This window comes from Medicago sativa, chromosome 7, assembly GCF_051527215.1.
Source record: "Medicago sativa cultivar Bolivia chromosome 7, Bolivia_mono, whole genome shotgun sequence".
Classification (NCBI taxonomy): Eukaryota; Viridiplantae; Streptophyta; class Magnoliopsida; order Fabales; family Fabaceae; genus Medicago; species Medicago sativa.
In genome coordinates this window covers 30413555-30484660 of record NC_140755.1, presented here as the reverse complement: position 1 = coordinate 30484660, position 71106 = coordinate 30413555, and the positions used below count along the sequence as shown (strand labels likewise).

The window sequence follows — 71106 nt, the reverse complement described above, 5'->3', positions numbered from 1 at the left end:
CCTGGAGCTCACCCAGTAGCAGGTCGGGTGCCTGCTCTCATACCAATTGAAATTTCGGCAGACTAGCTTTCATGTGTTTTATACGATGTTATGATCAGAATGTCGAGTAAAATGTTTTAACATCGAGCTAGCAGAAAACAGACAGATCAAGGCAAATATAACAGATATAGAATTTTAGCTATCAGTTGTTTTTATGTGATGTTTCAGATCCAGATCCGCAGAAAGCAGATGTTCCGTTTAATGTTTCAACATTATTCTGGCAGTAAGCATAAACAAACAGCAAAATAAACGGCAGGAAAGTAAAAGGCACATAGAGTTTGTTGACCCAGTTCAGTACAACACGCTTACATTTGGGGGCTACCAAGCCAGGAAGGAAATCCACTAGTGTAGTCCATATTTAATAGCTCTCAGCAAACTCCTCGTTTACACTATATGACCTAGGACCTACCCGTCTAGACTTCAACCTAGGAACTCCTAGATCTGAGATCCCATCTCAGTATCCTAATGGTCAGTCACTGCCCCAGTGACCTATCAGACCTCAAACACAACGAAATAGAAGTTACCTTCCAACACAAACAACCAAACCTTGTTTCACAACTTCGGTTTGATGCACAAGAGTATCAATACGAACAAACTCAGTCTTAAACAAGTATCTAAACCGACACAAGAAAGGTACACAGTAAAGATTCTAAACCTGCATCAACATGATACAAGAGTAGAATACATGGAAGACGACTCAAAACCCTAAAAATCTATTCTTTTACAAATCGATGGTTTTGATAAATTACAACTCAACTAAAGGTCCATCTCGATGCATCACGGTGATACAAGGAGAGTCTCACAAATACGGCACGAGTTGAAACCCTAATGACTCAATCCAATATTCTTGAATTGGTAAATAAAACTAGGGTACAAGTCTTCCTTATATAGCCTTTCAAAGCATGGGCATTTTCGTAATAGGCTAAACATATATTTGTATCAAATATTCTCATCAGAAATATGTTGAAACAAATATTCTCCAGAAAATATATTTTCTAAAATCTGTTTTGAAAATATATTTTACAATTATGGTAACTCCTAAAAAGTAGGAACATTTTTAGGAACTTCCATAAACACCACCAAGGAATCCTAAAATATTGTTTATATTTTAGAAACAAATCTTCCAGTTTATTCTGGACAATAACGTGCTTCTTGGTGAACAAGAAATAGGGCGAGGTTTCCTTACTGAGATAAAGGTTGCGTAAACCAAGCCACATGAACCGAGCACACTGAACCGTGCCAAGATGTTGGAACATCGTATCCAACATACAGAAGTATTTGTTTTAGCAACAATTAAGCCAATACCCAAATACTCAACAATCTCCCCCTTTGGATTTATTTGTTGTTAAAACAACCTGAGACCATTCAGAACAAGGTAGAGAGATACCACACATACATTTCTTCATCCGCAACCATGAAGAAAAGTAACTGCAAAATGGACATGTTAAATCATCATCCAGCACATTTATCCAGCATCTTGCAGAGATGCCTGACCACATGTTAGAACATTGGTTCTAACTTACAGAATATGGATATTTGTTTTAGCAATAATGCAGCCAACACAAATACCCAACAAAGAAGATGGTGCAAGGATTACCACAAATCATGCTACCTATTAAAGTGTTTGATATGTGTGGCAATGGAAAACAATCAAGGAATTCATATAAAGTTGGAATTCATATAAAGTTGAAGTACTAGTTAAAGCAACAAGGAAGCTTGAAGCAATTCACTTTGATGTGTGTGGAACTTTTGAGGTAAAATCATTGGGAGGTAACAACTTTTGAAACGTGTTAAATTCTTAATCATCTCGTGTTTCGTCAAAATCATCATTTTTTATTGACACATCAAAATGATCTTTATAAAATAAATTTATCAAAATATTACTTGACGCCAATTAATCTTTTTTTAAAAAATTAACATCAATAAAAATGTTATTAACAACCATTTTACAACTGTCTCGTGTGGGATTTGAGCAGTGGAGTCCGACTTTACCAATAAAATGACTTTATGTTTTTGAAATTTCATGGCGTACAAGTGCATATGCCCTAACAAGTATTTTTTTTATAAAAAAAACGTTAACTAAAAATATTAATTTTGGATTGAAATATATGATTAAGCGCCTTTGAAATCGTGTATGTTTTGAAATAAGAGGGGAAAAGAGTATAATTTACTCAAAAATCAATTATGATGTATTTTAGTAAATAAATTATGAAAATTGCTTTTTTGACAAAAAATACTTCCAATTGACACATAGAAATGACCATATTGCCCCTGGCGGTAGTTAACTACCACTGGGAAACACGCCGGTAGTTAACTGCCGCTGGTACCCATCGGTTGTTAACTGTCGATGAAGCCTTTCCCCCCAAAACCAGCAAACCCCTACCTCACCTATTCATTCATCACCTTTCTCATTCCAAAACCATACCTAAAAAAATCCTCATTTCAAATTTTGTGTCAAAATCATGCCTCCAAATCATTGTTGATCGATTGCTAAGACGTTTCTACACACAAAATGCATCAAAGAACAGGTATTACAACGTTAAAATCCATTGCATTTGATTGATTTTTCTGGTTTTTTTTTGTACTGTCACGCGTTGTAGCAGGCCACCTTCTTGCTGGAAGATTAACGGAGGACGACAAGAAGATTGTACATGACTTGACCGATTCTTCGGTGAAACCAAAAAATATTTTGACAAATTTGAGTAATAAAAGGAAAGAGTCCATGACAAATATCAAGCAAGTCTACAATGAACGTCACAAATTCAAAAAGGCAAAAAGGGGTGACTTGACGGAGATGCAATATCTAATCTCAAAGTTGGAAGAGAATGGATATGTTTATTACGTAAGAGAAACAAAGGAAAGTCAAACCGTTCAAGACATATTTGGACTCATCCAAAATCGGTAGAGTTGTTTAACAATTTTTCGACTGTTTTGATAATGGATTCCACGTACAAAACCAACTTGTATAGGATGCCATTGTTTGAAATAGTTGGAGTCACCTCAACCTATTTGACATATTCGGTTGGTTTTGCATTTATGACTAAGGAGAAGGAGGATAACTTTACTTGGGCTTTGCAAATGTTGCTTAAACTTCTTGGACCAAATAGTGATATGCCTAAGGTGGTAGTGACCGACAGGGACACGGGTATGATGAATGCTGTAAAAAATGTTCTCCCCAGTAGTAGTGCAATACTTTGCTATTTCCATGTTGGCAAAAATGTTAGATCAAGAATCATCACCGATTGCAAAGTTAAACAAAATGTTGTTGTGGTGGATGGCCAAAAGAAGATTGTCGACGAGGAGAAGCATAGTAAGTTGGTTGATACCATATTTGATGCATGGGAAAAAATGGTTGAATCTCCTACTCAAGAGTTATATGCGACTAATCTAGTGGAATTCCAGGATACTTGTAAGGATCATCCAAAGTTTCTTAACTATGTTCAAGAAACCATATTGAACCCTTTTAAGGATAAAATAGTGAGGGCATGGACCGACCTTGTGTTACATCTTGGGTGTAGGACCACGAATAGAGTTGAAGGAGCTCATGGTGTGTGAAGGAATATTTGTCCACCTCCAAGGGTGATTTGGGTACTTGTTGGCATAAAATAGATGAGATGTTGGCAAACCAATTTGGGGAGATACAATCATCATTTGGTAGGAGTGTTACAGTCTTGGAACATCGATACAAAGATGTCACTTTGTACTCCGGGTTGGGTGGTCACGTGTCTAGAAAAGCCATGAATTTTATTCTTGTGGAAGAAGAGCGTGCTAGGAGAACCTTGTGCATTGAGAAGAAAACTTGTGGTTGTGTTCAAAGGACGTCGTATGGCCTACCTTGTGCATGCTTCATTGCTACGAAAATCCATCACAACATGCCCATTCGATTGGATGAGATACACCCGCATTAGCATAAGTTGTACATGGGTGAAGAACAAAGTAATGAAGATTTGTTTTCGGTCGCGGAGGAGTGGCGTGGTATCCAAGAACATCTCCAAAGAGTTCTGTTCCAAATGAAACTAGAAATCAAGGAGGTTTTGCGGTTGTTAGCGTTTTCGGAGACCACATTGTTGTCACCACCTCCAAGAAAGGTGGCAACCAAAGGAGCTCCCAAAAAAATCAAAACCACACGTGGTAGGATCCCATCTACGTGGGAAACTATTGATTCTCAACATCCGGAAAGTCAATCTTCACCACGGAAAAAATCTTCACAAACTAAAAGGAAAGGTGCTCGCATTGACATTTCTCCAGTTCCGGTTACTAAGCCTATCTTGGTTTCAACAAGTTATGATCCTTCCAATCCTATGTATTACATGCCAAAATTCATGAGACCATACATTGAGAGAGTTGTGGATGTTATTGGTGATGGGCATTGTGGGTTTAGGGCTATAGCGGAAGCCTTGGGTTTGACGCAAGAAAGTCATGTTATGGTACGGAGAGCACTTATTCAAGAGTTGAAAGAGCATAGGAGCAAATACATTGACGTATATGCGAGCGAGGACCGTTACAACTACATCTTGGATGGATTGTATCCTCCCAAAAATCCTAGTAGCTTTGCACCTCCCCACAAATGGTTGACATTGCTGGATATGGGAAACATCGTTGCATCATGTTACAATAGGCCGGTGTTAGAGATGACTACATGGAAAGACTACATCTCCGAGACTTTTTTCCCACTTAGAGGACGGCCTCCGGTTAACTCGAAAAGCAACATGATTTGCCTTGGTCTAATCCCAAATCATTTTGTCCTTCTTTCATTAAAAGATGGGTGCCCACTACCTCCAACATCCCCGGAGTGGAGAAATCACAGGAGCGAAGAGGCGGCAACATGGGAGGATGAATTTTTGGATCAACACGGTCGTTTCCAAACACTCATGGACATTGAGCTCAAAGAGAGACCGGTTCCACCAAAAAAGCCAACAAATGAAGACAATCCAATTATGTTTGATGACACTCCGGTTAAAGAAAACACCAAATTTGAAGATTTGTTTTTAGATGATTTGCTTTTATTAGATGAAATGTGACACTTTTTGGTTGGTGTTAATCCGTTTTTTGGTTGATACGCGCCGACGTATTTTTTGGATATATAATGTAATGACCAATTTTTTGGGTGATATAATGTAACTAACTTTCAACTATTTATATGTATATCAATATATTTGAGTTTCGCATTTATTAGTAATTAATGTACATTACGTGTAATGTTTTGCATATGTTATACCCTAATTTTGGACCTAAAAATACTAGTCAATTTTTCTTTTCTTGCATTATAAGTCATTTGAACTGTCTCTGATCAATTGCATCTTTCTCTGCATTTCATTTCAATATTGTTTGCAAAAATTCACATGCAAGGGTATTTTAGTCATTTCCTGTGTCAAATTTCTTTCAGTCTTTCAAAATTTTGTTTGAGTCCTTTCAAGTAGTGTGAATAAGCCTCTGTTTCATTCTATGTCTAAATCCGTTTTAAAAATTGCATTTGAAGTCATTTTTGAGTCAGTTTTGCCCCTAGGGGCATTTTAGTCTTTTCACAACGAAATTTCGGCAGAGAGGTACTTTAAAGTACCTCATTTAGGCCATTGGTTCATTTTAGTCCGTTTTGTCAAATTTTAGTCGTTTCGCTTTACGTTTATTTCAAATTACGTTTTTTAAGTCAATTTTATTACTTTTTTATTTTAAGTCCTAATATTTCTAAAATTTGCATATAGGCCCTTTTTCTAGTTTAAACGTTTATTTTTAAGTTTTTCATTATTTTCGATTTTTTTTGAGTTTTTTTTTAAGTCCTTTTTTGTCCAAAGTTTTGTAAAATGGTCCTCCAACTTTCAAAAATTGCAGAAAGGGTCCAAATGTCCAAAATTATGCCAAGGCCGAATCAGTTAGGGTTTTGTCCACATGTCAATTTTCTATTGGGGCATATGTCCACATGTCAGCTATATAAGAGGTTCCAATCATTGCTACTCCATTCAGAATCGTACAACTCATCAAAAATCAACAAACACGTTTCCAATTCTCTCTCTGATCAAAACAGATCAAACACCAAAATTTCCAGAAAAAATTTCAAGAACATTCATAACAGAAACCCTAACCGTTTCCAGAACTACACAATTCATCAGAATCATATCAATTTTCATCAACACGAAGCTTAATTCAGCAAATTATTGTGCAAATCAATTGGAATTGACACGAACTCTCAGAGATTCATCAAGAACCTTCATCATCGAGTTCGTACCTTCGCAATTCAAGCACGAAGTGCGATCACGAAGGATTTTGAAGAGAGAAGAAGAGTGACAGAAGCAATTGTGAATCAGTGAAGAGGAAGAAGAAGATTACCGATTTATTTTCGGTTCCAGAACTTACCAGAAGCTTCAACAAGGATCTTTTGTTCGAACCTCCAAGAAAACCAGGTAATCCTCGAAAAAACCTCTTCGTTTTCATCGCAAAAGCTCAACGAAGCTCAACAAACAGAAATAAACGGTGAGTTGAAGAAGAACTTCGAAAAAGATTCGAAGAACTTCGAAACGAAACCCTAAAGATGTGAATCTTCAAAGATTCACCGTTTATTTCTTGAAACGAGGCTTATAATCATCACAAGTAAGAAAGATACTTCAGTTTAGGGTTTCATTTCGGTATATTCAAGAAAAGAGTTTCAAAAGCTTCGAAACGAAACCCTAAAAGTGCAATTCATGAAGATTCACCGTTTATTTGCGAAAATTGAGTTCAAATCCATGATCAGTGAAGAAGATAAGGTAGTTTAGGGTTTCGTTTCAAGAGATTCGAAAATTTTGAAAACCTAAGAACCGAACAGTTCAAGTGTAGATCTGCTCCGATCTATTCATTATCTTTGAAAATTGATTATGGATTTGAAAAGAGGAGAGAAATAGCTGTTTAAAGATGTAAAGAAAGTCTAGATCGGAGCATTTCAAAACTCGCCGGAATCTGCACTTCTCGCCGGAGAAGATGAAGCTTCCGGCGAAGCTCTGCAACTAGAGAGAGAAGGAGAACGTTTTAAGAGAGAGAGAGAGAGAGATGTGGAAAATGAGCCAAGAACCGGTTCATGGCCTTATATAGGCCACTGAACCGGTTCAATCCATGGTTCGACCCGCTCCAGGCCCTAACCCACCTTTGAGGCTCAATTTCCATGCTGTTGCTATATCCGCCCCCCTTTCCTGCATATTCTTGCTTTTTTTTGATATTCACACCCCTGTCTGTCCAAACTTGTTTACAATAAAATCCTCAAAAAATTTCTATGTGTTCTTGATATTTTTCTTAACATTTTGGTGACATTTCTTTGTGCTAAAACTTGAGAAAAGTATTTGAAGCTTTTTTTTCTTATTTTTGTGAGAATTAGTAATTTTCTTGCACTTCTTTAGTCCAAAAATCCTTTAAAAAAATTCCTAAAAAAATTCATGAGTGTTTCTTGATAATTTTGTGACCTTTTAGTGTTAATTTTCCATGATAAAAGTTGGTGAACATAATGTGGCTAAATTTCCTACTATTTTGTGATATCTTGTGCTAAAAATGAATGAAAATTTGATTGATTTCAATTCCAATTGCTTGATGAACATATGCCACCTATGCCACTTGCTTTCATGGAGTTTTAGCCACTGTTTGTGTTTGATATTGCTGCATAATTGTGGATCTTGATAGGTTACTTAGTTTACAAGTTACTTGTGTAAATAAATAATGTAAATATGCTTAAAATTTGTGTTAAAATGTCAAGTAAATCATGTTGCCTTAATTCCCATTCCAAGACTTGATTCTAAACCTTTAAACATGTATTGGAATGTGAGAATTATAGGTCACTTGGTTCTTGCATTTTATGAGCAAATTTTAGCCATATTTGCACTCATTTTGCCTTTATTTTCTATCTTTTATGTTCTAGTATTTCGCTTGCTTTATTCCCTTTGATATTGTCATGTCCTACTAACCCCTTTCACTTCATGTTCCATCATTCCATAAGCATCTTCATTCCATCCCATATTCATCTCTATTTCTTCTTGCAATTTAATTTGTACCAAAGTTAGAATGTAAACACTTAGGAAATTTTGTAATATTCTCCTTATGCTTTTAATTTCTTGGCAAAGAGGCCATAGAATGTATCTAGGGTATGATGTAAAGGACAATGGACTCTAATAATGTACACCGACACAAGCACCGACACACGCACACACATCACTATATAGCTAGAATATGCATGTTTAGATGTATGTTTAGGATTGTATGTTTAGATGAATGCCTAGGACTTCCACTTAGAAAAAACCAATTTTCCAAACAAATGTGAACAACTTCACTCAAAGCTTTTCCAAATAAACCTTGGGATCCAACATCCCATTGTATTTTCTTTTCCATTTTCTTAAATCAAATTTCAATGAACTCTAATCCTACTTTGACCATATTTTGCAATTCACTAATTCAACCTCACTATTTTCCAATCTCATGCCCTTGAGGCCTCTTTCTATTCTTCAAAATCCCATTTTCAAACTTAAAATCAACCAACAAAAACAAAAGCATTTTTTGAGAGAGAACTACGGTGGATTTGATCCCTTAAACGGGTACGTAGGCAAGGAACAAAATTCCTTCAATTCAACTAAAATAAAAATCCAAAAACATTCTTCTCCCTCCAATTCTTCATTTAGTAAGTCTTAGGCTTAATATTCTCTTTTAAAATAGCATTTAAAAATAAAGCGCGCGCGTAGAAATTAAAGACGGTTCCTATAGGATACTATAGTCGTTATGGGTGCCTAACACCTTCCCGTAGCGAAAACAACTCCCGGACCTCGATTCTCAAGGGTTTTGCTTACTTTTTCCCTTCCCAAGAAAAAATAAGATATCACCGGTTTAAAAGGTTCAAACGTAATCAATGTTTGACACCCGAAAACCAAGATAAAACAGCATAATGTGGAAAATCTGATGAATTTCAAACAATTGTTAAACGTTAACGCATTATCGGTTTTGTGTAATGTTACCGAATAATTGATAAACTATGAAATGTTGATGTTTGTGATTGCTGGGTGTTGTTGTTTCGGTTTGATTTCCTCCGGAATTGCCGTTTGAAATTACAGGTAAAACAGGACACATTTCCTGGAAAAATCAGTTACAGACTGCACTGGTTCTGTAACTGGTGTGAGCGGTTGTTAACAACCACTGGGTACCACAGCTGGTAACTGCCGGCGTGTTTCCCAGCGGTAGTTAACTACCACCAGGGGCAATATGGTCATTTCTATGTGTCAATTGGAAGTATTCTATGTCAGAAAAGCAATTTTCATAAACTATTTGGATTTCTCTAAGTTACAGCCCAATGGGCAAGCCCATCTCACTCTTCACCCGGTCCACTTCTTCTTTCAAAGTCACACATATATAAACTCCTTCTAGTTCTCTTTCATCTTTGTTCCGCCAAGAAAAACCCTAGTGCAACCACATCTTCAGAATTAGGTTTCGCCTCCTTCAATTTCTTCATTTTTCAATTCGTTTTCCCTTGTAACTTTACTTAACTCTGGATGTATTGAATTTCAGAAATGGCGAAGTCGAAGAATCACATCGCTCACAACCAGTCTTACAAGGCTCACAAGAATGGCATCAAGAAGCCAAAGAGACATCGCCACACTTCCACCAAAGGAGTTTGTATTTATCAGTTTTCAATTCTTTTCTGAATTTGAAATGATTGATTTCTATTGATGATTAGTGATTTACTTTATTTTTATAATTGTAGATGGATCCAAAGTTCTTGAGGAACCAGAGGTATGCAAGGAAGCACAACAAGAAAAACGGTGAAATCGCCACTGAAGAAGAGTAAATTGTTAATCTGTAATGGGGATTTATGTACTTCCATCTTAGACTTGTTATGTTAAATCTATCTTCGATAGTATTTTGATTTATGTAGTGAATTTGCAGTACTCTGTTGCCAGTTTTGCTGGTTTTTGTTTAAGACAGATGAAGTTTTATTAATTAATATTTAGTTGCTTGTGTTATTTATTTGTAGTAATCTTGATTGTCTAGGCTGGAACTCACTGGTTTCAGCTTTGTGCTTTATCCTGGTTATTTTGAGCAATTTGGCATGGGTGTTGACCTCAAGTTTAGTTTGTTTTGTAACATAAAACAGAAAATAGGGTTTTGTACATGATATGCACCCTAAAGCTTTGTCTGCGGGCTGGGGAAGAAAGGGACGGCTTTGGGGGTGGGAAATATAGGGAAAAGTAGGAAAATATTTTTTAAAATAGTAGTTTTATAGAGAGAAAGTTGAACTAATGCTTACGATCAATATATTTTTATGTCAAGAATATGATAATAACATAGATTGACTTTGAAAACTCATGTAAAACCTCTAAAATCCTCGTTCAATACATATTTCAACTTCCCTTATATGGGAAGCATTTTGTATTTTGAACAAAAATGTACCTGAGTTTTATGCATATATTGAGATATCCTGGTGAAAATTTTATGCATATATTGCGATAATTGTGTTTTTTTTTTATTAATTTATTTTAGAATATTTAATAATGTGCAACAAGTTATTAAGCATTACAGATAAAAGATTTTCTTAGTGACAATTGTAGTAGATTTTCATTTTGACCGACTATTTGTTTTAGCATATGTTGCACTTGTCTTGTTATCAACACTGGTTGGTTTTTAACCTTGTAATAGTCCATTTCATCTGACTGCAGTCACTGTGCTACGTGCAGATGTTTTTGTTTTTAATTAACTAGTCAGTAGCTGTTGATTGTAGATAATTGATCTTGTTTACTATTTGAAACTATGTTTTCGATACTGCTGAATCATACAGTCCAAGGAATATTTCGTGGGTGTTTTGAATAGCCAATTTGAATGAGTTTATGAAGTGTATGTTTGTTATCACCGTGGATATGCTAGAATCAAGATGACCTATGGTGATTATTCGAAAGCTACACTTTGTAGCTTTTGGTATAATCTTGATATCAAACGTATTTGATGTTTGTATGCCATTTTTTTTCTGTATTCTTTGTAGTAAGTTCTACAGCTTATAGAAATATTCTGACTCTGAGGAAATGAATATACACAACTTCTTAGGCACTCTATACCTAAGAGATGGGGATATTTTGTTCTTGGGCACGTTTACGTAGGAAACCCCAATTATTAGTGCGCATTTTGCCCTCTCTAACTATTCCTCTTCACGCGGACAACTTCGTCTGTGGAATTAAGGCTATCTGTATTATCTTTTATGGGTATATTATGGGTGTGTTTCTGAAAACATGTTCCTTTGTCTAGGAAACTTGAGATTGAAGATAATACTGTTTTCACTTTTCATCGATGGCATCATTACTGTGTTTATAAAGATAGCCTGGTTTATTTTACTAAAACTGCATGTAATTGTTTAAACTTTCGTTGGTATTATTACACATTCGTTTGTATAATCAAGTGTATCCATCAACTTTATATTTATAAAGCAAGGAATACCAAACCTCACGAAATGTTGATTCATCTTCATAATAGTGAAATCGTATCAAAATAGGGACCCGGATTTCCTGCTGTAAAAACAGCACGCAGTATCACACTGTAATAAATCCCGTCTGTTGATTCAAGATTGAACGGTTCAGATTTAAACTCGGTTTTGCACAATAAAACAATCCAGACCATTGATTTTAATCAGACGGCTCACAGCTGTAACTGTGTGACACAGTTACAGCAGGAAATCCTATTCCATCAAAATAGTGGAATTGTTTTTTTTTTATCACCTTTCCCAATTGTCTTTGGAATTGATACTCTGCAATGACTGCATGGTCATCAGGGGTTCAATATGTTGGACTAGGAATCTGACCTGTGACCAGTCCAGTACACACTCAACTAGATTGTAGTAAGAATTTTGCTCTCCCCCCAACATAAAACACTCGCGCCCTGCAATGTTGCTAAATATACCCCTGCGTGAGTTAAGTCACGACGCACCACTGGCATGTGCGCGAGTTAACTCACGCACGTTGACCGGTGGTCAGAGCTGAAGAACAAACGTTTTTTGATCTTTTGTTAATTTTTCAACATTCAATCTACACGTTTTTTACCCATTATACACATTTTTTTACCACATTAATGGTATTTACAACCTATACTACCATTCCCACCTATAAATACCCCTCCATACTTCCCTATTTCCTCACACCATATCACTTTCCCTCCCTCCTCACTCTCTCCCTCTATTTCTCTTTTTTTTTTGTCTATAGTCTCTTTAGGGGTAAAAGTGATCAAACTTCTTCGGGGTAAAATAGTGAGTAACCGACTTGGGGAAGTGATCGACCCTTGGGATAAGTTTAAATCTGTTTTTTTTAACCCCAGAAACTTTTTACCGTGGGTAAAAAGAATTTCTTGGAGTAAAAAAAACCAGATTTAAATTTAGCCCAAGGGTTGATGATGTATTTTCCCCAAGAAGGTTGCTCGTTATTTTACGCCAAGAAGGTTGGTCACTTTTTACCCCAAGAGGGAGAAAATAAGTAGATTTAGTGAATTCGAATAAATTATTGTATCAATTATTGTATTGTATGAATTCTATTAATAAAATAAGATGTTGTTATATGCCTCAATTTTGTTCATTCCTTTTTATTTTTATATTTGCTTTTATTTTCTAATTTTGTATTTAATGAATAAATATTAATTTAGTTCATTTCCTTTTATTTATATTTGTATTTATTTTAAGTGCATAACTAAATTAGAATATAGCAAATAAATAAATAATTTAGAATAAAGTAAATAACGTAATTTGAAAGTAGTGAATAAATTAAAAAAAATAAAAATTGTCACCATGCGCCACTTAAACTGCGCAACGTAACTTAAATTGTGCATTAGTTTACACTTGCGCTAGTTAACTAGCACAGGGGCATTTTGGGCATGACTGCAGGGTGCGAGTGTTTTGTGCTGGGGGAGAGCAGAAATCTTGTAGGAAAACCAGAACTGCAAAAATCAGTCAAAATTTGTGGTTAGGCTGGTAGTTTGTGTTGGAATGCAATTTTATTTCCTATGAAACTTCAAAACCTTTAGCATGGGTTTCCTTTGCATGCGTTGAACGTCAAATTCTTGAGCTGAGAAAACAGAGCACTAGAAGAGGATTTATCATATAATTGGCATTTTTTTTAAATGGCAAATATATATATATATATATATATATATAAAGGTTAAACAGATACAAATGTATAGAACAATACTGAGAGAACAAAGAAAGGAAACCCCGGGACATACCCCAAAGGAAACCCTAACACCACACAAAAACACATCTTAAAGAGAAAAAACAGAAACAAAGAACCACCATCAGGTCAGCAATAGCCAGAGCAAAATAGCGTAACAAAACAAGCAACCTCAAGAGGCGGGCATAAGGTAGAAGGCAGAAACCCGCACCCAACACCCCAAGAAGCCGAGGTAAACCACCACCAAAACCCTACCGACGCCAGCAAAGGACGGGTTGCACCTCCCACTCATGGAAGGAATAGGAACTAGCAGGGCACTTAGCCAGGAACCACTTCTAAGCCAAGAGTTTTGCTCTAACCACCACAGGCTCCTCACGGAGAGTGCCACCAGAGAAAATAAGGTCATTCCGGGACATCCAGATAGTCCAAATAACAGCATGCCAAACTAAAAGGAGACCTAACCTAACCTTTTTACCCCTCCCCAAACCTGTAAAGGCAAGGAAATGTTGAGGAAGATCCTGAGGACTAACAAAATCCCAACCCAGCCACCTAGAGACCTGATACCAAACCGAAAACGACTCAGGGCAAACAATAAAAAGATGCACCGCCGATTTCGTCGGCTCATGACAGAGGACACAACCAAAATCTCCATCAGGCAGCGTGACCCCACACCTTTGGAGATTACGTCTAGTCGAGACCTTATTAAGGAGCAGTTGCCAAGAGAAAACAACAACCTTGGAGGGGGCCGAAGATTTCCACACTTTAGAAATAGCCTGCAAGAGAACGTCATTGGAGGCACCAATAGACGGGGAGTTCTTAATAAGATGGGAGTAAGCGGACTTCACCGAGAAAACACCGTCAGAGCTAAAAGGCCAAGACCACCTATCCACCCTATCAACTTTAGACTGCCTAAACGCAACAGAAAGCAGCTCACTAAGTTGGTCCACTTCCCAGACAAACAGCGGTCTCCTCCACCTAAGATCCCAGACCCAAACATCCCCCTCCCAAACACCTAAATCCCCCACTAACCCGTCAGCCTGAATAGAGAGCTAAAACAAGCGACGAAATCTATCCCTAAGAAGGACTGGGGCGCACCAATGATCATGCCAAAACGTGGTCGAAAGACCATTCCCGATAACCCTGGACACCCTGAGGGAAAACCAGTCCCCCGCCCGATCACTCCCCAAAAGAGAAATGTTAGACCACCACGAAGAGGCCCTGCGCAGGCCAGATGGTCTCCCTCCAAGATGAGAGGAGGGGTGGCAATTACCATACTGGGCCCTGATGATATCAATCCAAATACCACCATTACCTTGGAGCAAACGCCACCGCCACTTCGCCAAGAGAGCAAGATTGACAAGACGAAGGTCCCGTACACCCAGGCCCCCCTCACTTTTTGGCTTACAGACCACCGACCAGGACACCCAGGGGATACACTTTCTACGCTTGATCCCCCCCCCCAAAGGAACTCCCACTGCAGCCTAACGATCTTCTTCCAAACCAAAACTGGCATTTTCGAACTAAGTCTACTAGAGAGCGACTGAATGAGCGGACACCAAGTTATCTCAAGTTGGGGATTGGCTCCCACAGGTAAGCCAAGGTAAGTAAACGGGACAGAGCCCACCCTGCAGTGCAGGAAATTCTCTGCAAGAGAAAAGAAATCCGTCCCCACATTAATCCCCATGACGAAGCTCTTGGAAAAATTCACCTTAAAACCAGAGGCAAGTTCAAAAACACGAAGGATGACTTTCAACGCCCAAAGGTTTGCCATAGTCGGTTCGCCCCAGAACAAGGTATCGTCTGCATATTGCAGATGGGAGATAGACATGCCCATGTTAGCCACCATGAACCCGTGATACAAATTCTTAGAAACAGCAGACCTAACCAACCCACTCAACCCTTCAACCACAAGAAGGAAGAGGAAAGGGGCAAGAGGGTCCCCTTGTTTCAAACCTCTTCGGATATCAAGCTCCTCAGTCGGACACCCATTGACCAGAACGGAGAGCCTTCCACAACAAACACAAGCCCGAATCCATCTACACCACTTGTCACTGAAGCCTAGTCTAACCAACATATACTCGAGGAAAACCCAACTAACAGAATCAAAGGCCTTTTCAAAATCCACCTTGAAGATGAGACATTTCTTCTTAAGTTTCCTAGCCACATCAATAACCTCATTAACCGCCACCACCCCATCCACAAGCTAGCGCCCTTTAATGAAAGCGGATTGGTTGGACGCTATAAGCTTATCCATAACAGGTGCCAACCTAGCTGCCAACACTTTGGCCACCAACTTATAAAGGGACCCAAGAAGAGAGATGGGCCTAAAGTCCCCAATCCTACTAGGCGAAGGCACCTTCGGAATTAGGGTAATGAAATACGAGGAGAACCCACGAGGAAGAGTAGCAGTGTGAAATAATTGTTGAAACATAGAATCCACTTCATCTTTCAACATCTCCTAGGAATGTTTAAAAAATGAGAAATTGAATCCGTCTGGTCCAGGACTCTTATTCCCATCTGACTCCACCACCACCCTTTTGATTTCCTCAGACGAGAAGGGCACCACTAAATCCCTGGCTTCCCCCTCAGAGAGACAAGGAAGAGATACCCCATCCAGGGTAGGGCAATAAGCGACGTTTTCAGAGAAGTGATCCCTGAAATAAGACACAATCTCCGCATGGATCTCTGGGACACTCTCAACCCACCTGTTACCTACCCTAATGGCCAAGATAGAGTTCCTACACCTCCTCATCTTGATACTCGAGTGGAAGTATCCAGAATTTGCATCGCCTTCCTTAAGCCATTTAGAGCAAGACTGCCTGAAAGTTTGAGAATCTTTCATTCTCAGAAGAGCCATAAATCATGAAAACCTTGAAATCTGGCTTCCAGGTCCTCCGGCAACAGGGGACCATCTTCTTCTTTGAGATCTAGGAGCCTAAGCACATCCACATGACTAGAAATCCGGCCATCTAAAACATCAAAAGCCTGCATATGCCACGCTTTTAGATCCACTTTAAGAGCCTCAAGCTTGGCCGAAAGTCTTACCGCCATCCACTCCATAGGTCTAGAACGGTACCAGCTCCGCGCCACCACATCCCTAAAATCCTTGTGGTCAACCAAAAGTTGTGCACCTGAACGACTTAGGCCCCCATAATTGGTACGAATATCTGAGAACGATAGGGCTATGGTCTGAAACATCTCTAGGAAGAGCCCACTGAGCAGCCTCCCCACACAGGTCCCACCACCCATCAGAAAGAAGAAAGTGATCAAGCCTGCTCGTCGCTCCACCATTAGGTTGACTCCACGTGAAAAGCCTACCTAGGAGAGGAAAGTCAAGAAGACCCATACGCTGCACGAAGATGGAAAAGTCACGAATCTCATTCCCCATCGGGTTACCACTACCGAAAGGGATACCCCTCCTTTCCGACTGGTGCAACACAACATTAAAATCACCAGCGACACACTAAACCTCACCACCAAGGGAATCCTTCAAATCAACCAGCTTATCCCACATGACCCTTTTATCCGAGAGCATGCATTTAGAATAAATATTCACCACGAAGCAACGGTTCTTGGAAATCCCCCAGTCCAAGCAAACGCCAACAAAACCAGGACCATAGAAGGAAAAGACCCCTCTACCTTTCGAAGAGCACCAAATGGTAAGAATCCCCCCATTATTCCCAATGGCTGGAGAAAAGCTCCAATCACAAAACGGGTTCCCCCACAAATAATGACAAAGGGCATCAGATACAGAGCCCAATTTAGTTTCTTATATCAAAAGACAATCCAGATGATTAGCCGAGACAAACTCTCTAATCTTATTTTTCTTGATCCTACCCCCTAAACCACGAATATTGAACGACCCAATAATCATGGAACACCCCTAATATCACCCATGGCAGCCTTAGCTGCACCATCTCAAACCTCTAAATCGACCAACCTAGACTCTTCAAAAACATCGTCACCCTTAAAACATGCCCCCAAATACTTCCCAGAAGAAAAAACCTGTTTGGTTACAAAGCTGTTAGATGGACCAACCGGACCCCTAGAACAACCTACCTCTGGGACAACATCAAAAGATGCGTGTGTGGATGTCAAACCCACAAACTTGGTGGGAAAGCAAGTGCCCTGAGTAGTCCCTATCTCCACCAAAATGGGAGTCGGGTTCCCCTCACCATGCACACGAACAGTAGAGAGAATAGAGGAGCATATACCTGAGGCCCCTTGGGGTGCAGGAATAGGAATGACCGCTCCACGCCTAGCTGAAGAATCCGTCGAGATATCCAACTGCTCTGCATCTCTAAACAGCTCTCGTGACACATATGGAGCATCGACAAACGTCAGTGATCCCTTGCCTTTTGACCTACCTCTAGAAATCTTCTTAGGCCTCCCACGCTTCCTTTTTTCTTTTTTTGCATCCCGCGAGAAAAAAGTGGGTTGAGCCGCCTTCCACGAATCAGGTGAAGACACTGTAGACAAAACACTAATAGGCTGAACATCCAACATCTTCTGCTTACCAGATACATCCACCTGCTCCAGCTCCACAAGCGACGGATCCAACGGATCATCTATAGACTCTGGTGCATTGGGGTCGGAGATGATGGGTGTAGTAGCAATTTGACGTGTACCCGCATGATTCAATTCTTCCATACTATTATACAACAAATTTCCAAGGCCCAAAATATCACCCTTGGAGCCCAAAACAAAAGTAGGTGACATTTGAATCGGTGGGACCCGTGTCCCACATGGTGTGGAAAAAATGGCCACACTTGGCCCACCAAAGGAGAACACACTCCATTAAATTCATTGGAGTGGGAACATATTTCATAATGGCCACTAACGTGTTGTTTTGAAAAATCAGAACTGCCACCGGTAGTAACGCTTGCATGAGGACTCGAACTCTACCAACCGCATAACATAGTGAATTAGATTCCACCTCCATCACCTCACCAAATTGCAAACCCACTTTTTTGAAAACCTCATCACACCAAAGATGCACCGGAACACCAGTAATCCGTAACTAAACACACCTACCCGGTGGCGGAGCATCAACCGTCCACTTAGAAAATCCTATGAACCAAGACAACCACCAATCGCGCCTCTCCAACAGGGACTCTCTAAGTAAACCGTTGATCGGAGATTGGATGAGAATTTGATTACCACCCATGGACGCGATCATGATATTGGCCATACCGGCAACAATCAGTTGCTCTCTAATCTGCTGCACATTCAGATTAGGCTGAAGCAACCCCACGACACTCTCCTTGAGTTCATCTATCCTCCCTAACGGGATGTCATAGGAAACTTCAATCAACTCTTGGCCAGGCTGCACCATCGGAGAAGCATTCACTGCTGCTACGAAAGAATCCCCATCCGGAACCCACTGACTGCAGTTCGCCACAGCAGGCCTTTGGATCCTGACCGGGCTTACCACGGTCTGCCTCATCGTTCCCTCTAACTCCCTCTCAAACTTGGATGCATGCACCTTAAGTTTGGTAGAATGCACCCAAATCTGGTCTAACTTCATCAGAAAATCCTCCCTTAAACCATCAGCAGCAAACCGGACAAAGCCAAACCTCTGGTCATCCTTGTTTCTTTTGGATGGAATAAACACGTCTTTAACTTTCCCGCAACACCTGAAGGCCTTCCAAAGCTCCCCCACCCTTAGTCGCATCATGCAAATTTGTGAAGTAGAAAGATACAGAGTTTACCAACCTTGCTCGAATAAAATCCGGTAATGGCTTTTGGTGTCGGCGCACCACCGGAGAATTGTCTATCCTACTCATGTTGAACCGTTAGTCCAGTTCCTCATCCATGTTCCTATCTCGGTAGTGCCATGTAGTCTCACATTCCAATCTTGTTTTAACAAAGATAATACTATCTTCAATATAAAGGACTTGATTAAAAGAAAATTGTCTTCATATAGTACATATATAATTGGCATTTAAAGTACCTTAACATACTTCTGGTTTACCCGTACTTTAGCTCTTGCTTTCGTTTACTTCGAATATTGTTGATTTGGTCTTGTGCTTTGTATATCCAACGTAATTTAGCCATTTCTTGTTTATTAATTAACAAATTCACGAGTTTCCTCTGATATCCCGTTACCAAGTGTCATCTAAATCGATTTGTAAACCTTGCACTTCTTAAACCTTTCTTTGTGAAGGCATTATGTGGGTAGTCTCTGATGTTTGTTGGAGAATTTAATTGTTGTGCAACATAAGGTCAAAAATTACACATTATTTTCCCTTTTGATGAATAAACTTTACAAACATTTCTGTTCTGAGCTCTCGATTTTTGTTATCTTGTTTTGACGATCTTTTTTGTACATACAAACCTGAAGTTATCCTGTATATTTGACTCTTATTTCATACAGTTTTCGAATGTCAAAATAATCCATTCCACCATAATTTCTCCAGACTTCGGTGATGCTAACCGAAATGTAGGTTGGCAAACTTCTCGTTGGGTCCTCTCTTCTTTTTTCTTTTTTCTTTTCTCAAAATCATCTATATCTTTAGTGTAATATTTTTTTTCTTTTAATTTTACCCTTCAATTAAACTTTCTTTTATTATTTTGTCATTCTTTATCCATCAAAAGACATTATTAAATAAATTTTTGTAATGTATATTATTTTTATTGATAAATGCAGAAAGAAAAACATGTTATTGTTTGTCAAGATGTTTGTAATCTTTGCAAATATCATACTTTTCTTTTCGTTAATGTATTTTTTAGTTTTGTTTTTAGTCTTTAGTCTTTATAAATAAATCATTTTTGTATTTCAATTCTTGTTAATTTGTTTTAGCTTCACCAAGTTATTATAAGCTGAATATTACAATGACGAGTTTTAATATGAACAAATTTTGCGAGAACTTAAACAAAAATCTAAAGATCAGAAGGATAAAGTGATATATTTTTAAGGATTAAAACCATGAAACATTTTTACATGACCAAAATAATCCATCTTTAACCGCTTAAATTTAACGGCTGAGATGATGGTCCCATCCTAAGTGAGGGTGGTGGTACTTTAGAGGAACCGCTCCCCAACACACATATATATACCCCTCTCTCTAAACAAAACCCTAGCTGCATCTTTGGAAGAATTAGGTTTATCGAATTTCAGAGATGGCGAAATCGAAGAATCACACCGCTCACAACCAGTCTTACAAAGCTCACAAGAATGGCATCAAAAAGCCAAAGAGGCATCGTCACACTTCAACCAAAGGGGTATGTATTCATCATTCTCATCTGATTTTAAACGATTGATCTATTCTGTAATGAGATTTTAATTAATTGTTTATTTATTGTGATTGATTACTGTAGATGGATCCAAAGTTCTTGAGGAACCAGAGGTATGCAAGGAAGCATAACAAGAAAAATGGTGAAATTGCAGAAGAAGAGTAAAGTGTCGATCTCTAATGGGGCTTTTTGTATTTTGAATCTCAGATTTCTAATTCATGTTATGTATTGTTTATTTCAAATCTATGTTCGAAAGTATTTTGATGGATTATTTAATTTAGAGAAAATGCAGTACTCTGTTAGCATTTTTGGGTTTTCATTTCTGAATATTAAAACTGCTATAGTAATCTTCAATGCTTATGCCTGAGTTTAGGCACACAATTCTGCTGTTTATGATTTTGATGCTCAAAATGAGCCGTGGGATTATATTTTTCTTTTACACATCATTTTCGATTGTGTGATTGGTTTAGTTTTTTAAGTGTTTGTTTGAAGTTGAAGGGGGAGGGGAAGACTTGTGACTTGATTTAGTTTGGCCGAAATATAAACTGTAGGGTTTGATTTAGTTTGGATGGGAAGAAAAAGATTATGACTAGCAATTTATCATTATTATGGAGAGAAACTACACTCTAGTGCATTTTTTGGGTCTTAATTCCTATGGAGAAAAATAATCTCAAATGGAAGTGAGAGACCTAACTTTCTCCTTTCCTTATTTTTAAGGTGAAACCCTATTCCTTTCTTTTGCTCCTCCTTGTCCACAAAGTTCCCTTCTCATCCCTTGTGAGCGACGGTTGTATGCATATATTGAGATACATGTTTGATTCTTAGCATAATTTAGTATGTTATTAATAAGCATCACAAATAATGAAATAACAGTATTCTTCATAGTTACCTTTGTAGCAGACTTTTTGAACTGTCAATGGTTTTAGTGTATGCTGTTGTTAAAGTTGGTCAATTTTGAATAATATTAGGGGGTTTGGTAACTGGTTTGAACTAAGACAAAAGAAGTTGGAGGTTCTAGGTTCAAACCCGGACAAAGTAGTAGAATATCAATCTAATAAACTAACTATGAATGTTTGCAATTCAAAAACAAAAAGAAGCTTTGAATAATATTATGCTTCACATTTGTCGTTCCCATCTGTCTGCTGTGTATGGGCTCTCACTATAGGTGACAATTTAAAGCTGAGGTAATACTACTACACAAGTTGTTGAAGGCATATTTCAGGGATTCTTTGAAAAGCCTATTTGATTGAGCTTATGAAATAAATTATGATGTTTGTAATCTGGTTTTTGCCTTTTTACCTTATATTAGATCCATGATATAGTTTATAGAAGAAATACTTTATACAATGTTTTTATGAAGATTGGCCGTAACTCTTGCATTATACAGTGTTTTTATGAAGTTTGGCCCCAACTCTTACATTATAGAAACCATTTTTATAGTAAAGTACATGTCAAGTCTTAAAGACCGTCATTGCTTTTTCTTTATTTTTTTTTTTTAAATCTTATGAAATTTATAAATTTGATCTACTCAATACTATCAATTTGACGATTGACGAAATATAATGTAATTGTTAACAGAGTTACTCGTGGAGTCTGCATTTCCACTCATGTTTTGAACTCCTCTCATAACAAATTGTTCAACCAAATATTTGCAATGGAAAATTTAAATTGTTACATTTTTAGGATCAATGAGTAAACACCAATAAATACTAATGACTTTTCAACACTAACAACTCCTACTAATGTCATGTACTAAGTGACTAGATATATTATTGTTAATGGTCGATAAGTGAAGATAAGATTGTTGTGATGTGTCAATTCAAATGTGAGTAAATACCAATAAGTACCGATGACTTTTCAACAACAGCTCCTACAAATGGTAAGTAAATGACCAAAGAAGATTGTTGTGATGTGTCAATTCAAACGTGAGTTAAAGTCTTTCATTAAATGCACAAACAAACACACGAGTGACTACACCAAACACGTTAAAATAACCAAGTTTTGAGGCAGCATGCGCAAGTGAAAACTATATTTCAGATTATCGAAATTGCAGTTAAAATGCATATTAAAATAAAAAAAGAAACGGAGGAATGAAATGGGAGCTTTCATCAATGGTGGGGAAAGAAAAGAAACCATTGAAAGACAATTTTAGCAGCAGAGTATATTGGGTATGTCATCATTACATTCTTTATAAAATAAGGAACAACAGTATGAAGGTGGTCGTTCACACTTGATAAAATAAATGGGAAAAGTCACATTGAACATAGATCAATCGGTAGAAAATATAATTTTAAATCATTAGTTCAAGGAATTGAAAAACGAATGAGTTGCTAAAACTGTAGTAATTGAGATGTCCGTTATTTTAAGAAATGGAGAGGATATCTACTCTATCATTGTAAATTTTGGAAAAATGTTATGGTACATGTGTATTGAGTGCAAAACTAAACCAGTGATAAACTAGGCCACTTTCAAAGGCCTTCTCGATAACTACAACTAGGAAAACCAAACTAAGTTAAAAAAAACAACAGTAATAAATATAAGTATCTTTGACAGACACTAAAAATATGAAGAATAAAATATATCAATACAAGTAACATTCGTCGGGTATCCATTATCAGATCAGTGGCAATCTCCTTCAAACGGTTCCCTTCTTTTACAGGATTCTGAATGTGCTCGTCTCTTCCGCCTGAAGATCCGTAACATTTTGGAAGTCCCTAATACAAGCAAATTTTTTCAAAAATTTATATTTTGTTTGGGAAGATTAGACTGCAACTGGTTCACTTAATGGGATAGAAGCGTGTTCTTTAACCTACATTAAGAGGGCGCGAATTAATGCAGGTGTTACAAAGGACCAGCTCTATGGGTGTAAAATTAGGCCAGAATAGTTATACTCAATAAGATGTTGAAAGTACATTAAGGATTATCTCACTCACCTTTGCTGATTTAAATAGCTCATCAAGAACCTCGGACAGAGTTGGATGTGCATGAACTGCAAATTTTATGTCCTGCATTGTACCACAAAATGGTAAACTTAGCAGATAGACAGGATAAGAGAATAAATGACATTCGTGACTATTAATAGTCTAAATCCCAGGTGCATAACTGGGTATAAATTACCTGAATACGTGTCCTAATGCTATAGCATTAGATGCTTCATGGATGAGATCTGCTGCATGCAAACCAAAAATATGAACTCCTAGAATCTCTCCATTGTCAGGTCTGTATATCAACTGCATGAAAGTGTATACGACAGTTAGCAATGTCAAGCATGAAAGAGCAGAGCAACTAATGCATGCAGATAAAAATGGATAGGAGTGTAGAGCAACTGTCATGACAGAAGAATTTTGGTACCACCAAAGTAATTCTTTTAGTACAGAATTCATTCAAAACATTTAACACTTTCATAAGCCGTATCAGAATAGCATTGACAGGAAGATATAAGAAGATAACCTTGGCAAGTCCCTCCCCTTCATTTTCTGCTAGGGCTTTCGTGTTAGCTTTAAAACTCGTTTTAGCAACACTAACGTCAAATCCCTCCTTTTCACCTTTCTCCCTTGCTTGAGGCTGCAAATTTTAAGTTCGGTCATAACACATAACAACTTCAACTGAAGGACAACGAGAAGTAATTTTATTGTATGAATAACATAGTTTCAAAGAGGTAGCAGAGCTGAAAAACAAAGATTGCCGACCACACATATGAAAGAGAACTGGTTCATTACAATACTCATTGCAGTGAAAGTTCTGATATACCTCTGTCAATCTAACCATGCTGATTTCAGGATGAGTGAAACATGCAGCTGGGATACTTAAATGATTGAGCACATGATCTCTTCCAGTGACTTTTTCAACCATTGTTGGTAACTTTTTAATCAGTAATACTGAAGCAAAAAAAGAAAAGGGGAAAAATTCATCAGTTTCCACCTACCTGAAATTCCTTGTGCACTGGCGGCATGAGCAAGCATCATCTTTCCATTTGCGTCTCCAATACAGTATAGATGAGGTACCTATCATTCAACATCCTCCTATATTAGTAACAATAAGTCGGACAAAGATAGTTAGTGCATGAGAAATAGAGACAAACCAGCTTTCCATTTGCATCAATTACACGCATGCGCTCGTCCACAGGAACAAAGCCTCGCTGTGTTGCCACATCAACCTGTAGGAACAATATGCAAAAATATACATTCATTTCCATCAGGAAAATTTCCTATCCTAAACACATTTCAGCTAGAAATACATACATTCTCCAGTCCTAGACCTTGTGTGAATGGAGCCCTTCCAGTTGCTATTAGTGCAGCATCAACCTGTAACAAAGTAAAGACAACAGCTTGTAGTAAATCCAAAAAAATATATACAAGTAAACAAGAGGTGAACTAGCAGAGTACAGAAGCTGTTATCTCTGAAACTATACATAGAAAAAAGGGAAAAGAGAAAGAAGTGTAATCTAATTGTGAATAAGTCTTAGATTGTCTGCCTCGGTGCAGCTTCATGAACTCATGTGCTAAATAGATAGCCAGTACATCAAGCGCTTATGCGATATGAGTTTATTGAATCAATAACCAAAAGCTTCGGTAGTTAAGTTCAACACATTAACACTTGATAAATATTTTCCCATCGAAGAAATCATAACAATTAAGAACAATAAGTTTACTTGAAATTTTTCTAATAAAAGATTGAGTTACCTCCAAAGTGTCCTTTGGCTCCTTAGTTTTTGCATCAATAAGTTTGATCAAGACAGGTTTTCCATCCCTTGCAGGTGTGATCTATAAGGAAAACATGAGGACAGTGGCATGTCAAAGTAGCCGATCAACAAAAACTGATCAAGAAATTGCAAGATTTAGTAGTTACCTTGGATGCAAAAATTCCAGTATGATAATCAATATTACGGGGATTTACAAGAACCCTTTGAGCCAGCTTGCTGATTTCAGGATCAAATCCAGGCATAAGCTGATCTAAAGCTTCAACAAAAGTAACCTGCATAATACCAATAACTACTTAACTTACAATGAACTACGACCTAAATTTTAGAATAAGGAAATGATATAAAGGTTATATATTTGTTAACTTCTAGAACTGATAAAAACTATAGCAAGCACAATATTCCCTCCGAAATGAAATATTAGCAAAATTTGACTAAATTATGCAAATTAAGAAAGATATTAATTTATGCAATCTATATATTTAAGAGACCTAATTGTCTGCCAAACGTGTTGAACTTGAACCATCTTGACAGAGAGGGACAACTATCATATTTAACATCATTTATACCAAGTGTCTTAACATTACTGCAGCCTCCTATTAAAAAAACCATCACTGCAACCAAAATATTTGACTTCTGAACGAAGATTATGAATAAATGTCCTGAAGATTGTTAACCAAAGGAAGCACTGCCCAACAAACACAAAGCATTTGTAACATTCAAGCCACTATTATTAATTCTGCAATTTTAATAACTGATATAGACTGCAACACAAGATTTTCAACTCCTACATGCATGTTTCAGAACTAAGAAAAACTAATCAAAACTGCCATTTAACTATTATTATCCAATTTACATGAGCAAAGTATAAAACTACAATGCTAATGTTGAAACTGTATCAGCACGATGATATAATCAAGTACTACGAGCAAACTTGAACTGTATCCCTATTTAATATACTGAGAAAGCCACTGAAAGCCTTCACCATATCCCATCTTGCGAACAATACTACACATGAACACCTCCAAAGGACGGACATTGGAGTCATAAAGATTAATTTTGGCCTTGCCTGTAGTGAAGTTAGTCAAGCCCAAATGAAAACGTAATTCATCATCTGATGCAGCATAAGGAATGTCAATCTTGTTTCCTAAGATAAGGAAAGGTACATTTCCTAGTGACTCATCAGCAAGAAGAGCATCCAGCTCTTTCTTTGATTCTGGAAATCTTTCCTTGTCAAATGCATCAACCAGGTAGACTACAGCATCCACCTGTACCATATAAAATCTACAATTAACATGAACGCTACAATATACCCACACATGATTACATTCACGCTTACACGATATCAATGCATATGATTACGTTAAGGACAGTTGTACAAAAACAAACACATGATAACATTCTAAGACTGACAATTCAGATTAAAGACGTGTCAAGTATCCAACACACCGACAAAATACCAACACATGTGGTTACATTTAATCACTTTCATTTTCTAAAACTATTATTGGTGTATGAGTGTGCGTCAGTGATTCATAGCTCGGTTCATAACACACCTATAGAACACTGAATATAGCCAAGCATAAGTACTTTCAAAACAAATACAATATGTTACTGTTTGAGGCGTATCAGACACTAAATATGCGTTACTCTCCTAACCGGGATTCATTTGATTCACGAGTTATTATATTTTAAAATAGTCTATGAAATTAAAAATCTTATGTTAGTCCTTATGAACCCCTAAATTTAAATGTGGTTGAGAATTTTAAAATTCAGAATTTCGAAATAGACATGAATGATCCAACAATTTTATGACTAAATTAACAATTCATTCAATTAATTAATAAAACGCTAAAACCATTCATAAAAGAAAGAAATTACCTGAGCGTAATAGTCCCTCCAGACTCTACGAGCAATTTGGTGACCACCCAAAGCATTATCTAACCCTAGGAATAAAATTTTGGCTTCTTTTTGCCACAGACCAATCAAAAAGAAACATTTTATTCAACCGGAAATTTCAGAAACAAAAACAAACACTTTTTCTTTCTTTTTTATGTTGTACCACTACCAAGTTTTTGTCTTCATCGTATATATAGTGGGGGGTGATTCAATACTTGTTAGAGCAACTCCAAACACTATTTATGTTCTCGAAACATTTTGGTGGGGTCCAAAGATACCACCTATGTATTAAGAACATTATTCAATTTTTACTCCAATGCAAAGAACAATGTTTATGTTCTTAACTTACATTATAGGGACCTACAATTGATCCCACGTATTTTTTTTTATTTTAATATTTTTCCATTAAAATACTTATTTATATATTTTGTTTTCAAAAAATATTAATTAAAAAATTGAGATTTTTTCTTTTCATTTTGTTGAAACAAAAACGCCTTTTAGTTTTAGAATAATCCAAACTACCCTCATCTCCCCATTCCCCTATTACCACTACTTCATTCTCTTGTCTCTCTCTCTCTCTCGTTACCACTATTTTCCATCGGCTATCTTCCTTCCTTTTTTTTTTTTTTTTTTTGATAATTCTCTTATTTTTTTTCTTTGAACAATTCTCAAAATTGAATGGATAAAACTCAGGTAGAAGGTAAAAAAAAAGCTCAAAACCCAGATTGAAGGGGGTAATCTCAGATTTAAAGGAAATTTTTTAGAATTGAACTGTGAAGATTCAATTGGTTGTCTAATTTGGGAATTTGTAATTGATTTTCGGATTTGGAATTTTAATTGTTTGATTTTGTGTTTTGATTTGTATGTTTAGAACATGTTGTGTATTTTCTCTCACTTTCTCTCCCTTTTTTTCATGTGCTTTTTCTGACAGTTTTTGGCTAGAACGTGTTCTCCACAAAGAACATTTCTCCAACATGGATTCCACATCATCCATCTCCAATGGTAAAGAAAGCAAGAACTTGTTTTTGAGTTTGAAGAACAGTGTGTGGAACTAGCGCTGGAGTTGCTCGGGTTATTGTGAAGAAATTCCAGTTGTGAGGGTTTGATTGGTTGGTACGCGTCATCGGGTGTAATAATATTAAAACCACAGACCATAGTCACGTCAAAAAACAAAACCACAGATTTACTCTAATTAATTAATAACTTCTTTAAAAAAAAACAGATTTTCTCTAATTTTTTACTTAAAAAAATGGTACAAGATTTTCTCAATTTTTATTTTTTGTTACAGATTTTCTCTAATCATTTTTTGAAGGAAGATTTTCTCAAATTAACCATGAGAAAGTACAATAAGGCATCATAAATGAATTTTAAGCCTATCTCAAAAGCTATTGTGAGTTATCTCTCCACGAAAAGAATCACTTGTGTAAATGGTGGAGTCATCTTTGGATTTATTTTTGTAAAAAATGTAGATTAGTTTTATTCATAAAATTTCTACTCTGCATGCAACAATTATTATAGATAATCAAATTTTGTTTAAATTTGTAGATAAGAAAAATAAGTTTTGTCCACAAGTCCTAACTCAACTGGCAAAATGCCGAAATTGTTAGGCCGGACGCCATGACGGATGTTCGAACCCCGGTACCTCCGCTAATGTGTGTAAGTTTATAATGGCTTTGCCATTTCGTCTATCTACCAAAAAAAATATATAAGTTTTCCAATAACAGCATTGACTAATTTTATTAAAAAAACTATGGAAAAGAACCAATTGAGAAGTAGTATAATTGATAAATAAATATCTTTAAATTATAAAAACGACAATTAAATAAAAATAGCCGTTAAATTCGTACTCAAACGAGAATTAAAAAAAAAGGATTACTCTACAAAATTTAGTTCGTACAAAATGACTAGATTACATACAATAATATTTTATGTCCACTTCTGCTTGGCCTCAAGAATGTAATCATGGTTGAAATTTGGAGGATATTAAAGGATCTAGAAATTGCTATTTCTAACATGTTAAATTCTTAATCATCTCGTGTTTCGTCAAAATCATCATTTTTTATTGACACATCAAAATGATCTTTATAAAATAAATTTATCAAAATATTACTTGACACCAATTAATCTTTTTTTAAAAAAATCAACATCAATAACAATGTTATTAACGACCATTTTACAACTGTCTCGCGTGGGATTTGAGCTGAGTCCATGGAGTCCGACTTTACCAATAAAATGACTTTATGTTTTTGAAATTTCATGGCGTACAAGTGCATGCCCTGACAAGTATTTTTTTTTATTAAAAAAACGTTAACAAAAAATATTAATTTTGGATTGAAATATATGATTAAGCGTCTTTGAAATAGTGTATGTTTTGAAATAAGAGGGGAAAAGAGAATAATTGACTCAAAAATCAATTATGATGTATTTTAGTAAATAAATTATCTGGACTTCTCTAAGTTACAGCCTAATGGGCAAGCCCATCTCACTCTCCACCCGGTCCACTTCTTCTTTCAGAGTCACACATATATAAACTCCTTCTAGTTCTCTTTCATCTTGTTCCGCCAAGAAAAACCCTAGTGCAACCACATCTTCAGAATTAGGTTTTGCCTCCTTCAATTTCTTCATTTTTCAATTCGTTTTCCCTTATATCTTTCCTTAACTCTGCATGTATTGAATTTCAGAAATGGCGAAGTCGAAGAATCACACCGCTCACAACCAGTCTTACAAGGCTCACAAGAATGGCATCAAGAAGCCAAAAAGGCATCACCACACTTCCACCAAAGGGGTATGTATTACTCAGTTTTCAATTCTTTTATTGATTTTGAAATGATTGATTTCTATTGATGATTAATAATTTTATTTTACTTTTATAATTGTAGATGGATCCAAAGTTTTTAAGGAACCAGAGGTATGCGAGGAAACACAACAAGAAAAATGGTGAAATCGCTTCTGCTGAAGAGTAAAGTGTTGATCTCTAATGTGCAACTTAGATTTCGACTTTGAGCTCTATACGTTATGTTAAAACTATCTTTGATAGTGTTTTGATTTATTTAGTGATAGTGCGATACTCTGATAACTTTTTTGCTATTTTTGTTCAAGTCTAATGAAGTTTTATTAATGAATATTTAGTTGCTTTGTGTTTTTTAATTATTGCAATCACTGGTTTCAGCTTTGTTCTTTATTCTGATTATTATGAGCAATTTAGCTTTGTTCTTTGTTTGCGAGTTGAGGGGAGTGCTTTGTGGGGGTTGGAAATATAGGAGAAAATGGATAAATATTTTTTTGCTCATTCCACAAGTCCATATTCTACCTTCCTAGGGAAAGTGTTATGCATATAAATATATTTGTTATTCATTGTTAGCACAGTTAACAGGTTGCAAACTTACCGACGTTTGTAGTAGACTTTCATTCTGACCTGCCTTGTATTTTTGTATTAACACTGGTTGGTCTTGAACCTTATAATAAACGCATATCATCTTTCTGCCGACTGTTCGCTAAGGGCAGATGTTTTTTCTCCCAATTAGTTAGTCAATAGTTGCTGATTGTAGAAAATTGATGTTGTTGACATTTTAAAACTATGATTTTGATACTACTATAAGGCATAGTTCAAAGTATATTTCATAGGTATTCCGAGATGCCAATTTGAATGATTCCAATTTAAAAGACTTGAAGAAATAAATTTTGATGTTTGTAAGCTGTTTTTTTTTCTTTCTTTATACCGTGTAGTAAGTTCTATAGCGATATCCCAGGAAGTGTATACACACAAGTTCTTGGGCACTCTATACCCAAGATAGGAGGATGAGGATATTTTGTGGTAATGCATGTTTACATGGGAAAACCCACACTATTTTCCTCGTCGCATCTCCCACAACCCCTCTATTAGTGGTCCTTTTGCCTCTAAGGCGTCCTACTCACGCTTAACACTTCTTCGGTGGAATTAAAAGGAACACAATTAGTGTTTTGGTGTCTGTTTCTGTATCACCATCTTTACTGTGTCATGGGCTTGTTTGTGAAAAACAAGTTCCCCTGCTTGGGAAAATTGAAACTGAAGTTAAAAGCAGTTCAGTTTTCTTAATTATACAAAGATAGTCTGATTTAATTTACAAAAATGTGAGTTTCTGGAAACTAGTTTTGTAATCTACTCTACAACCTCCAACTATTACTCTGTTTCTACAAATTTTACAAGAATCAATTGTTTGAATTTTTTATATAAGACTATTTACAAGAATCAATTGTTTGAATTTTTTATAGGCTTAAATATGGTATTGGTCCCTGCAAAATAGGTCAGTTTTGGTTTTAGTCCCTGCAAATTTTTTTTATAGTTTTTGGTCCCTGCAAAAATAGGCCAGTTTTGGTTTTAGTCCCTGCAAAATTTTTGTTTTTGGAAATAGTCCCTGACCCCAATTATGTAATAAAAAAATTAAAAAAAATATTAAAAAATTCTGGAAAAATGAAAAATTAATAAAAAATTGAAAAAAATATTAAAAAATTCTGGAAAAATGAAAAATTAATAAAAAAATTGAAAAAAATATTAAATAATTCTGGAAAATTTAAAAATTAATAAAAAAATTGAAAAAAATATTAAAAAATTCCGGAAAAATGAAAAATTAATAAAAAATTGAAAAAAATTATTAAAAAATTTTGGAAAATTGAAAAATTAATAAAAATAAAAAAAATAAAGAAAAAATTTAAAAATTCTGGAAAAATTAATAAAAATAAAAAATGATTAAAAAATAAAATAATCTAATAAAATGAAAAATAATGATAAATTCTGAAAAAAATAAAAAAGATTAAAAAATTCTGAAAAAATAAAATTTCGAAATTTTTTGAAAAAAATTAAAATTCTGGAAAAATGAAATTTTCGAAATTTTAATTAAAATTTTCGAAGTTTTAATAAAAATTCTGGAAAATTTCATTAGTATATATGTCGAGCTTAAGTTTTTTCAGTGTATTTATTTCCAAAAAAAAATTCGGGAATTTTGTGTATTTATAAACCGAGAATAAGGGAAAAAATATGTGTATTTATAAACCGAGCTTAGGTTTTTTTTGTATTTTTCGAAATTTCGAAATTTTCATTAGTATTTTTTCTAGGAATTTTTGTGTATTTATAAACCGGGAACTTTTGTGTATTTATAAATCGAGAATAAGGGAAATTTCGAATATATACTAATCAAAATTTCGAAAAATACTAATGAAAATTTGAAAAATTTCATTTGTTTAAAAATGATTAATCTTTTTAATTTTTTTCGAAATTTTTTAGATATTTTCCAGAATTTTTATTTTTCATTAAAATTTTATTTAGAATTTTTCCAGAATTTTTGTTAAAATTTAATTTTCCCAGAATTTTAATTTTTTTTAGAAAATTTCAAAATTTTATTTTTTCAGAATTTTTTAATCTTTTTTATTTTTTTTCAGAATTTAGCATTATTTTTCATTTTATTAGATTATATTATTTTTTTAATCGTTTTTTATTTTTATTAATTTTTCCAGAATTTTTAATTTTTTTCCGTATTTTTTTAAATTTTTTTTCATTTTTATTAATTTTTCAATTTTCCAGAATTTTTTAATATTTTTTTCAATTTTTTATTTTCCAGAATTTTTTAATATTTTTTTCAATTTTTTTATTAATTTTTCAATTTTCCAGAATTTTTAAATATTTTTTTCAATTTTTTTATTAATTTTTCATTTTTCCAGAATTTTTTAATTTTTTTATTAATTTTTCATTTTTCCAGAATTTTTTAATATTTTTTTCAATTTTTTTATTAATTTTTCATTTTTCCTGAATTTTTGCAGGGATCAAAAACTATAAAAAAAATTTTTGCAGGGACTAAAACCAAAATTGGCCTATTTTTGCAGGGACCAAAAACTATAAAAATATTTTGCAGGGACTAAAACCAAAACTGACCTATTTTTGCAGGGACCAAAACCTATAAAAAAATTTTGCAGGGACTAAAACCAAAACTGGCCTATTTTGCAGGGACCAATACCATATTTAAGCCTTTTTTATATAAGAACTATATTATCTTTTTATCAATTGTTAGTGTTTTTTTTAGGGGATCAATTGTTAGGTTTTAGTGTTACTTTTGTGTGTTTTCTGCATGCTATTGTGTAAGTTTCACTATTATTACACATTTGTCGTCTAAGTCTTTATATAATCAAGTGTTCCATCAACTTATATTTATAAAGCAAGAATACCAAGCCTCACGAAATGTTGGCTCACATTCATAATAATACATGCAAGCTTTAAAATCTTAAAAAATGCTGGCATCGTTTTTTTTAGCACATTTCCCAAATGCCTTGTAGCATTCTTCATGGCATGCGCATACACAATCCATTACAAGTGTTTCAGGGTAATAAACCTGGTCAGGGTCCGCAAGTTCAATCGGTTGGACTGGGAATTTGACCAGTTACCTGTCCAATGCACACTCAACTGGATTGCACCAAAACCAGAACCGGGAAAACTGGTTCAATGTTTTCTCTGAAACTCCAAAACAGGCTTGTAGCACGGTTTTCTTTTGCATGCACTGAACGTCAAATTCTTGAGTGTAGATGCTTAGAAAACAGAGCACTAGAGGAGGAGTTATCATGTAATTCGCATTTAAAGTAACTCATGCTTTCGTTTACTTCGAATATTGTTGTTTTGGTCTTGTGTTTGGTATATCCAACGTATTTTCCCATTGCTTGTTTTCTACGTCATAAATCACAATCAATTTGTAAATGTTGCAATCTTAAATCTTTCTAATGGAAGACATTTTGTGGGTAGTTTATGATGTTTGGAGAATGCTTAATGATGTATATGGTGAATGTAGTCTTTTCATGAAAAATAGCAAAAGTGCATTTGTTGCTTAACTTTCCCATTTCCTCCCATGTTTAATGTTTTCGAAGAACGAAGTTGAATGTCCATTTTCCTTCCCATGTTCTCAAAGAAGGAAGTTGAACGTTTGACTACTTATTAAAACAATCACATGTTGACTTGCCAATCCAAATTGAGGGATAATAGAACATGAGATAGGAGAACTTCAATGGCGTGGCGTGGCTTTCTAATTTTAACTTTTGCATGAACTATTTTATTTGTAATTTAACCCTTATTTATTTAATTAAATAAATACATTTTCAGTTTATCTATATTTTTATATAAAAAATTACTAACTTTTTGTGTAATAGTTTATGTAAAAGGCAAAATTATGTAAATATCTATATTTTCTTTCAACTTTACTATACGATTAAACTTTATTTTATTATTTTATCATTCTTTACCAAACAAATAACTTGATTTTTATAAATAATTGAATAAAATTTCATAGTTTATATATTTTAACCGTTAAATGAGAAAAGTTAAACATGTTAGTGTTTACCAAGACACAAATTTTCCGTATAAAGAAAACAAAGGATGATATATTTTTTATAGGTTTTTTTTTTTTTGATAGGCCAAGAGCAAAATGACATAAAAAAGAATAGTGTCCAAATAATTTGGTACCCTATTCTAATCTAATGCCAATTGCTCATATATATTATTAAAAAAAAGGAAAAATTACAAAATAAAACTGGGGGGACGTAAAACCTGACCCAGTCCATAACGGCAAAACAAAAGATAATAATCCACAAAGTGGATTCAACCCTAAAAAGATCTAGCAATTAAGCACAAGGCTAAAGTATGGCGAGTGAATCGATCGTCAACACGAAATCAAATCACGTACCATCCACTTCCTGCAACAACGGCAGCAAGCATAGACGACTCTTTCGAGTCCAAAATGTCCCATGTCAGTCAAAAAATGCTTGAAAGTGGAGGTGAGTTCGACCGCCAACACGGTAAAAAGCGAATCCACGCGAACCAACTTAACAGCAGATTAAGAGCAAACAATCGAGCGCCAATGCACAATTTGAGATGTTTGCAAGCACGGAACTTGGATTTTGAGGGTGGTGAGGTACCTGACCGCCAACACGCTAACAAGTTTACTCACCAACAACCCACTGCAAAAAAACAGCGAGCATACATGGCTATTTCTAGCCTAACAGTCCAGTGCCTCGGATAAGACGGTGACGGTGGTGGTGTGAATCCGTTGAGAAACCAACCAAGACGATGACTACACATCGATGTTGAAATATCTCAATTGAACAAACACAACCAGTCAAACGACCCAGAAAGGCAACGAAGGATTATGAATCCCACAGATCCGCGAAGAGCCAGATCGCGTATATCAAAGTAAAAACACACCAATCCAGATCTTGCTAGAAAACCCAAATTTTGAAACCGCAGAACCTCGACGAACCGTCACCGAACAAAACGATCTGACCGCCGTGGTTCGTTATAACAGAGCCACCCTTCGCCGGCGGCAAGGGTTGAAAACGGAAGATTTGGATTCGACGGGATGGAGGGGCGGCGAGGGTTTATTTTTTACAAGGACTTTATATATGTTTATTTTTTATAGGTGGATGTATGAACACACACAAAACAATTACTTTATCCTTTCAAAAAAAAAATACTTTATATATGTTTATTTTTGTCAACTATAGCCTAGTGGGTAGAATTCACATTTTTTAATGTGAATAAGCGGGGTGTTCGGGGTTCGAACCTCGATCCCTATATATAACAATACATGTCATTGTCCTCGTGAGTTTAACTCAGTTAGTAGGGACATTGCATAAAATATGCAAGGTTCGAGGTTCGAACTCTGACCACCACAAAAAAAAAAAATACATTTCATTGCCAACGAGGTTATGTTTAGGAGAACACTTTATATATGTTTTTAATCCCTGCAAATATCACACTTTGCTTTTTGCTTATGTATTTTATTTAGTCTTTACAAATAAATCATTTTTCGTTTAATTCTTATTGTTTTTTTTTTTTAGTCCCACGAAGTACGAACTAAAGTGAATATTACAATACTATTTCAATATTAACAAGATTTACAAGGACTCCTCTAAAAAATGATATGGAATGACTAATACATAACACCAAGGACCAAAACTAGTTGAGAGATTAATTTGTTTTTTTTTTTTTTTTTTTTTAATTTGATTGATTTTCAATAGTTTTGTGACCATTTATTATATTTTGATAATTCAAGGACTAAATATAAGAGAGTAGCAACTAAAATGATTATTATTATTATTATTTTGAAAGAATTTTTTTTTTTTGAGGGATTATTTTGAAAGAATATTATTAGTATTATTATTTTATAAAGCAATTAATTGAACATGGAATAATCCTGATCTTTAAAAGTTTTAAACGGCTGAGATGATGTTACTACCATCCAAAGCGAGGGTGTAAGTGCAGAAGAGCCCGTCCCCAACAGATATATATACATACACAGGTCTCTCCGCCGAACAAAACCCTAGAGCCACTGCATCTTCAGAATTAGGTTTGTTGAATTTCAGAGATGGCGAAGTCGAAGAATCACACCGCTCACAACCAGTCTTACAAGGCCCACAAAAATGGCATCAAGAAGCCAAAGAGGCACCGCCACACTTCCACCAAAGGGGTATGTATTCATCATTCTTCTCTGATTTTTCAAACGATTGTTCTATTTTGTAATGAGATTTTAATTAATTGTTTATTTATTGTGATTGATTACTGTAGATGGATCCAAAGTTTTTGAGGAACCAGAGGTACGCACGGAAGCATAACAAGAAAAATGGTGAAATTGCAGAAGAAGAGTAAAGTGTCGATCTCTAATCGGGCTTTTTGTATTTTGAATCTTAGATTTATAATTCATGTTATGTATGGTTTATTTCAATTCTATGTTCGACAGTACTTTGATGGATTAATTAATTAAGAGAAAATGCAGTACTGTTAGCATTTTTGGGTTTTTATTTCTGAATATTAAATATGCTACAGTAATCTTCAATGTTTATGCCTGAATTTAGACCATCAATTCTGCTGTTTATGATGTTGATGCTGAAAGTGAGCTGTGGGATCATATTTTTATTCCACACTCATTTTCGATTGTGTGATTTAATCTGATAATTGTGATTACTTTAGTTTGGCTGAAGTGTAAACTACGGCTTTGTAAGTGTTGTTTGAGGTTGATGGGATGGGGAAGACTTGTGATTCGATTTAGTCCGGCCGAAACATAAATTGTAGGTTTGATTTAGTACTTTGGATTGGTGGAAAAAAATTATGACCAACAATTTATCATTATTATGGTGAAAAATTACCCTCTAAAACTCTTCAGAGTTCTCTTTTAGTACATATTCTGGGTCTTAATTCCTATGGAGAAAAATAATCTCGAAAGAGAGAGACCTAGCTTTCTCCTTCCCTTATTTTTAAGGTGAAACCCTATTCCTTTCTTTTGCTCCTTTTAAGGTGAAACCCTATTCCTTTCTTTTGCTCCTCATTGTGCACAAACTTCCCCTCTCATCCTTGTGTGTGACGGTTGTATGCATATATTTGAGATACATGTTTGATTCTTAGCACAATTTAACATGTTATTAATAAGCATCACAAATAATGAAATAACAGTAGTCTTCATAGTTACCTTTGTAGCAGACTTTTTGAACTGTCAATGGTTTTAGTGTATGTTGTTGTTAAAGTTGGTCAATTTTGAATAATATTAGGGGGTTTGGTAACTGGTTTCAACTAAGACAAAAGAAGTTGGAGGTCCTAGGTTCAAACCCGGACAAAGTAGTAGAATATTATGAACAATTGCAATTCAAAAACAAAAAGAAGCTTTGAATAATATTATGCCTCACATTTGTCGTTCCCGTCTGTCTGCTGTGTATGGGCTCTCACTGTAGGTGTTTTTTTATTTTTTTTTATTGATCTTGGTGACAATTTAAAGCTGAGGTAATACTACAACATGTTGAAGGCATATTTCAGGGATTCTTTGAAAAGCCTATTTGAATGAGCTTATGAAATAAATTATGATGTTTGTAACCTGGTTTTTGCCTTTTTACATTATATAAATACTTTATACAATGTTTTTATGAAGTTTGGCCGTAAGTCTTCCATTATAGAAACCATTTTTATTTATTCTAAATTACTCCCTCCGTCCCTTAATGTAACCCCCCTTTGTATTTTTCACATTTCTTAAGAAAAGTTGTCAGTGTAATTAATGTGTCTGTTTTGTGTATTAATATTACCAAATTGTCCTTTGTTTGTATGTGTATTAAATTTGACTATTCATATTTCAAGACAAGTTAGTAGTATTAATTAGGGGTATGTTTAGAAAAAAAAAATAAATGCATCTAGTAATTTGAAAAGGGGGTTACATTTATGGACAAAAATAAAATCAAATGGGTGGTTACATTAAGGGACGGAGGGAGTACATGTTAAGTCTTAAAGACCGTCATTGCTTTTTCTTTATTTTTTTTAAATCTTAAGAAATTTATAGATTTGATCTACTCAAGACTATCAATTTGACGATTGACGAAATATAATGTAATTGTTAAGAGTTACTCGTGGAGTCTATGCATTTCCACTCATGTTTTGAATTCCACTCATAACAAATTGTTCAACCAAATATTTGCAATGGAAGATATAAATTTTGTTACATTTTAGGATCAATTCAAATATGAGTAATCACCAATAATTCTAACGACTTTTCAACACTAACAACTCCTACTAATGGCATGTACTAAGTGACTAGATAGATTTTTGTTAATGGTCGATAAGTGAAGATAAGATTGTTGTGATGTGTCAATTCAAATGTGAGTAAATACCAATAAATACCGATGACTTTTCAACAATAACAGCTCCTACTCTTGTCAAAAAAAAAAAAAACAATAACAGCTCCTACTAATGGTAAGTAAATGACCAAATAAGATTGTTGTGATGTGTCAATTCAAACGTGAGTTAAAGTCTTTCATTAAATGCACAAACAAATATATGAACAAAAGAATTCGTGTCAAAAGGAAAGAGAAGTGAGTGACTACACCAAACATGTTAAAATAACCAAGTTTTGAGGGAGAAACCATTGGAAGACAATTTTAGCAGTAGAGGATTATATTGGGTATCTCGTCATTACATCTTTAAGAAATAAGGAACAACAGTATGAAGGTGGCCGTTCACGGTAGAAAATATAATTTTAAGAAATGAGTTTCTAAACCTGTAGTAATTGGTAGTAATTGAGATGTCCATTATTTTAAGAAATGGAGAGGATCTCTACTCTATATATCATTGTAGATTTTGGAAAAATGTTATGGTACATGTGTATTTAGTGCAAAACTAAACCAGTGATAAACTAGGCCACTGTCAAAGGCCTTCTCGATAACTACAACTAGGAAAACCAAACTAAGTTAAAAAAAACAACAGTAATAAATATAAGTATCTTTGACAGACACTAAAAATATGAAGAATAAAATATATCAATACAAGTAACATTCGTCGAGTATCCCTTATCAGATTAGTGGCGATCTCCTTCAAACGGTTCCCTTCTTTTATAGGATTATGAATGTGCTCGTCTCTTCCGCCTAAAGATGCGTAATATTTTGGAAGTCCCTAATACAAGCAAATTTCTTCAAAAATTGATACTTTTGTTTGGGAAGATTAGACTGCAACTGGTTCACTTACTGGGATAGAAGCGTTTTCTTTAACCTACATGAAGAGGGCGTGAATTAATGCAGGTGTTACAAAGGACCAGCTCTATGGGTGTAAAATTAGGCCCAGAATAGTTATACTCAATAAGATGTTGAAAGTACATTAAGGATTATCTCACTCACCTTTGCTGATTTAAATAGCTCGTCAAGAACCTCGGACAGAGTCGGATGTGCAAGAACTGCAAATTTTATGTCCTGCATTGTACCACAAAATGGTGAACTTAGCAAATAGACATGATAAGAGAATAAATGACATTCGTGACTATTAATAGTCTAAATCCCAGGCGCATAACTGGGTATAAATTACCTGAATACGTGTTCCTAATGCTATAGCATTAGATGCTTGGATGAGATCTGCTGCATGCAAACCAAAAATATGAACTCCTAGAATCTCTCCATATCAACTGCATGAAAGTGTATACGACAGTTAGGAATGTCAAGCATGAAAGAGCAGAGCAACTAATGCATGCAGATAAAAATGGATAGGAGTGTAGAGCAACTGTCATGACAGAATAATTTTGGTACCACCAAAGTAATTCTTTTAGTACAGAATTCATTACAAACATTTAACACTTTCATAAGCCGCGTCAGAATAGCATTGACAGAGGAAGATATAAAAAGATAACCTTGGCAAGTCCCTCCCCTTCATTTTCTGCTAGGGCTTTCGTGTTAGCTTTAAAACTCGTTTTAGCAACACTAACGTCAAATCCTTCCTTTTCACCGGTGATGTTGCATTGACTAATAAGACATTATCAACGAAAGAATAGCACTATCAACGATTCAGTATACAAAATCAATCTAAATTGGCCACACAAAGTAATGCTCCTTCAAAAAATCATGACAACCAAGTAAAGAAAGAACATTCAAACGGTAGTTGATACCTTAAAAGTAAATTGATCAAAATTGCCGAAATAGACTCAAAACACCAATATTTACTTATGTCAACAATAACATCAGATAATTTTTTAAGTACAACTGATATACTTGCAATCAACATACATTTGAAGCACACTGCAGAAAGGAGGGAAAGGAACAGTCGCATTAAAGATAACATGCAAACTTTACTTAAATTAGCGTGCAATATAGTGAGCAGTAGTGCTGGAACATATTTTAACAATTACATGCACATTCTTGATATAATTGAAGAATTGGCACAGGATCAGTTGCCCTAAGATCCACTATTATTATGAAATATCCTTAACATAAATCCTTAACATAAATCCTTATATTATATATGTATACTCTTTACTAGAATAATATAATAACCGTGATATTTGTTTCTTTCATGTTAATATTCTAGAGTATCGATCTTTAATCTTGTAACTAAATAATTCCAAATGTCTAGTTTTTCAAGTAATTAAGATATTAAAATCTTATTTAATGTAATGTATATTAAGGTACGAAAAATTGGGCTGTTATATTAATGTATATTAAGGTACGAAAAACAGTTGTGATTACCGACAGTCAGCACCTGGCATCTCCCAAAAGTACTTCATATCAAATAATTCTCTTCTTACACTCTTCATTTCCTCGAAAATAGCCACCATGAAAGCTTGGACTTACTCAGAATATGGCCACTCTGCTGATGTTCTAAGGTTTAATCCAAACGTGCCTATTCCTAAAGTGAAGGATGATCAAGTTCTCATCAAAGTTGTTGCTGCTTCTCTTAATCGCATTGATTATAAGAGAATGGAAGGCTTCTTCAAGAACTCTGACTCCCCTTTACCAGTAATACATTTCATTTTCTTTTTTACATATATAATTATAAGTGTCCTTATAAAACTTATACATGTTAGATATAGTTAAAATTTGTTGGTCTTTTTCGTGTAATAGAAAAATTTTGATTAGAGGAGACTACCAAGGACAACCATCCTCATTGAGAATTTACAATAATATTTACTTAAAAACCTACCAATCGCTGAATTTTGGACTCGAGCTCAAGTCACTGCACAATTGGTGTGAGCAGAAGATCTAACCATCTCTATCTAGGGATGCCAAGGGGCGGAGCAAGAACCCCCACCACTCAAATTATCTTCCATCATTGCTGGCTCCCGGTGGATCTCCATCAGCATAAAAAAATAACTAAATTTCTATTATTTTTATAACAAATATAATATTAATACATTATTTTTTTAGAGAATATTAAGACATTATTGTAAATGTTACATGCATCTAAAAGAATAGATAAATACATAAATATTATGTATTTTAGCGAGTTTCTTGGGGATGGGGTTTCCGCATGCAAGGGTATCATCTATACCTTTGCACTACCCTTAAAGGGAGTTTCTCCCCTATCCCTCCCTACAAGGAACATTTCTGGCTTGCAGATTCCCAAATGTGGCCGTCTCCGAGGAGATCCCATTTACAAGTGTAAGTCGACATTCCAAGCACAATTGGTAAATTTTGTAAGTTTAGTTAGTATCACTACATCAATGTTTTAAAAATTGAACTAGACAGTTCAATTGGTTAAACCATAAATTAGAATTGTAACAATTTTTTTAGCAGTTTGACTGTGGTTTCCTTCCGATTCGAGTGCATGAGTTGGATGTTCAATATTTTTTTTGAAAACATTGCAGTTTATTAATATCCATCACACATTGTTGCGATCTTTTCTCATTTTATCAATTTCAAATAATCAATATTTTGATCCATACTTTTTTTCTTTTTGTTGAACTCTACCATGACTCTCAACAATATACTTCCAATCGCATTTCACACGTAGATATTTGTGAAGATATTTAAAAAACTAACATACAAAGTAACATTATGATGTGATTTGATAGAATTTACACTTAGACTGTATAGAGATTAATCTCATTATAAATTAATAATCAACAACTAATCTCTGTTATGTTGTGATGTGGCTCTGATCTAGACTGCTCCAGGGTATGATGTATCTGGAGTTGTGGTTAAGGTAGGGAGCGAAGTGAAGAAGTTTAAGGTTGGGGATGAAGTTTATGGTGATATCAATGTGAAAGCTTTGGAATATCCAAAGGTCATTGGTTCACTCGCAGAGTACACTGCTGCAGAAGAGATATCATTGGCTCCCAAGCCTAAAAATTTGACCTTTGCTGAGGCTGCTAGTCTCCCTTTGACAATTGAGACTGCTTATGAAGGCCTTGAACGAAACGGCTTCTCTGCTGGTAAATCCATACTTGTGCTTGGTGGTGCTGGTGGAGTTGGAACCCTTGTTATTCAGGTATCTATTAATCACTTTCTATCTAAATGTGTTTGTTTTGTTGTGGCTGAAGCACTAAAATACCTCATCTAATCAACATAGTTTAAAATGGGTTTGTTTTGATACTCCACAAATGGTGAAGAATCGTGTCCGACACGTATCCGATACTGATACGTCCCGATACGCGTATCTGAGAAGTATCGGCCAACTAATATTTACTTTTTTGAAGAAAAAAAATGACTAATATGTGTCAGATACGGCTAACTTATACTCCGACACCGATACTTTGTCTTACATATTTCCATTAAAAAAAAGAATAAGAAATAAAAATACATTAAGACCAACAGCGTATCAAAAACATATTGTCTCCTCTAACCTCAAAAAAATATGGTTTCCCATTACCACTGAGCGATAGTTATTCCTTCTTCTAACCATTACCACGGATTAACTCAATCTCAACATCGGCATCATCGGCTGCTTCTTCCATCAACACTGCCGATGAGTAATAATTTGTTTCTCTTCTTTCTAATGCTATGTTTGCTCTGTTCTTCTCCCTTTCATATCTTCTTCTCCTCTTCTGTTCTTCTCTCTAATTGGGAAAAAATTGTTTGTTTTTAAATCATTTGTTTTCAATCTCAATAGTGTTAACTATTAAGTAGTCAACATTAGGGGATTGCGGTTAGCACCTCACTACTGCTTGTTTTTTGTGATTGCGGCTGTTGTTCAGTCGTGGTTGCATTGTAAACCTTGACATAGGGGAGAATCGGAAACAAATGTGATCGATGCGGCTTCAACCATGGCCACGTTGCAGTCACGTAGACCCCAATGTTGGCTCCCAGATCTCGTAGTTGCAGACCTTTACGAAAACCTTGATCGTAACACATGTGATGCATGTCTACACTATAGATTCAAATCCAGAAATCCTTACCAATTTTATTCCATAATGACTGCTGCTTGTGTTACCTGATTGTTGTCGCGTAACAGTCGCATTGCGATCCTTGACATTGTGGATAATCACAATCAAATGTGACAATATAGGAAATCCTTAATGTCATGGCACAGATCATATTCGCCGACCTTTTCCTTGAAATCTTGATTGTAACAACGCCGACCTTTTCCTTGAAATCTTGATTGTAACAACAGCTATACCTGTTTCCTTGTGTAGATTTAAAATCTGAAAATCTTTATCAATTGCGTTGCATACATATATATAATAGAATCATGTACTATCAAAAAACTATGCTAATTTCTCATTCATTTTCTGCTCTAAATTTATTACAATTTGTTTTTTTTTTTTTCTAATAGGAATTACAATTTGTTTATAATAATGCCTTTTTGGACGTGCATAGCTTGCCAAGTATGTTTATGGCGCTTCCAAGGTAGCAGCTACATCTAGCACCAAGAAACTAGAATTCTTGAGCAACTTAGGAGCTCATTTACCTATTGATTACACAAAGGAGAATTTTGAAGACCTTCCGGAGAAGTTTGATGTGGTTTTTGATACAGTAGGTAAGATTTGAATTGAACCTCTATATACATATATATGAGAAATGATAAAAAAAATGGCAACCCGATGCACTAAAACTCCCGCATAGGCATCTTGGAATAATTTAATCAAGTACTTAGTGGAGATATTGAAAAGATTGTGACTATTTAGTTTTAACTCCACTAGTCATTGTATTGATTGTGTTGATTAATCTTCCTTATTAATTAGGGGTTAACTAGGAGACTCCTACTACCTATATAAATGTACATTCTCACCACATAATATGATATAATAAACATATTTTCAGTTCTAATATGGTATCTAGAGCTTCTTGATCCAGAGCCATGTCTTCTGCTACGCCTTCTCCAACTCCCTCTGATGCGCAACGCGTAACTGCTGCAGCATCCAAAACCTTCAAACAAGTAGTTTCTGTTAAGCTTGATGATACAAATTACCTTCAATGGAAGCAACAAGTCGAAGGTGTTCTTCGCGGAACGAAGATGGTGAAATTTGTGATTTCACCTGAGATTCCATCGATTTATCTCACAGATGCAGCACGCGAAGCAGGAACGGAGAATCCTGCTTACACTGAATGGGAAGAACAAGATTCATTGCTATGCACCTGGATTCTTTCAACGATTTCGCCTTCGCTGCTTTCGCGATTCGTTCTCCTTCGCCACTCGTGGCAGGTTTGAGATGAGATTTATAGTTACTGCTTCTCGCAGATGAAGACGCATTCGCGTCAACTTCGATCTGAGCTTAGATCCATTACGAAAGGTTCACGCACTATCGCTGAATTCACTGCTCGAATTCGCACAATTTCATAGTCTTTTGCTTCAATTGGAGATCTAGTCTCTCACAGGGACCTAATTGAAGTTGTTCTTGAAACACTTCCTAAAGAGTTTGACCCTATTGTTGCTAGTGTGAATGCGAAATCTGAGGTTGTTTCTTTATATGAACTTGAATCTCAGCTTCTCACACAAGAATCCAGAAATGAGAAGTTCAAGAAAGCTGCTATCACTGAACCTGTTTCAGTTAATCTCACTGAAACTGCAAATTCAGAATCCCAATCTATGGTCCCAATTCTCAAAACCACAATTATACTGATGACACTGGAAACAATCAGTTTCCTAACTCTAACCCTATTTTTGGAGGAAGAAATGGCTAGTTCAGAGGACGTGGTGGCCGTTTTGGTGGTAGATTTAGAGGACGAGGTGGCCGTTTTGGTGGAAGATCCAATGTTCAGTGCCAAATATATTCAAAAACTGGTCATGATGCAAGCTATTGTCACTACCGTTTCTCTACCCCACAGTATGATTACTACAGTCCCTATGGCTCACCAGGAGGCTATGGTGCACCTCCAAATGTATGGATGCAGAACATGTCACGTTCTCAGCATTCTGGACAGTTTCTTAGGCCTCTTACACAGTCTCAGGCTGGGAATCAGAGAGGTCAAGCTCCCCAGGCCTTCTTAACTGGCTCAGATCCACACAATTCATTCAACAATGTCTGGTACCCTGACTCAGGTGCTACTCATCATGTCACCCCTGATGCATCCAACCTCATGGATTCCATGTCTCTTTCAAGTTCTGATCAGGTCCATATTGGAAATGGACAAGGTTTGGCTATTACCTCTGTTGGTTCCTTACAATTTACTTCTCCTTTACATCCTCAAACCTCTATTGTCAATAACGGTCAAACACATGGCGATCGCGGCGCGGAGCGGCTGAAAACAGCCTAGCGCGTCAGAACGTGACCGAGTCGCGTGTTAGGCAAAAGCGGAACAAAACCGGGTTTCGCGGCCGCTTTTCATGGAGCAACGTGGCCAAAACGCGGCCAAAATGCGGGTCAACGCGGGTCAACAAAAAAATCTCATCAGAAACCACAAAATCTCATCTCTGTTCTCTGTTAATCATCCTTCTTTTTACAGTCAAAATGAAGAAGGGGAAGAAGTGAAAGATTGATTAGAGATCTAGGAATTAATATGATCAAGATGAAGATGATCTCATCCGTTCTCTGCTCTCTCTTCATTGTCCTTTTTCTACAGTCAAAGTTAGATCTGTCAAAAAGTGTGGCGGCTGGGAGAGAGAAAGACAGTAGGGGAACTAGGGTTAGTGTATTGTATTCTTGATTGGATTGGGTCATTGGGCCGGCCCAATGACATTAGCTTACAAATTTTAAATAAGTAAATAACAATGGTAAATAGCAATGGTATTAATACTAAATGTGAACGCAAACTAAAATTTTCATTTATATTAATAAATTAATAAATACATTTGTTAAAAAATAATAATAAATATATGCTTCATTTATATTAATATTAATTATTAAATACATTTTATAATAGTATTTAATACTAAAAAATTAATCATCTTTAATTTCTCATCTATATTAATACTAAATATATTTTTTTTCATACTTTTTTAGTCCTTAATTAATAATATTTAGTTTTAGTGTCCGCGTCATGTAATAGCGCCCGCGTCGCGCACGCTTACCGCGCCACGTCAATTTTTGAGGTGGCCACGCCGCGTCGCGTTTCCGCTTTGACAACTATGCCTCAAACTACTTTAAAACTGAATAATCTCCTTCTTCCTCTATAACCAAAAATCTTGTTAGTGTGAGTCAGTTTGCTAAAGATAACAATGTTTACTTTGAGTTTCATCCTAATCACTGTTTTGTCAAATCTCAGGATTCTTCTAAGGTGCTTTTAAGTGGTATTCTAGGACAAGATGGTCTCTATCAGTTTGAGCACACCAACTCATTCAAGACCACTGCTCATGTCTTTCAAAATTCTAGTGTCAACACTGTTTGCAATAAAGTTCCAGTTTGCAATAAAGTTCCAGCACAAACTGATAACTCTGCCTGTTTTCATTTAGGTCCCTCAGCTGGTTTCAATTTCAATAATTTTCAATGTAATAATGTTGAACATTTACCTAGTAGTTCAACATCTAGTTCTACTCGGTCTTTTCCTTCCATGTATGGTATCTGGCATAGTAGACTTGGACATCCTCATCATGAGGTGCTCCAAAGTATTATCAAACTTTGTAACATAAAATTACCAAATAAAAGCTTGTCATATTTTTGTACTGCTTGTTGTCTTGGTAAGGTTCATAGACTGCCATCATTTGCATCGCAAATGACACATACTAAACCTCTTGAACTAATTTTATGTGATCTTTGGGGACCTGCACCAGTTGAATCCTCTTGTGGATATACCTATTTTCTTACTTGTGTGGATGGTTATTCTAGATACACATGGATATATCCTTTGAAACTCAAATCTCACACACTTTCTACATTTCAGAATTTTAAAACCACGATTGAATTGCAGTTAAATCACAAAATTATTTCGGTCCAAACTGATGGAGGTGGTGAGTTTTTACCTTTCACAAAATATCTTAATAGCCTTGGCATCACTCACAGATTCACTTGTCCACACACTCACCATCAAAATGGCTCAGTTGAAAGGAAACATAGACATATTGTTGAAACTGGTCTCACTCTTTTATCTCATGCACAAATGCCATTAAAGTTTTGGGACCATGCCTTTTTAACTGCAACTTACCTTATCAACAGGTTACCTACACCAGTTTTAGCAAATAAATCACCCTGTTTCTTACTTCACCTTCAATTTCCAGACTATAAAGTCCTTAAAAGCTTTGGTTGTGCATGTTTTCCCTTTTTGAGACCCTATAACTCTCATAAGTTTGATTTTCATTCAAAGGAGTGTGTTTTCTTGGGATATTCCAACAGTCACAAAGGATATAATTGTTTAGATGCTTCAGGTAGAATTTTTATATCCAAAGATGTTGTGTTCAATGAGGTAAAATTCCCTTATCTTGACTTGTTTCCATCTCAGAAAGTGTGTTCTGTTTTACCAGATGGTCCCACTTTATCCACTTTTCTTCCCACTCCTGTGTCAACAACCTTTACTGTTAACTCACCTACTCCTCAAACTTCTCATTCTGAGTCTGTTCCTACTACTCCCATATCAAACAACCCCCATACTCCATCTATTAGTTCTCAACACTCTGAGTCCTCACACAGAAATAATGTTGTCCGAAATCCCACACCCATCACCATTCTATCTCCCTCTCCATCTCAAAATTCCTCACCTGAGTCATCTGCTAGTGTTACTAGCTCTCAATCTACAAATTATGAGTCTCCTCCTCCTGTTCCTCATAGAATTCATCCTCAAAACTGTCACTCAATGAGAACCAGAGGTAAACATGAAATTGTGCAGCCTAGAATTAACCCTACACTCCTTTTGACTCATGTTGAGCCCACTACTTATAAAACTGCTCTTCAGGATCCTAAGTGGCATTTAGCAATGCAAGAAGAATATAATGCTTTACTTCATAATCAGACATGGTCTCTAGTACCTCTTCCTGCAAACAGACTGGCCATTGGATGTAAATGGGTATTCAGGGTAAAAGAAAATCCATATGGCACTGTAAACAAGTACAAGACACGTTTAGTGGCTAAGGGATTTCATCAACAAGCAGGTTTTGACTACAATGAGACATTTTCCCCTGTAGTCAAACCTGTTACAGTGAGGACAGTTCTGACACTTGCAGTTACTTATAACTGGACTCTTCATCAGTTGGATGTGAACAATGCCTTCCTAAATGGGATGCTAACTGAAGAAGTTTACATGGTGCAGCCTCCTGGCTTTGAATCTTCTGACAAGAGCCTTGTATGCAAACTACACAAGGCTCTCTATGGGTTAAAACAGGCTCCAAGAGCATGGTTTGAGAGATTGAAATCATCTTTATTTAGCTTTGGGTTCAAGTCAAGCAGGTGTGATCCTTCTTTGTTTACTGTGCACACTCAAACTCACTGCATTTTTATATTGGTTTATGTTGATGATATTATCATCACTGGAAACTCAAAACTGGCTATTAAAAATCTAGTTCATCAGCTCAATTCTGAGTTCTCCCTTAAAGATTTGGGCATACTAGATTATTTTCTTGGCATAGAGGTGCATCACTCACCATCTGGCTCTTTGCTTCTCTCTCAAACCAAATATATCAAGGACCTTCTTCAAAAAGCTAACATGATTAATGCTAATAGCATGCCCTCACCGATGGCATCTAGCACAAAACTGTCTAAATTTGGTTCAAGTATAGTCTCGGATCCTACATTTTTTAGGTCAGTTGTTGGTGCATTGCAGTATGCAACCATAACAAGACCTGAAATATCCTACTCTGTAAACAAAGTTTGCCAGTTCTTATCAAATCCCCTTGAAGATCACTGGAAGACAGTCAAGAGGATACTTAGATATCTGCAGGGTATTTTACACCATGGGTTAATGCTTACACCTGCCAGCTCTACTAAACCTATAGCAATCAATGACTTTTCTGATGTTGATTGGGCTTCAGATCCTGATGACAGAAGAAGCACATCTGGAGCCTGCATATTTTTGGGGCCCAATCTAGTTTCCTGGTGGGCAAGGAAACAGACCCTTGTAGCTAGATCTAGTGCAGAGGCTGAATATAGAAGCCTTGCACAAGCTTCTGCGGAGATTATTTGGATCCAGTCTTTTCTCATGGAATTGCAAATTAAGAGTAAAATTCCTCATATCTATTGTGACAATCTCAGTGCAGTTTCTCTTGCTCACAACCCAGTCCTGCACTCAAGAACCAAGCACATGGAATTAGATATTTTCTTTGTGAGAGAAAAGGTTATAAGGAAGGAACTGAATGTCTCGCATGTGCCTGCTCAAGACCAGTGGGCAGATGTCTTTGACTAAGCCTCTGTCCACTGCCAGATTCCTTTATCTTAGAGACAAACTGAGGGTTTGTGACACCCTCGGTTTGAAGGGGGACTGTTGGAATAATTAATCAAGTACTTAGTGGAGATATTGAAAAGATTGTGACTATTTAGTTTTAACTCCACTAGTCATTGTATTGATTGTGTTGATTAATCTTCCTTATTAATTAGGGGTTAACTAGGAGACTCCTACTACCTATATAAATGTACATTCTCACCACATAATATGATATAATAAACATATTTTCAGTTCTAATAAGGCAAAGTCCATAAAGTGGTCCATCATTTAGTGTATGTTAAAAAAGGGGTCCACGTATATGAGAAATGATATTGACATAAATTCAACAGCAAATATCAACAATAATTTAGATGATTAAGACAATTTAAATATATTGTTAATTACTTTTGGTGGTGTCCTGACAAGTGTTAGGTGAGTTAAAAGTCTCACATTACTGAAAAAGTGAAGGTTGAACATATACGTGAGATACCTCGTAAACTCCATGCCCTAAGGTTTTGGGTTAGGATATGGTGTCCAACTCACTTGAGTGCTTGCTCTTGGTCCAATGTAGATGATCATCTGGGTAGCCGTCATGATCCAACAATGGTATCAAAGTCTGGTTCGACGAAGGGTTCAACCGACTCCTTGTATTGAAAGTTTTCTGACCAATGGTGTTCAGGCGGCGTGTGCCTTTGAAGGAGATCCAATTGTGGTGCTAGTAAGTGTACATGGATGAAAAATCTTCCTCTTGAGGGGGAGCATAATCAGATGAACTGAATGACTCGCTTGAGGGGGGAGGGGTGATTGTGGTGACAAGTGTGAGGTGGGTTAGAAGTCTCATTTTACTTTGAAAAGTGAAGGTTGAACAACATATAAGTGAGACAATCCATAATTTCAATTCCTTAAGATTTTGGGTTAGGATGTGGTGTCCGACTCACTTGTGTGGTTGCTCTTTTCTTAATGTATATGATCCTTTGTTCTCTTTCCATGACCCAATAAGTGGATCATTAGAAAATATACCAAGGCGTTGAAGTAAAACTAATGATCACAAAATGAATTTGATACAAAAAGAGTTTGGATGATCCTAATTGCTTATGAACTATCAAATGAAGGATTTAAGGGGTATAGAATATGACACAAAGAAGTTATACTGGTTCATCCTAATTGGGCTGATCTAGTTCCCACTAACTGTGAAATTTTCCAAATGGTGCATGAGATACCCTCTCAGATTGTGCACTTTTTCTCTTCTTTTCAGGCCTTCCTAACCTTACAAATATTGGATTGTGTCTTCAGACTCTAGCTATCACACAATTAACCTTTTATACCCTTAAGAGGATTAATGATTTTTTACAACTGATTACCTAATTGTTTTGTGATCTTGATCTTTACTAATGACAAATTTGATCTCACAATGACCTTTCTCTCTTTCTCTACAAGTTCAATCTGATCGCACAAAGGTGAATATGAATTTGTTATATCTAAGTTCAATCTGATCACACTAAGGTGAATCCGAACTTTTCAAATACACTATAGTAGATATTCCAAAGATATAATGGAGGATTGAGTGTAATTGTGATTTCAAACTAATGTTTTAGAAGTGAATCTCAAGTTGAAAGATGAATATGATCTCTTTCAATAAATCTGTGCTTTTCGGCTTCTGTTTTTTCAGATCAAGTGATTTTGATGAGAGTTTGTGTTGTTGAGAGGTGTATTCTCATTTGAATGATGATACCTTTTTATAGATTTAATATTGATGAGCAAGAAATGAATTAACCGTTATTTTGACCTTTTATGTTTTGGCTTGTTGACCAGCAAAATTTGAAACCAGCCGTTGTGCTTTGCTTCTCAACTTATGATCTTTACTTCTGATCTTCTTGTTCACCTTTAGTTATATTTTTGTCGTCATTCCTTTTGGTATCTTCTGAATTTCTCATATGAAATCAAATCTAATCTGCTTCTGATATAAGGATTTTCAACCTCTTATCAAGACCAAGACCATAATTTGATAGTTTCTACAATGTTATCCAATACAAGCTCTTTATTCTGAAGAATAATGGAGTTTTGAGCTTTTCAAATAGCCCGAATACAAGTCATCCAAACTGCGTGCAACACTTTGCAATGTACCTTTTGAGGAAACCGTAAACAACCAAAAGATTGGGCATTTTCCAACACACTATTTGGTATTGCACTATTAACATCAAACCAAACCAACACTAAATTCTAAATATTACCATGTGTGAAAACTAAATATTATATTTCAGAGATAAAATATGTACAACAACTAATAGGTTTATATAAGCTATTCTAACCTAATGGGCCTGACTAATTATTAATAGGCCAATTACAAATTACTAATAATAATAGTAAAACTTCACTATTTACAACCCCCCCCCCCCCAAGCTGGTGAATGAATATCTATCATTCCCAGCTTGGAAATAATTCTTTCAAAGTTTTTGTTGTTCAGTCCCTTAGTTAGAAGATCTGCAAAATTGCTTTGGGAAGAGATATATGGAGTGAAAATTAGACCACTATCTAATTTTTCTTTGATGAAGTGTCGGTTAACTTCAGTATGTTTGGTTTTATCATGTTGCACTGGATTATGGGCTATGTTAATAACAAATTTATTATCACAATAAAGTCTCATTGGTTCATCACTCTTTATCTTCAAGTCCTCGAGGATGCTTTTCAGCCATAGTAATTCACATATCCTCTGTGCCATTGCCCTGAACTCTGCTTCAGCACTAGATCTGGATACCACACTTTGTTTTTTACTTCTCCAAGTCACAAGATTCCCACCCAGGAAAGTGCAATATCCAGTAGTCGATCTCCTATCTACAATTGATCCTGAGTAGTCCGCATCAGTGTATGCTTCAAGTCTCACACTTCCATTCCCTTCGAACAAAATTCCTCCACCTGGGGTTCCTTTCAAATATTGCACAATTCGAAGTGCGGCTTGTAAATGAATCTCTTTTGGTTGGTGCATGAATTGGCTGACTAAACTTACAACAAAAGCAACATCAGGTCTAGTATGTGATAGGTGTATAAGCTTGCCGACTAACCTTTGATACATTTCTTTATCAACTGCAACATCTTCTTCTGCATTCCCCAACTTCACATTTGGATCAATTGGTGTACTTGCAGGTTTGTATGTTGTCTTGTCAGTCTCTTGAAGAAGATCGGTAATGTATTTCTGTTGAGATATATGGAGTGCAAATTAGACCACTGTCTAATTTTTCTTTGATGAAGTGTCGGTCAACTTCAATATGTTTGGTTCTATCATTAGCTTTAGGAATGCAAATTAGACTCTTGGAAATGAGTAGATTCATGAATGGTCTTTCTTCGTGTATAAATCCTTATATTTTTCCCATATCTTACATTAGCTTCAACATTTACATGATTTTCAGAATCAACTTCCGTCTCAACATTGTCACCTCCAGTTTCAACCTCAATTTCTGGCCCAAAAGTAAGGTCAGGAAGTAGAAGAGACTCAACTTCCTTACTTATATTCTCCCCCTGAAGATGAGTTTGACCAAAAAAACTTTCTTGTTCATGGAAGGTGACATCTCGAGAAACAAAGTACTTACGAGATGGAGGATGATAACATTTGTAACCCATTTGAGTGGAGGAATACCCTATAAAGGCACACTTTAAGATTCTAGGATCAAGTTTACTTCTACCATCACTATGGATACGTGCACTCAAATATTCTAGGAGTGAGATTATTGGAGGTGGGCATATAAGGATAGAACAACGATAAAACTTCTATAGGAGTTTTGGAGTCAAGGACACTAGAAGGAAAACGATTTATGAGATAAGATGCAGTTAAAACCGCCTCCCTCCAAAATTTCTTAGGAACCTTATTAATAAATAACATAGCTCGAGTTTGATCTAACAAATGCCCCGTTTTTCTCTCATCAACCCCATTTTGTTGGGGGGGGGGGGGGGTGGTTTAACACAAGAAAATTCGTGGATAATACCTTCTTTTTAACAAAAAGAATTAAACTCATGATTAAAGTAATCTTTGGCATTATCAGACCTGACTCTCTTAATACTTACTCCAAACTAAGTTTTAACCATTGTGAAGAAATGTAGAAACACAAAGGTAACTTCAGACTTTTGTTTTATTAAATAGACCCAAGTAACTCGACTACAATCATCATTGAATGTTATAAACCATCGACTACCTGATATATTTGCAGCATTTGAGGGACCCCACACATTAGTATGAATTAAATAAAATGGAGAAGTACTAATTTTATTAGTGACAGGAAAAGAGACATGTTTGTGCTTAGCAAGTTCACACACCTCACAACAAAGACTCTCAACATATAAATTTTTTAAAAGTGAAGGAATTAATTGTTTCAGGACTCTAAATGAAGGATGACCAAGACGACAATGCTACAAAAAGACTTTCTCCTTGTTGGTCTTAATTGATTCAGAAAAAAAAAAAAGAATTGTTGGAGGAAATGTTGAGGAGCTGATGAGATTCTGGTTATCAAAATAATAAATACCATTCCATTCTCTAGCATTTCAAATCGTCTTCCCCGAATCCTTGTCCTGAAAAACACAAGCATTGTCACAAAAAACAACATTACATGAAAGGTATTTTGTGAGTTTCTGTATGGAAATTAGGCTAGTGGATAATTTGGGAATATGAAGGACATTTTGTAGGATTATAGTTGGGCTTATCTGGACATTTCCTTGACCCGCTACGGTTATAAGGGAACCATCTGCTGTGGATATTTTCTTGTTGCTAGGACATGGTGAATAAGTGGAAAAGTGTGTGGGTAAAGGTGTCATGTGGTCAATGGCTCCATAATCTAGTATCCAATATTAGTTAGATGGTTCATCTGAAGCATTAAATCCAACAGAAAATTGAGACTTATCAAGTGGAAGTGGAGAAAGAGATGTACCTTTGTATGCCAGCGATGTACATGTTGGTTTATCCAATTCCTTAGGAAATGATCTCACCTTTTTTATTTCATCTTGAGTAAAGGGTTGAATCAATTCTCCTTTTGACATATTGAATGATGTCTTACAAAAGAACAAATAGCTAAGGAACAACGATAAAGATCTTTCAATGTGTGTGGCAAACAGTGAACGATGAACAGTGCCGCGGTGAACAGTGATTTTTGATGAACAATATTTTCAGGATCTCAAAGAGCCCGCAATGAAAAAGAAAAAATAACAGCAAAGACGGTGGCTAGGGTTTATGCGGAAGCAACGCCCCCTAAGATCGGGAGCTCTGATGCCATGTGAAATCTGAATATTATATTTCAGAGATAAAATATGTACAATCACTAATGTGTTTATATAGGCTATTCTAACCTAATGGGCCTGACTAATGACTAATAGGCCAATTACAAATTACTAATAATAATAGTAAAATTTCACTATTTACAGCACCATGAAATCCACACTTTAATAAATTGTGCCTTCTTATTATATTCATTAACCATTTAGTAAATGTAATCAATCATGTATTTGATCAACAATAACCATCGAAATTGTTGTCATATTTTATGTAAAAATTACAAAACTCTCTCACCCCCTTCTTTATACATTCTACCTTTTTTAGAGTTTTAGGAGGTGGAGTAGGAAACATTTATGTTGTTATAAAATACTAAAACTTGTTTTTCCTTAAAATTTATAAAACAGGGGGAACTGAGACTGAGAAGGCATTTAAGGCTAAGAAAGAAGATGGCAAAGTTGTGACAATTGCACTACCAAGACTTCCACCAGCAATATTTTTCATTCTCTCCTCCAAATGGGGCTATCTTAGAGAAACTAAATCCATACTTGGAGAGTGGAAAGGTGAAGCCAGTGCTTGACCCCAAGAGTCCATTTCCATTTTCTCAATCTGTTGAAGCATTTTCCTATCTAGAAACCGGTAGAGCTACTGGAAAAGTAGTTATCTATCCCATACCATGATATTCAACTTAGTTATGTAACACAACATCCCAATAATACAAGCTTTGTAATTGAATGTGTGTGTTTGTTTTTGTGATTGTCCCCGCCTGATATGAAGTCTTTCGTCTTGAGAGATAAGTTTAGAACTTAACTTCTGTTTTGATGCATTGGTTACCATAATTGTTACATGACGGTTGCATCCATTTTTTTTATCCTAGCGAGTAGAATTAACCAACGTGACTTGACAAAAAAAGATCAAAAAGAATTAACCAAGATGATCAACTTAACTTTAGCATGAATCCAACATATTACTACTTGTATTTATGTCGTGTTTGTAAACCAATTCAGTTTACGGCAATTCAAAATTCATGCCTTAATGAATTGAGTTAGGCTCAACAATGAATTCTAAGATGGTATTAGAGCATCTCCATCAAGATTCATTGAACCACCTACTATCAGACTTCCGTTATCAGCCCACCTATCATTTATATCCATGCATCAAGACGAAATTAAAGAAAAAAAGTTGGAAGATAATCCGACAATAAAACACAAAATGAACTTGTCATCGCTAAACTAAACTTGTCGGCAATCACTTTTGTAGGCGTCGTCAAAATGACACCGTTAAGCCACACACTTAAGTTAACGTTCCATATTTCAATCACAAATAGTGGTTTTAGGACTAAATATAATCCCAATTTATTTCAGCAAAGAACTAAAAGTTGAGGTTTTTTTTTCTTCCAGAGACTAACTTTAGCTCAGTGTTTTTTGTGAGGGACTGAAATGAATTTTTACTCTAAACATCATTTGTGTTTTGATATTATACTTAGCTTCATAAAAGTTGATACACAAAATTGATATTATACTTAAAAGTTGACAGTAAACTAGTCATATCTATCTCATTGCCACCCCAATACGCGCCCTTCAGTTTTTTGTCTTTGGCCTCAAATCAGCGATACAATACAAGTTTGATGGAATCATCCTACGTGCAATGGGTCTAACTTGGGGCACATCATCTTCCACTTTTCAATGCATCAAATAAACAACCAAACAGAAATGAAGGGGTTTGTGTGTTAAAATAATTATACAACCCACAGACTTGGGGCACATCATCTTCCACTTTTCAATGCATCAAATAAACAACCAAACAGAAATGAAGGGGTTTGTGTGTTAAAATAATTATACAACCCACAGGAAACACAATGATCGGAACATCCCAATTGGAAGGAAAAAAATTACCATGTCAGCACAGCCCTCTCTTTCCGATCAAATGGAAGATAAAATGTAAAAACTATTTACAGTGGTAGATCAATTGGGACATTCAGAGTTGGAAATGTTTCATTTCTTTCTTTTTTTCCTCAAAAACGGCATAGCGCTAAAAGCTACGTTGGAGCTCTCACTATTGTGATGAGCATTCTCCGGTATTAATACCCCTATGTCAGCATTTAGAAGCTGGTCATTAGGCAGTTTGTTGGAGTTTTTACATGCCCCTACATCTTGTACCTCACTTGTAGCCTTTTCAGCACCCAAAAATAATATATCTGAACTACTTTTATCACGATCGGTTTCACCCAATAATTCAGAAAAGGGTGGAGAGTTTGCAGTACTCGTATTCATATCATCAATTGCATCATGGTTGTTATCCATCTCACTATCGTCTACACAGAATCCACCTCCCATTTCAAGATAGTCATCTGAAGGGTGAGTCCTTGGTGTTGCTGCACCAGCATCTGTTTCTGGCTCCAGATAATCTGCTGGCAAGTTATCCTTCAGAGGAATTTCTAGCATACCCGCTTTCTTTCCCTATGCTCGAACCATCGATGCACGTAGATTTTTCTTCTACTAGCTCTCGACGCAAGCATTTCTGATTGCTCTGATCAAATGAATCAACAGCATCTTCAACTTCAAGGTCCTCGAAAGAATAGTTGACAGGTTTCCGAGATCGCATTGACTGGAAAAGTAAACAACAGGTTAGTAGGACCTTTTATTTACTTACCATTTAAAGAAGCCTTTTCATTTTTATCCTTGAAAGAATAGTTGACAGTTTTCAAGATCACATCTCGAGAATGTATTAAAGAAAACAACACGTAAGTAGGACAGGACATAAGCAAATGTATTAAAGAAACCGGTTGATTTCTTCTGTTTTTCGGGATATAAAAGATGTTGCTTGTTTTGTATACGTAACCAAAATTTATGGGTGGGTGGGAAGAAACAGATTACAATTAAAATCAATCATAAATAACAAAGTTAGATAGGGATAACATAGACATTTCATGAAGTTGACTGGATTGAAAAGCACCAAATTATATCTTTTTTTTTAAGAACAATGGAAGGATCTCAAGAGAGAAAAAAACCTGAAGGAGCATTGTATTTAATATTTTCAGGTCAAAAATTCTTATCAGAATGAAGCTTACCCTTCGCTTAACTTCATGAGCTGTTGACAAATCAACTTGTGCTCTTGGCTCGTGATTGTCAATATCGAGACTACTAGATGATGTTTCAGTTTCAGACGGTTGAAATTGACGACTTTTCTTCTCCCTGCCTCTTTTTACTCCTACACCTTTACCTCTTCCTCGCCCACGGCTACTTTTTTTCTGAACCAAATCCTCACCATCATATTGCCCTTCTGTTTGCATACATGGCTGTAAATTCTCAATCTCAGATGCAGCAGGTGCAGAAGAAGAAACATCATTTATTTTCTTTTTCTTTGTATGTTCCTTAGCAACAGTATTCCCGTCGTTTTTCCTTTTCGTTGACTCTTTTGTTTTTGATTTCTTCCTAGCTGCAAGACTTTTCTCTGTTCCCTCTGAAGCCTCCAATTTGTCATCCTCAGGGTCACCAGGACTTCCTATCCCATTTTTCGTACCATTGGACATGTTCTCCGAAGAATCAGCTATTAAATCTGAAGGTGGCTTATCAGTAATTCCTTTTACTGCTTTCTTGATTCTCTTGCTACGAATTTTTGCGAATCTTTCATTGAAACTATAAAATGCCTCCAAACGCAGTTGAGTCTACATTATAATATTCAATATCAGGATATTAATAATGAGTAGAAGTACTAATAAGACAGAAGATAACCAATAAGAATACTAGCCTTCATAGTGATCAATCAAATTAATTTTGTCTACCAATACAACCAAAAAAATAACATAATCACTAAAATCAAGGAGCAGAACAATAAAGCAAAGTCTCTAACCTCATGTTTGTTGTATTGCTTTAAAACAGGTAATAACAACTCATCCGCTTTCTGGCTAGACCACCCAAATTTCTCCCAGCACATTCTGTATGCAAAAAGCGACTCAGTATTGTACAATATTGAAATACATGTACATTTTCAAAACAATGTAATTAAAAGAACAATCCAAAGGTGCCATCAATATAGAATCTCGAAAAACTGAAATGCATCAGTTTATCATTCTGAGAAGGACTGTTGGTTTATCATTCTCTAACGCTCAAGCATAGCAGAGTATTTGAGGGACAAACTCAAGGTGACTGAGCTTTTATCACCTCACCCATCTTGGGCTTGAGGGGATGTGTGAGCGAATACACTTCTCTATCAATCTACATCTGTTTCTACTCTATCTTTTCTTAGGCTTAACTGTCATTTCAGTCACAGCAGTTGGGATATTCTCAATTATTTTTAAGATCAGTATTTTATTTTATGACCTTTTAGGAATTGACAATACTTGTAATTCTCCTATTTAATGGGTGCTTTCCCTGCTGAATAACAATTTTTACTCATTCTTTTCTACAATAATTAGGTGGAAATAAGGGCTATGGAAACAGGAAAGAAAAAAGAAAAAAATAACACATAAACTCACTTGCGAAGAACAAGCTGATCTGGCTTTCCCCATGCGAAAGGCTCAGTTGACTTATCAACTTGTGGAGATATGTAAGCAGATATAACTGTTTCACTTGGAAAAGAAGAAGGAATATGCCAATTCTTGCTAACATTTCTCTGTTTAGAAAACAAAACATATGTCAAATCCAAGCACAATAAAGTGCAAAATTATCCGTCAATATATTACTGGAAGCAGATAAAGCTTGAAATATATTACATGCTTATCCATGAAAGTTTGCTTTGTTTCTTGGATGTAATCAGGCGACTCCTTTTCTTCAAGTTTTGACCCTTTCTTAGATACAGATTTTGCATCCAACCTTCCAAGGATGGTGGGATCTGGTGACTCAACCCACTGCCGGAATTTCAGGAATCCATCTTCCTCAGGGAACGCATTTAATACCTCAATAGCATTAACAATGCCAATCCCACTACATTACCACACAAAAAATCCAGTCATGTCACAATTGTGGAGCCTATATATAAGCTATAACTGATATCCTGCTACAAATGCAGGGAAAATACATATGGAAAATATCTTATTACTAGTTAGATAATGAAAAGAAACATTAGTTTATCTCCATATAGAAAGGCATGCCTCACTAGCCACACCTATGCACCAGAACAAGCAAGGTAAATAGTTGTCACACCTTACACCTTCAGTATAGTCACTCCCGAGAAGTAGTGCCATGCGAATTAATTTTTCTCTGTTCAATCCAAGTTCCTTTTCAACATCCTGAAACATTGATAAAATTTCAAGAACAAGGAAAAAAAAAAACTAACAGAAATTTATTCATGGGCACCAGAATTAGCAGATACTGACCTCCATGAAGTATGTCTCTACATATTTGCGATCATCAAATATATTCTTGTAAACACTGCGTGCCCCAAATAAGAAGACATCAGAATCATCGGTCACAACACCATCAACCAGTTTTGAGAGTTCCAAGTACGCACATTGTGCCTCAGCTTCCATAGGAGCAATAATATATGGCAAGCCAAACATTTGCAGTAGTTCCTACAGGGTATCAGAAGCATGAGAAACATAAGTGTTTAACATACTACAAGGAGTAGAAAATCACTAATCAAGAGGTATGCCTATATGGAATGAGAAAAAGAAGAATACAATGCAATGGTTTATCACATATGTCTGAGCAAAAAAATGTTTCAAAAGCCTTAACAATACAATGCAAATTATTAGGATGAAACCACGGCCAGTTAATCGTGTCCTTTAACAGCATCCAAGTCTAGATTACTCAGTCAGCTGGTGCCTAAAGCATGTAAGAAGTAGCCACTAGAAAAGTTTAAGATCTTATGCAACAGTTTAAGATACAGACACATAATGATGAGTGCAGTTAGCTTTACAAGTTTACAGTATTTTTACTTTGACTGAAGTCAAAGCTAGTTACAACTGAAAAGCTAACTTACTGCAATAGGCTAATGAACCTTATATTGGGCTGTGGGCATTCTCTGCTAACAGATCCAGTATTACCACACTATAAACCAGACAACTCTGAAGCTTATCTCAAATATTGATATAAGCACTCTATTTATGTTTACTCTGACTATTTTGGCACATCTGCCCAGAAAAAATATTCATGTTCTGTTTGGGAGTTTGCGGTGGAGAGGAGATCAGGGCTTTGGGGGGAGGGGAAGAAAGAGAAGTGTTCCACCTTATTTGAGAGTGATTTTGTAGGGAATGATAAGAGAATGATTATGATTGATATTTTTTATTTTATTTTGAGAGTATCATAACAATATGGAAAGGATTTGAAGAATTTTTATAAATCTTCCTCATACATTTTTTGAGTTCCCCCAAATCAAGGCCCCGTTTGTTTCAGATTTTTTTTATAAAAAAAAAAAAAAAAATCACTTTTGTCATTTTTAAGTGTTTGTTTAGGATTTTTATAAAAATCATTTTCTCAAAATCTATTTTTTTTCAAAAACAAGGAGGTAACACATGAACTAGTTAATAATCATTTTTTTAAAAAAGTGATCTTTTTGGGTAATAAACAAACTCAAGTAGCTTCAGATTTTTTTTTTTTTAACTTTTTTCCAAAGCTCTCCCCTCCCTTCCTAAACTCCCAAACAGACCCTTAGTATCTCTGTCAAAACTAATTTTAGGTAAAACATCTAGTATTGTACAATTGTTTTGAAATTCTAGTTTCATGTGTGACGGTAACATTTCTATACATACTCTTCTCTGAAAGAAAAAAGTTCCATCCCAGTTGCCTCTTTCAGTGCTGATTATTTGCTTCCCTATTCAGGAACAAAATCATGTTGTGCTAAACCAGTGCCTCAAGAATGCAAAATACGAACTAGACTTTGTTTTTAGACTGTTATTATGCACATATCTTCAATCAAAATTACTTGTTAGTGTTTAACAGGTGTTTCTGTTGGTAGGGGAAACTAAACTGGCAGAAAAAGCGTGAAACACCCAGCATCGTTTTTCCTGAAAAAAGTAATGGTTATTCATGATTAGATGATATATAGACTAACTTCAGTTTCTCACCTGACATTCGGTGAATAATTCACTGTCAACGGATTCTGCATTACGCTCAAGCTTCCTCTGCTCATTTTCTAGGTTCATATATTCCCGATCAAGAATTTGCATTTCTTCATTCAATTGAACCTCATCCAATTGTACAGGAAAATCTCCTGGGGCGTTCAACGAGTCTTGGGAGAGGTTACTAATCCTTTCCATAGACAAATTTCCATCACTGTTAACTGAAGGCAATTTTAGCTCCATATCAATGTCTTCTTTAGCTCCTTTTAAAGATGACTCCACGGAAAGAATAGCAGTATTTGTATTGTCAGTAAAATCACTCATTGGTTCAGGTTCATTAATATGCTTATCTTTCCCCTCTTCTGTCACACCCACGTTGGACAAATTGTTACAACAGAGAGACGTTTTACCATCACTATGATTATCCAATGATTCCTCTGCAACAATAGGATTAGGAACTTCATCCACCATCACGGTAGTTGTATCTGAAATTGAATTTTCAGAAATATCGTGTCCATCCAGTTTGCTAGGTTCGTTATTCAATGTATCTGTGTTATTGGAATTAATTACCACAAATGATTTTGACTGACTTCCTTTGAAATGGGAAGTTTCTGGGTTGTTTCTAGTCACAGAATTTTCCTTTTTGTCTCCTACAGTTTCATGTAATTCACTTTGTTCATTATGATCTTCCTTAGGCAAATTGGAACCCACCATATTATCATTTAAATCCATTGGGTTTGAGCCAGAACCACCATTATCACCATGATCTAAATTAGGATCTAATTTATTCTCATAAGCAATTGAATGCTCGTCTGAAGGTGACACGTATTTAAGTTTCCCATCCTGTGTACTCTCAATACTTCTCCTAATCGCCTCCTGTAAATCAGACTCCTCTTCCAAGCGCCCTTTTGATGCCACCTTTCCCGACTCAGCTGGACACAACAAGGTACTTGTAGTACCATTACAATCCCCTTCTTCCCATTCTACTTCACTGTCATTATTATCATTATTATTATTATTATCATCATACTATATCCAGGAAAAATTGTATTCTTATCCTGAACAGGTCCTTCTTCCCAATCACAATCTGAATCAGAACCAGAAGGTTGCACGTTCACCACAGTATCATCAGCATGAGAGTGCTCCATAGATACTCCTCCTACTAAACTGGCAAATATATCATCCCCACTGCTTGCAAATTCATTCTTGCAATCATATTCAAAGGATATCTCTATAGAAGTATCCTTACCAAGCATTAATTTCTCATTTTCCACATTCTCTCCAACTAATTCTAAATTCACCTCTTGTGCTTTACCACTAAGCTTATTCCCAGAACATTCTAAAGGACTATTATCTGTATTAGGCACTGTTTCAATGTTATCAACCTTGTTCACATATGTTCTGTCATGCTCAATCTCCTTCATCAAATCCAAATTCCTTTGTATATCGCGGGTCATACGCATCCCCATAGCTCTTGACCTGCTAACTCGAAACCGACCCCTCTCATCTAGATATGTCTCAATACTTTCATCAACAGGCTCACTAGAATCATTACCAACCAATCCAGCTGAAGTCTTAGATACATTTCCTGCTGCTATGTTATTTACAAAATTATGTGAAGGATGTGTTCCCCGTTGCATTTGTTGTGCATCTTCAACATTTCTCTCTAATCTGGTGGAGGTAAGTCCTCTGAAATGTTAAGGAATGCAAAGATAAATGTTATCAACATTGAAAATATATCAAACATCATATGCACTGGAAAAGCTCCTGAGCATGTCAAGGGCAATAGTTATTGAGAATGGCATTTTACTAACCAAAAGCCCAAATCATTGGAAATAGCGTTACTCACTGTTTGTCACCGGAAAAAGATGAAGAGAATATATACTCTCGGTTGGCTTCAGATGCAATCCGTGAAGTTTGTACCCCACCTACTCCTTCTCCAACAGAAGCCTTTTGCACTTCATTTATCTCGCGACGGAAAGCAACAGTTTTAAGGTAAGCTTCTATTTGTAGCTCAGAGAACTTTGCAGGATCCTGAAAGAAGCCAATTGGATGACGTGCATTATTCCTAATTTCAAATAGATGATTCCTAATTTCACATAGATGTACACTATCTAGGAACCCATTAGTATCAAGGAAATGTAATTTTCTTATAAATAAGAATTAAAAAGATATAACGGTTTTAGAAGTTTAGAAGATAGTAAATAGAGAAAGAAAACCATCAAGCACCGGCATAATATCAAACTAAATCACTAAAAGAACATGGAGATAATCTAACTTGTTACTGTCAATGAAGTTAGTAGACAGCTTAAAATCTGTAGTAATCACTTGTAAAACTGCATGAGGAACATGGTCACCCCCTTTGAGTGATATAAAACAGCTAATGGGAAACCATTACAAAGTATCAACTAAACCCTAATATGGCTAGGAATCAGAATATCCCATTTGCATTAAAAGTTTGAGTTGAACATCCTCAATCAAAGGTTCCATTATTACATTCAATAATATGAGTAATCTTCCAAATTTTCAGTGCAACGACCTCAACTAGCAATTGACCAATAAGATTACTCATCGCTCAAGCCTGCTCTACTACAACTCTAGAATCAACACTCCTCTTAACGCTGTAAAAGCAACTCTTCTCTATTCTCTAATTTCTCGCAAAAACAATACCAACTAAATAATATCTTGTAAATGTATGAGCTTTATATCCAGAGTCCAAACTTCACATTTAGTTTACAAGTTCAGTTTCTAAATCACCTATTGTATAGCATGGAACCCCAAAAGGTTTTACTACTTTTGGTATTTAAGACTACCAGTATGTGATAAGTTGCTTGAACATTAACATAAATACCAAAATAGAAGTCAAATTAGTACCAACACTGCTGTTATTAAATAGCAGCTATGGCAGCACCATAGCATTGAGGTTTTCCAGCAAACTGTCATTTTATGGCTGTTAAGAGTCCCTATTGTAATCAACACATAATGAATAGAGGACTAGTTCCGAACATTGGGAGTTGGGATGGATATTAGTCATAGAAATTGCTTCAGCTGAACTGATTGATGTTTCTTACTTGTAAATGGTAGATTTTAATTTAATTATTACATAAAAAAATATATAATTACTTCATATGTACAATATTTTCCAAGTTTAATTTTTATGATACTTTCCAATCACACATGTTTCACATTTCAAATGCACGTCAATTCTTTACACCAACCTTCTTGACTTTTTGATACTTTTGTCTGTTCTCTGCCATCAACCGCTCTCTCATCTGCAGAATAACTAGTCAATAACTAATATCTGAATAAACGAAAAGGTTATTAGGCTAAAACTTACATTACCAACTCAATTACCTGAACAAGCAGGTCCAGTTGCATTGATGGAGGCAGTGAGGCCAGAACAGCTGGATCAACTTCACTGTGCATAGATGGCTGCCAAAACAAAGCATTTGAAATAAAAAACACTATTCTTCTTCTTTAAGACTAAATGCTACATGACACAACAATTTTCAAGTTTGGAGTAGAGGATGGTGTATGACGGATGGCCAAAATTGCCACCTATGGTGTCGCCATGCCATGTGCCCTGCACAAATTGCCTATAGCGGCTGGCACATCATCCGCCACGACACTCCACCATGGCTGCTATTTTCCAACATTGCAAGCAAGCACGGCTTAATATAAATGTGAAATTTGAAATCATTGTGATTTCCTATGTTAAGATTACCAAAATGGAAAATGACCAAGCTGTTTCCTGAAATACATTCAGAACAGACCAGAGTTAAATAACTCAAACACAGTAGAAATATAACTAACCAGTATCATCTCTTCGTCTTCATCTTCATCATAGTTACCATCCTTTTCCTTATTGGTGGAATCCCCGAGAGAACTTGAACTTGTTACATTTGTTACTAACTTCACATTTTCCTCCATATCGATACATGTGGCTAACCTAATGGGATCATCAAAACAACCCTGATCAACCAACAAAAGACACTACAATTTCAAAATTACGACTTTTTATTCGGCTTACATTTCATCAATTCTGTTTTGATTGTCACTGCTTGATGTCCCATTGACGTCACATTTTGAGCTACACCCAACCATATCAGTTTCATTGAAAATAATCCCTTTACCCTTGCCACAATCACTGACCCCATGTATTATTTGGCTGTCAACTTGCTTCCTTAGTCCTTCTGCTTTCTTCCCTTTGAGCTATTATCAAACAATAAACTAAAATGTTTTAATATATAAACCAAATGAAAGACGATATATCATAATATATGTCCAACTGACAATGATGTTTTCAAGTAAATATTATCTAAACATCGAATGATTTATCTGATCCTTTTATTGCTTTTCATTTAATATGTTAGTTAAAAGGGTGAGAAAATAGAAATTTATAAAGGGCAAAAGGCAAGATCATCTAATATCTCACCTGCGCAAGAATATCAAGTTGCATCGAGTGTGCCAGAGCAGCTAAAACAGCTAAATCAACTTCCTCATTGGCTGTGAGCTGATAGGAAAAATATTGCATATATTGAAACGAGAAATGAAAAAGATTCAACAACAGATTCAGGAACATCAACAGAGAAAATTACAGCTTATTAAAAATAAACAGAAATTTACAATATAACCGATTAGTGGCCAAATATTTACTTAATAACCACAATAACTCAACCATTTACAATGACTCTACTATTTACGTTTACTTTCTCAAAAAGTATAAGTTACATGATAAACAAAAAATGGTACACAGTAATAGAAAACCATATAATTGCAATTCCTACTTTATAGCCACTTCATCTTTTTGGAAACATACCAGTATAGTCTCTTCGTCTGCATCTGAAGAATTAATTACAGTAGATGTCATTCCTTCTCTGGATCGTATTTCATTTTCCTCGGCAGCTATAGATGCTGCCAACCTAAATTAAGTCATCCAAACATTATAGGAAGTCACTGACCATGTTCAAGATTATTTATATTTTGGAAAGAAAAAAACAAAACCCATGGAACTTATATATGAGATACTCTGTGGCTTTATGTATATATAATTCATTTGGGATGAATATAGGTGGATTACATTTCATCAAGCTCCTCTTGGTTGCAACTTGACGATATTTTAGTCTGCGGTGGATTTCTGTCCTCCTTAGCAACAGAAAGAGATGCAGACCTAAATCAATAATTAAAATATTGAATAAAATTCTGATAGAAAGAAGCCTCAAAGATTTACAACAGTATATGCAAATTACATTTCTTCTAGCTCTTTTGTGTGACTTCTCTCTAAATCACTACCGACAGAGTCCATTTGATTAGATTTTTCTTGGGACTTCTTGCCACTCTTTTGCGTCAGTCTCTGGTTCTTAATATCATCAGCCAGCTCTTTCAACCTCAATGCCTTTAACTGTCAAGAAATTAAAAAAAAATGTAAAAATAAAAAATAAATAAAGTTAAGATAGCAGAATACATATCCAATGCACCGTCTTCCATTAGCGAAAATAGTGATAAATTTATCTTCCAAAGATACCTGTGACCCATAAAAACGCATATACTTCACAGCCATAAACTAAGATTCAATATAAATTCCAAGATTTTCACTTTGCAACTAACATAGAACTAAGTACAGGTGTCCCTCTAAAATCACAAAATCGACACATTTCCCCAAGCAAGCGAACAAGTTACAAAGGAACAACGATAATCATCCAAGGCATGCTCGTTCGAGTTTAGGAGGTAAGAAATTAGAGGTAGCGAAATAGAGTCCCCGGAAAGGTCTTAATTTTTACTCATTGCTGTTAGTAAAGTGTAAAATCTAAAAATCACTTTTCAATCGCTTTGGTCCGAAAAGTGTAAACAAATTGCACTCAACTTCAAATTTTCCAAAAAAAATTATGTTGACAAGCAAATCTGAAATAACTTTTCTTTCTACTGAAACTTAAATACAAAGCAAAAGCCTGCCAAGTGCCAAGCCTTAAAAGTTAATAGACAGTCTGATTCAAGAAAACTTTTTGTAGTTTCCATTTTCTGAATTTACTTTTAATTACATAACTGCAACAGAATATAGTAAAAAATATCTCGGTTTTTTCGATACAAAACCGAAAAACATGTCACTAAAAGTGAATATACAACATTCATCAAAAATTAATAAACATCATAAAAAAGAAAAGTGATTAAACACCAAGAAAAAAGATAAAAAATTCTGAAACCAATTGTATGCCCAGTGTAACTAACTGAATGTTATGTCGCACCAATACTCCGGATTGAATGAGTGTGGTGTTCGACATGTGTTGGTAATTCATATTGAAGGCATGTCTGGTATTCAACATGTGTCATAAATTCATATTGAATATGTGTTTGGTATTCAACATGTGTCAGTAATTCGTATTGAAGGTGTGTCTAGTATTCATCATGTGTCGATATCCAATACAACACTGACACATGTGCTTATGTTCGATCAGTTACGATTTCATAAAGAGATTAATTTCCATACATTGTCGGTGTAAAAAGTTTTAGACAGTCCCACATCACAAGCAATCATGTGTTTGACTTTAAAGTGGATGTGACCAAGGACTTAATTCATATGCAGTTTTACACTTTCAGTTAATCACAATCGTCACATCAATAGAAACATTTGACTATCAACTTAAGCACCTCAAGTCACATATATGATTGGTTGTGATGGGTTGACAATATTAAACTTGGTAGACTGACAATGAATAGAAATTACACTCTACGATTAAAAGTCAAGAGAAAGGTTATGAACACTCTCTTTCCAGCACTCTATTTTAAGTTCTTAACACTCACTCATTTATTGGGTGAAATTCACGTAAGTCCCACCACTTTCTATAGGACCGATTTTCAAAGTGTAGGACCCACAATGATTTCATTCAATAAGTGTAAGAGAATAAGTGTTATAGAGAGTATTCGAAAGTGTTCCAACACTACTCGAACATCATAAGAACTCATCTTCAAAGTGTTTGACTCACAACGATTGACGATTGTAATTGATTGATAGTGTAAAAACTTTCTTTACACCAACATAGTTACTATTAGTGTCTATCAAACACTATCACAATGTCTACCTATCACTATTCGGTGTCAATGTCTATGCTTCACACTTTTCATTCATTGTTGATAGCAACCAAAGAGGAAAAAAAAAAAAGCCTTACGTGATTAAGAAGCAATTTCTCAGCCGTCTTACGAACTTTCGCCTGAGCATTCTCCCGCTGTCTCCGACGAGCAATAACAGTCCGCCGCTTCAACGCCGGCGTACCACCGTCAAAAACGAAAACCGGCTTCGTTCTAAGAAACAAAAGCTTACAAATACGACGGAAGAATCCAAGCAAATGAGCGTTACGAACCATTTCACCTTTCTCATCACGCATCGCTTTGATAAACTGTACCATCCATATACTCGCGTCTGAAAAAAGAAAAAGGAACACGATTAAGAGAGGATTGAGAGGGATTAGGGGAATTAAGGTTTTGAGGGATTTACCGACGGCGAGTGTTTTTCCGGCGAGGGTTTCGACAGAGACGCGGCGACCGACGGGGGAGAGTAGTTCCCAGAGACCGTGAACTCCCATTTCCCGGTTGAAAACGATATATTGTTGATGTCAACAAGGACAAGGGAATTGTTCAAAAAAAACACACGGACAAGGGAACTAAATATTTTGCAAGGAATTTTGTACGGAGAATCTCCAAGCCCATATTCTATTTGATACGTCTCGATACTTAGTTAGACAATGAGTGAATCATCAAATTCGTCTCTGAATTTACAATGAACAATCGGTTTTGTCTTCTAATTTGTCGAAATATCAAAATAATCCTTGAATTTAATTCCTCGTTCAATCTTTCTGGAGACCAATGTGTCAATCTGCATGTTGTGTTGTGATGTCCACATGTCATCCAGTCTTTCACGTGTGCAAGGACTATTTTTATGGAAATGTTACAAATTTCACTTTTAAATTTTCACTTTCAATTTTTTCTGTTTTCCTCTTTTACACATCCTTCCATCCTCACATCTCTCTTAATATAAGAAAATCTTATGTTGTGGAAATCCATCCTTTCTCTTTTACACATCCTTCCATCCTCACATCTCTCTTAATATAAGAAAATCTTATGTTGTGGAAATCCATCCTTTGCCCTGCCTTAAAAATCACCCACGTCTGCTTATTAAGGGGTAAAAAGAGTCCAAAATTTACTTTAACTAACTATATGAGCTCACATAACTACTATGAGGTCATCTAAGTACTGGTTTGCAAATACTTAGATAAAGTTACTCTTCTATATTGTAAATGTAATCAGTTGCAAACTACACATTTACCCATTCTCGTTTGAAAAGTACAAAGTTTACTTTTGTACAAAAGACCCTTTTCAAATGTCAGATACTCTTTTCAATCAAAAACTCTTTTTGTACTAACTTCACACTTCTCAAAAGTTTTACTATTCCATCCTACTACTAAAGCAGCTAACTCATTCAACTCATTAAGCTATTTGGAAATTTAAGCTGTCATCCAATTCTAACCTCTAAGAACATTGTTTTGAAAGAAGCATATGGCCGGTAACCCTAAACTATCATTTAGTTTTCAAATTCCAATTTTGTTTTAGTTCTCACTTCATGAAGCTTAAAGTTACCCGTTTTTGCTCTGTTTCACTCCATATCTCAAAATTGCAAATCTTAATTTTCGTTTTCAAATGTACTCTGCCGCCAAGTTTGGATTTTTTTTTAACTAACTTTACTCTACCTTCAAGATCTCATCTGATTTCCTTTTCGTTTATTTGTTTTCAGGTTGTTTTTTACGAATGGAAAGTAATACATGTTTTAAGTTGTTACTTTACTCCTATTTTGATTTCTAACTTTCTGTTATTCATATGTTCTTTTAAA

General features: G+C 35.6%; 6 protein-coding genes, 1 long non-coding RNA gene and 3 pseudogenes across 13 annotated transcripts; 6 read left to right on the top strand and 4 right to left on the bottom strand.

Annotated features, from left to right (window-relative positions):
• Positions 1–3959: 3959 nt before the first annotated feature.
• On the top strand, positions 3960–5060 carry LOC146905538 (uncharacterized). The gene has a single exon (XM_085728568.1). It carries the CDS (start codon positions 3960–3962, stop codon positions 5058–5060), a length of 1101 nt encoding a protein of 366 aa, XP_085584694.1.
• Positions 5061–9422: 4362 nt separating this feature from the next.
• Positions 9423–9988, top strand: LOC146905537 (large ribosomal subunit protein eL29z-like). The gene is made up of 3 exons (XM_085729555.1): positions 9423–9465; positions 9547–9650; positions 9743–9988. Exons 2-3 carry the CDS (start codon positions 9549–9551, stop codon positions 9824–9826), a joined length of 186 nt encoding a protein of 61 aa, XP_085585681.1. The 5' UTR covers positions 9423–9465; positions 9547–9548; the 3' UTR covers positions 9827–9988.
• A 10268-nt stretch (positions 9989–20256) lies between these two features.
• Positions 20257–20792, top strand: LOC146905536 (large ribosomal subunit protein eL29z-like). Its single transcript, XM_085729554.1, has 2 exons — positions 20257–20399; positions 20496–20792. Exons 1-2 carry the CDS (start codon positions 20298–20300, stop codon positions 20574–20576), a joined length of 183 nt encoding a protein of 60 aa, XP_085585680.1. The 5' UTR covers positions 20257–20297; the 3' UTR covers positions 20577–20792.
• Positions 20793–22771: 1979 nt separating this feature from the next.
• Positions 22772–26318, bottom strand: LOC146905535 (dihydrolipoyl dehydrogenase 2, chloroplastic-like). Of its 3 annotated transcripts, none has more exons than XM_085729549.1 (11): positions 26180–26318; positions 25260–25385; positions 25094–25174; positions 24653–24715; positions 24493–24567; positions 24337–24415; positions 24162–24250; positions 23862–23975; positions 23529–23641; positions 23345–23416; positions 22772–23220 (listed from the first exon to the last, which is right to left on the bottom strand). In XM_085729549.1, exons 2-10 carry the CDS (start codon positions 25353–25355, stop codon positions 23410–23412), a joined length of 717 nt encoding a protein of 238 aa, XP_085585675.1. In that variant the 5' UTR covers positions 25356–25385; positions 26180–26318; the 3' UTR covers positions 22772–23220; positions 23345–23409. The 3 variants fall into 3 exon arrangements, with proteins under 3 accessions (XP_085585675.1, XP_085585677.1, XP_085585676.1); XM_085729551.1 differs by having other exon boundaries at positions 22772–23125; XM_085729550.1 differs by lacking the exon at positions 26180–26318 and adding an exon at positions 25602–25727.
• LOC146905534 (small COPII coat GTPase SAR1A pseudogene) lies at positions 25820–27114 on the bottom strand (annotated as a pseudogene). Its single transcript, XR_015020276.1, has 2 exons — positions 26992–27114; positions 25820–26378 (listed from the first exon to the last, which is right to left on the bottom strand). The product of XR_015020276.1 is annotated as a small COPII coat GTPase SAR1A pseudogene (transcript).
• A 2450-nt stretch (positions 27115–29564) lies between these two features.
• LOC146905533 (large ribosomal subunit protein eL29z) lies at positions 29565–30156 on the top strand. The gene is made up of 3 exons (XM_085729552.1): positions 29565–29609; positions 29691–29794; positions 29889–30156. The coding sequence occupies exons 2-3, from the start codon at positions 29693–29695 to the stop codon at positions 29970–29972; spliced, it is 186 nt and encodes a 61-aa protein (XP_085585678.1). The 5' UTR covers positions 29565–29609; positions 29691–29692; the 3' UTR covers positions 29973–30156.
• Positions 30157–36335: 6179 nt separating this feature from the next.
• LOC146905532 (large ribosomal subunit protein eL29z-like) lies at positions 36336–38108 on the top strand. 2 transcript variants are annotated; one of them, XR_015020275.1, is made up of 3 exons: positions 36336–36488; positions 36587–37277; positions 37313–38108. XR_015020275.1 is itself a non-coding variant. In XM_085729553.1 (2 exons), the coding sequence occupies exons 1-2, from the start codon at positions 36387–36389 to the stop codon at positions 36665–36667; spliced, it is 183 nt and encodes a 60-aa protein (XP_085585679.1). In that variant the 5' UTR covers positions 36336–36386; the 3' UTR covers positions 36668–36881. The 2 variants fall into 2 exon arrangements, 1 of the variants encoding a protein (XP_085585679.1); XM_085729553.1 differs by lacking the exon at positions 37313–38108 and having other exon boundaries at positions 36587–36881.
• Positions 38109–39084: 976 nt separating this feature from the next.
• On the bottom strand, positions 39085–39942 carry LOC146905531 (uncharacterized). The gene is made up of 3 exons (XR_015020278.1): positions 39851–39942; positions 39667–39738; positions 39085–39541 (listed from the first exon to the last, which is right to left on the bottom strand). It is a non-coding gene; the product is annotated as an uncharacterized LOC146905531 (long non-coding RNA).
• Positions 39943–41007: 1065 nt separating this feature from the next.
• On the top strand, positions 41008–56038 carry LOC146905530 (2-methylene-furan-3-one reductase-like; annotated as a pseudogene). The gene is made up of 4 exons (XR_015020273.1): positions 41008–41271; positions 42419–42742; positions 44071–44230; positions 55636–56038. The product of XR_015020273.1 is annotated as a 2-methylene-furan-3-one reductase-like (transcript).
• An 863-nt stretch (positions 56039–56901) lies between these two features.
• Positions 56902–69858, bottom strand: LOC146905529 (DNA repair protein UVH3-like; annotated as a pseudogene). Its single transcript, XR_015017463.1, has 19 exons — positions 69718–69858; positions 69392–69642; positions 67478–67629; positions 67309–67398; positions 67048–67150; positions 66664–66741; positions 66259–66440; positions 66042–66177; positions 65583–65660; positions 65447–65500; positions 64078–64262; positions 62235–63917; positions 60546–60740; positions 60373–60458; positions 59943–60153; positions 59706–59842; positions 59081–59165; positions 58299–58895; positions 56902–57835 (listed from the first exon to the last, which is right to left on the bottom strand). The product of XR_015017463.1 is annotated as a DNA repair protein UVH3-like (transcript).
• Between the last annotated feature and the right edge of the window lie 1248 nt (positions 69859–71106).

Bases quoted from the DNA above. Each gene is read 5' to 3' on its own strand.
- LOC146905538 (XM_085728568.1), top strand. From the start codon at position 3,960: ATGGGTGAAGAACAAAGTAATGAAGATTTGTTTTCGGTCGCGGAGGAG.
- LOC146905537 (XM_085729555.1), top strand. From the start codon at position 9,549: ATGGCGAAGTCGAAGAATCACATCGCTCACAACCAGTCTTACAAGGCT. The intron at 9,651-9,742 runs GTTTGTATTTAT...TTATAATTGTAG, and splicing joins GCCACACTTCCACCAAAGGA to ATGGATCCAAAGTTCTTGAG.
- LOC146905536 (XM_085729554.1), top strand. From the start codon at position 20,298: ATGGCGAAATCGAAGAATCACACCGCTCACAACCAGTCTTACAAAGCT. The intron at 20,400-20,495 runs GTATGTATTCAT...TGATTACTGTAG, and splicing joins GTCACACTTCAACCAAAGGG to ATGGATCCAAAGTTCTTGAG.
- LOC146905535 (XM_085729549.1), bottom strand. From the start codon at position 25,355: ATGCCTGGATTTGATCCTGAAATCAGCAAGCTGGCTCAAAGGGTTCTT. The intron at 24,251-24,336 runs GTAGGTGGAAAC...TGGTTGAAAAAG, and splicing joins CAGTGCACAAGGAATTTCAG to TCACTGGAAGAGATCATGTG. The intron at 23,642-23,861 runs GTTATCTTCTTA...ACTTTCATGCAG, and splicing joins AAGGGGAGGGACTTGCCAAG to TTGATATACAGACCTGACAA.
- LOC146905533 (XM_085729552.1), top strand. From the start codon at position 29,693: ATGGCGAAGTCGAAGAATCACACCGCTCACAACCAGTCTTACAAGGCT. The intron at 29,795-29,888 runs GTATGTATTACT...TTATAATTGTAG, and splicing joins ACCACACTTCCACCAAAGGG to ATGGATCCAAAGTTTTTAAG.
- LOC146905532 (XM_085729553.1), top strand. From the start codon at position 36,387: ATGGCGAAGTCGAAGAATCACACCGCTCACAACCAGTCTTACAAGGCC. The intron at 36,489-36,586 runs GTATGTATTCAT...TGATTACTGTAG, and splicing joins GCCACACTTCCACCAAAGGG to ATGGATCCAAAGTTTTTGAG.